At 39.2% G+C, this 64,365-nt stretch overlaps 1 protein-coding gene across 1 annotated transcript; it reads right to left on the bottom strand.

Moving 5' to 3' along the window:
• Positions 1 to 3,734: 3,734 nt before the first annotated feature.
• On the bottom strand, positions 3,735 to 57,524 carry SEC63 (SEC63 homolog, protein translocation regulator). Its single transcript, XM_038176249.2, has 21 exons — positions 57,299 to 57,524; positions 43,091 to 43,190; positions 42,380 to 42,494; positions 38,715 to 38,827; positions 36,792 to 36,853; positions 34,102 to 34,160; positions 33,313 to 33,363; positions 30,513 to 30,621; positions 27,961 to 28,055; positions 24,814 to 24,946; positions 23,612 to 23,704; positions 18,195 to 18,349; positions 16,195 to 16,342; positions 14,526 to 14,608; positions 12,837 to 12,896; positions 12,465 to 12,623; positions 11,559 to 11,717; positions 10,538 to 10,639; positions 6,648 to 6,746; positions 5,745 to 5,849; positions 3,735 to 5,262 (listed from the first exon to the last, which is right to left on the bottom strand). Exons 1-21 carry the CDS (start codon positions 57,420 to 57,422, stop codon positions 5,119 to 5,121), a joined length of 2,268 nt encoding a protein of 755 aa, XP_038032177.1. The 5' UTR covers positions 57,423 to 57,524; the 3' UTR covers positions 3,735 to 5,118.
• Positions 57,525 to 64,365: the final 6,841 nt, after the last annotated feature.

Below are 64,365 nucleotides of genomic sequence, written 5' to 3'. Positions count from 1 at the left end.
CATTTCATCTTTTCATTTCAGGCAACCCAACTGATTGTCACCTGGACCTCGGAATCTCGCCACCCTGTCATGGGCAGCATCTATTTTACAGCCATTATAGCCTAATCTCGTCTAATGTGATTTACACATAATAATTAATGGAGCTTCAGCTGTAAGGAAATTGGTCATTCAATTTGGGTTTAATTTACTGCACATGCATATATTAGGAAGCACGAATTCCGTAGCTGCAATCACGGCACGAAGAAATGATCGCGTGCTGTGAAGGAAAAAACAAAACACCCAATAACCAATATGCTGCTGGCCTTCCACTCTCCTGAAGCACCTCGGTGGGAGGATGGCACACAAATAAATCCAGGCATCTCGGCATTTGGAAATATGAGGAAAACATCCTCGCTGCTATTGCTATCCTATTTCCCAGCTGTGGGAAACATCAGACAAGTGACGATTGTCTCCTTCTGACCCCTGTCTACATTTGGTCTGTGTGTCCACCAGAGAGACAGGGATGGACAAGTACAGCCATCAAGGCTCAGCGATACCAAAAGTATTATTTGGTAACAGATACTGGATAAACCCTTACGCTTTTCCAACGGGAGGAAAAGAAATATCACAAAGATGTAGATCTCACAGCTCAACTGTCCCTAGATTGCCCTTACAGTCAGTGCTCTGCCTTGTCTGCCTTCAGCAGAACACCAGCTCAGGGGTTCCCACACCTGTGATCCAAACCATTAAACCCATTTCATCCAATATTTAACATTAGCATTAGATGTAAATAAAGTTTTCTGTTCCCAACTGTGCTGTGATCATATCAACAAATTCCCAGAAGTCACCGCTCTGTGGGTCATATTGATTCTTCAGGGTGAAAATAAAATATAACTCCTGCAAATTTACCTTTTACATGTGTTTGTTTTTTTTAAGGTTTTCTCTCCAGAACATATAAACATCTCCAGCTTTGTCTGCAAAGCTATTTATATTGCTTGCATGAAAAGGAAAGCACTCAACTTACTTCAAAATGAAGGTGGATGAACTAAAAACAATTTCACAAGGTCGTCCATGAAGTCTCCTTTGTACCATTAAATCCTATGCAGGCGATGTAACTTCCCTGTTTAATTCTTAAAGCATACATGTGGAAGGGTTATACACACTGAGGAGTTGAAAGTGCTTCTTGATTCAACACGCATTAAGTAGAGTGTATGTAATTTGGCTTAAAAATATTATAATTAGACTTACAATCTATTATGCTAATTAGATTTATTATAAGTTTCATTGCTGGTTAACTGTTCCACTATTTGACTGAGTGACAAAGCTAAATGATTTTGGCAGAAAATTATTTCTACCAACTAAATAGCTTCTGTGGGGGCTCAAGTTGCATGTTAAAATAACTTTACACACTGATATGAAATAAACTGCAAGCCGTGAAAATCACACAGATGTGCAATGGGAACGATTTTGGTATTATATCTAGAGTTCAATACCAAGCAGGAATCACCCAAAGATATCCCATATACGTGTTTGTTTCCCAACTTGCCAAGGTCCCAACATAACACTGGCAATAAAGCAGATGCTTAAATTACTAAATAAAAAGGAATTTAAGCATACACTCAACTTCCAATATAGGTTTTATTTTTAAATAATCCTATAGTCATTCCTATCTTATAAAGGGTTTCCTTCAGTAGTCTTTAAATGAATAGTCAGCAAGGATTTGGGGAAAAAAACAGGCATAAAAATAGAAGAAAATGTTAGTTTTGAGCAAACAATAGTTTTAAACGCAAGAAACAGATAAAGGAAACCTCCGTCTATGCCTTTCTCCTCCAGAAAGGGGGAAAACAAACCCAAACCTGCATATAAAACAAACTAGGTGTCAACTGGAACAATCCCAATGTTTCCTGAAGAAATTTATGCCCCTGCTTCCCCCTGCTGGAGGAAGAGCTGGAATTACTGGAATTATGCAATTTTGAATAGAAGCGTCTTTTCTTCTTGTACACCTGAAAGATTTTTTCCCTCCAGTTACGAGACATTTACAATTTTGAAAGCATTTACCACATTTTCGCATGACCAAAACTTTTTAGTCATCGTGCAGCAGGCTAGCAAAAGCATCAACCAACCACTGACAACATTTTGGGGGGTGGGACCATTACAAAACAAAAATCTTTTAAAATCTATTCCTTTTATTTACACATATCTACTTCAGATGTATCCCGTTATTTCAAGAAGCAGCGTTGATCTACCCTAGATGTATTTCACAGTACTTATATTTGCCAACCACAAGTTACCACCGCATCCCATATCAGTGTTTAAGCGAGGCCAGAAGCAGCAGGGCCAGCTGTGCTGCAACACCCACCTGCCTCCTGCAGCCAAATCCAAGCACAGACCTAGGGAAATGGCTTCTGAGAGCCTGGAAGTGATTTGCAGCATCTCTGCCCAGCTGGATGGTCCAGCTGCATGGGTACCTGCTCCAATCTCCAACAGAAAGCAAAAAAAATGGAGTGTGACAGCAGAAGGGAGAAAGCAAGCCTGTTTACACAGAAATAAAAGTAGGTACTTCTAAATTATGCATAGGACACTAGTGCACAGGGGTGCAGCAGCAGAGATTTTATTTCTACTGCTTTTTTAACTTTACTCTTCAAGTTACTAGTCCAGAGTTGCAGAAGAGCGTAAGAATTTGTTCAATTCATTCCTAAATCCTCTCAAAAAGCAAGAGAGACAACAGTAAATGCAAAACACTTCTTCCTGCTAAAGGTTTTACCTATACCGGTAACTTATTCAAGAGAGAGTTAACTCAATCTTTGATTAACAAGTGAAATTGTTAGTCAAAACTTGTCATTAATGGTCAGACCACACAAGGGACCAACTAACAATGCAATAACACAACACTCGGAGCTGTGCATCTGCCCTGGGTATTTATATCTGCATGAAGCTCTTAAATACCTCCTCACACCCCTCTTAGAAGATGATGCAAGCTGATGCACAGCCATATAGTTAATACTTTTAGGAGAGAAAGCACCAGCCTGCCTTCACGTTATGAACTAGATTTCCAATACCACTGCACTTCCTTTCCTTGCATCTTCTATTAAGTTACCTTGGCTATGCAGCAGGCCCACATTTGGAGTATTAGATTTAGCCTTTGTTAGTTCAATAATTATCCATGGTTTTCAGACTTCCAGTGTAATCCCAGCTGTCAGCTTTAATCTTTAAGAAGAAAATCATTCACTGTACAGACCAGAGATTTTTTTTTAAAACCACTTCAACGCATTCACCTCTTGCAAGTATACAGCTTGACTTCTAATGGTAAAATTTAGGAACCACTAGTCAGAACACCTACTTCCTCCCATGCTGTTATCAATTTTGACTCCTAACTATAATCACTTTCCAATTTTTAACCACTTCAAATTTGCTACGAGTTGTTCTGGCAGAACAATGCCAGTTTTACATTCATTTTGCATACTTGATAACAGCAAGCCTGACACCTCTTTCTCAAGCATTTCTCTCATCAGTGTAATATTTGGCTAGAAAGACTTTCAAATACACCTAGTGTTGTTTTTGTTATGTTTTTAATTCTTTACTGCATTTTGCAAATGAAAAATGGAGTTAAAGGTGTCAAGTGTATAAGCTGTTTAATTTAAACCTGGTCTCCATACTTTATTTTCACCATCTGACACTGCTCATGTCTTCTGATGTTTTACAAGTTTTTCCTGCATGATATGCACTTCAGAAGTACTTTGAAAAATACCATCATCTCATTTAGAACATTTTCAAATTTTATTTGCAACTACTGCAATTACAAAGAATATATCAATGTAAATTTGCATTTAAAGTGACATCCCTTTTTAATAAACAAGGTCACAAATTAGTGCACAGCTGATCTGGCTTTGGGTGATTTTCATAGGATGGAAATTTCTTGGCACGACAACTTGCCCCACGTCTTACAGCATCACATTTCCATAGCTGAGAAGAAGAATCTGTCTGTGGATTTTGACAAGTCACACCATAAACCAACAGCCTTGATTCTCTCTTCCCTGAACTTATTGCCCAATCAGACTATTTTTTCCAAGCAGGGGTTGGGTAGAATCACTGCCTTGTTTACACACCTGAAGGAGACTGAAAATAGAAAAAGACCTCTAAGAGATGCACATTTACAAATGCAAACAGGCATCAAAATATCCACTTCATCGGTGGGAATTGAAAACTGATACAAAACGTGCACTCTTTGCACGTTGCATTTTACTTCTTAAAATGTTTCTGATCGTGTCAGGTAGATTCAGATTTAAGAATGCACTTCAGCTTTCAGCATGTACCTTTTACAAAGGTATTTAGCAAAAGCCACTAACTTTTCTAACACATGGTCCCAAAGTTGCTTTCAGTCATTTTGTTTATCAAAAGATTCAGATCTTCTGCTGATCTGGTGAAATAAAGGCTTAAAAATGTTTTAAGCCATTACTATTTCCTACGGCAGAGTCAAAAAAGTTTGATTTCCATAATAATCTTGGGCATTAAAAGGCAACAGTTCTAAAAAAGCAGCCCTCCAGAATATATGGAATGTGGCAATGGGTATGAAGTCAATATAGAGTAATCAAGTTAAGTAAAACAGATTTTTAAAGCTATGAATGATGTGAGCAGTATCACAGCAAAATATTGAAAGAATACCACAGAACCAAGTTTGAAAGTTGAGCAGATGTTGTTTCAACCAACAACGATTCATAACGTCAACTATACTGAAATGTCTTCTAAAATAAATTCCTAATGCAGAAAAAATTGTTTAAAGTTGGCTCCTAGCTAATAGTACCTTTTATTTAAATTTGACCCTAAACTGATCAGACAATATATAGCCCACACTTTCAGACATTTATAATAAAAAAGCTTTTATTTTCAATTGAAACAAATGCACCATCCTGCACTTGAAGGCTATAATGAGCCATAAGCATATTCCAAGGTTGTATCAATGGCAACAGATTTGTTTCACCTCCACTGAGAAGTTACATAATGCACTCTTAATTCGTAAAGAAAAATTAAACTCAGCCTTCTCAAAGTTTCTGTACTGTGTTTCTCGATTATTGTACAGTTCCACAGTCAGACCAAGAGTTTGCAGTGTGTGCAGATATTGTAGTCAATTAACAGTATTGTTTAATCATCATCTTCTTCCTCTTCTTCCTCCTCCTCAAAACTGTCTTCAAAGCCCTCGCTGTCTTCCTGGTCCTCATCACCTTCTATTGCTGTATCCCATTGAGGATGATTTTCTGGCACTGGTTTTGCTTCATGAACTTCCAGCTGTAATTGGGTGAAGAGAAAGAAAGGAAGAAAAGAGGAGAAAAGAGTTACAAAAAATACACACCCATTCGAGAAAACAAAACAAAACCAAAAAGGACATGCCACACAAAACTGACAGTTAAAATTCTGCTTCCAGAAATATGGCACGTTCCCATTAACTAGATGTTTTTAGGACTAAGAGAAATTGCATGGCAGAGCTCAATATACAAAGACAGAGCAAATTACACTGCAATTTTTTTTAAAAAAAGAAAACATAGATTAAAAAATGCACACACTGGAAAGCATCGCAACCTTTAGTCCCATTTAAATCCATCATAAAACCGCTACTACTGAGATTAGGCAGAACCCACTTGAAAGCCACTCTTTGCAACTATTTTAAAATTAGGACATCTTGAATTCTTGTAGATAACGAGGCTTTGAGGATTTTAATAGCTATATGAAGTACTTTTTAATATAATACAAAAACACAATACATTCATCACCTTCAATGGTTTAGACTGGTCCAAACCCATATATGAATCTGATCTTAAATGAACTGAGTACTGATAGTTTCCAGGCTTGCCCGGTGCTGGGAATTTCAGCTCTACCTGCAAAAGAGAATTCACTCCATGAGTTCTTACACCTTTGAAATAACATATGAGAACAATGAACCAAGTACTTTAATGAGCAATAAATATAAATATATTATTACTGAATAATATAGATATTATTTTTAAAGTGACCTATGTTTGAGAATTCCTATATGATAGAGTATCTGCAGAAATACAAAGAATACCCAAGCACAATACCTTCCAAGAAAGATTAATATTCATAGTCACATTTTTTTCCTGATTTAGACCAAAGTAGCTTTACATTTTTTAGCATACAATTTCCTCCTGTTGTATGGTTCCTAACTCTAACCTGTGTGGATTTAGAAGAATATTTGGTCTGCTGAAAGTATTAGTTTACTGTTATTTGAAATGGAACATAAAATTTATTTTGAAAGAACAAAATACATCAAATCTACAGTTTTCAGAAACACAAAGAACACAGCTGAAAGGTTACAGTCTTGGAAAGGCTCAGATGAGCCAAGGCTAATGTTTTACAGAAAAAGAACACTTGGTATTTCTCACATGTTTGTATAACTTTAAGAATGATTATTCTGTATGAATATTGGTTTAATCAGCTTTTGATATCAGGAAAAAATTGTGATCTGGTAAGGAAGTTGAAAGGCTTAAATTATTTTTTCTTTTTTCCATTATTAACTTTCACGGTTAAAATTTGTTTCCCTTTTTAAGAGTCAAGTATGAAAAAAAAAATGAAATGAATTAAATGTATTTGCATACCATAATACACTTTAGGACAGCTTTGCAATAATGAAAAAGTACATTTTTCCACTACTTTACCTCTTCTTTATCTTTTAGTGTACAAACATGATATGGCATACATATTAGCGTATGATCCTTTCGATCAGCAATATATAACCACCACCATTCTTGTTTTTCCTTTCAAAAAATAAAAAGAATATTAAAAAACAGGAATGTTAAAGCCGCAAAGAGATATTTGTACTGTTTACAGCAGTTAATTATGATTCATTGGTCCTTATAATACAGATACAAGGGATTATTTTTTTTTTATATAATCCTTATTTTTGTATTAACAAAATAGATAGTATATGCCATGCACTGAAAGAAAACAGGTTATCACAAGTAACTGTTGGTCTCCAAAGGTTTCATTCATTCATAGCCAGCCCGATTTACTGTATCAACATGGAACCATTCTGAAGAACTGTGTACACTGAGGATTAATGAGCAAGTTCATGCGCATACAACATTCCCCAACTCCATCTAATACTACCCTAGGTTCTTTGACAGAAACCCAGCCTGAATGAAAAGGTCAGCATACACAGCAAAGCATGCTGAAAGACAAAGTACTCTTTCCAGTAAACCTCTGAGCCCCTTCCAAATTCCACAAGTGGGAATCAAATACTGTTAATGTATAGAATTTGTTAACGTATAGAATTTGAAGATTTTTTTATTAATTTTTTTTTAAATCTACTGAAATAGTAGACTAAAAAAAAATGTAGACTAGTCTAAAATCCTAATTGTTCTCTTTTTCTTCTTGAACACTTCTGAACCAGGGTTTGCTAACCTAAAATTTAAGTAACGCATGTAAAAAGTCACAAATGCTAAATAACTTTTTTCCTCCTTTAAAGTGACTAGTTGTTATGCTAAGGATATAGTAAGGATTATCACTATCTCACTGGAATATTCACCTAGCAAACTACAGATTTATAACATCAAAACACACACACCAGCATCCAAGAGACCCTGATCAGCACTGTTCAGTCCTACAGCTGAGAAGTACAAAATTAACTCAATGTGTTAACTGCAGTGTATGAAAGTACAAGCAACTGCATCACAGTAAAGCAACAGCATTTCTTCACGTTTAGAACAGACACCAAGAACAGAAAACACACCTATTCACATACAATTTAAGGCCAGAATTTGTAGAATCAAAAGTCCTTTTTGCAGCTACTCCAAGTGATTTTATTTATGAATAACTGTTCCATGTGATTACAAGGCATAAACTGTTTTAACAGAAAATACAATGTCAATCCCAAGGGGGTTCTTAAACAGTAGAAGCACTGTGTTCCACAGAAGTACTGAGGAACAAGAACTAAAGAAGGTAGAACCATTACAGACATGGCTACTTCCATTTTGAGCCTGTGAGGCCTCTAACCGTAACAGAAAAGATCATCTTCTGTACCAAGATGTTAGTTTTGACGTTGTGTGCTGACTTACTATATGCTGTGTATGTTTCCATCACACTTAATGGCAAGGAATCCTTTTTTTTTTTCTCTCTCCTTAGAGGAAAGTACAGAACTGTCAACTGAATTTTCACAAAAACTGGTAAAAATAACACCCAACCAAGTGGGGAAAGAAATACCATTCATTACTCTAGTGCTCAAAGAAATGTATGGAGTAAACTCTTTGGAAGTGAAGAACCTGAACGCAAAGTAATTTTTTATAGAAAGGACAACTGTGCAGGAGTGTCATTTTCCGCTCTCTTATTGGGTGGAATTTACAGTTTGTGCCTGTGAGAATCTGGCAAGCTAACAGGCAAATGGGCAAAGAGCCCTTTAACAGATGGGTGCAAGGTTTGGCATGCCAGGGAACCAGTATGTTCATGAAATTGGAATACCAGGGCTAGTTTCTACCTAAAAATGTCAAAACTACAATCTGTGCAGTTTCTGGATCTATGGTTGCGGAAGCAGAAGATAATTATTTAGGAACCTGCATAGATTAAAGATGCATCACTGGCAGAGTAATCAACTGCCTAAAAACTTTGATGAAAGCACATACTGGTCCTCAGGAGGCAGTCGCAATGAGGCTCAGCAACACTCAAACATCCATAAACCCTGGAAATATAAAGATTAATACAACACTTCATCCGTAACTCTGCATCTCTGAGCTGGCAACAATTGTGATTAAGTATACCATAAATCACAGAGGAAAAAATAAACCAGAGTTTTGTTCTTCAGTTTTTTTCCTTCAGATTCTGCAAATCAACTCTGAATATGCTCCAACTGCAGCTACATTCAACTTTTGGGAAATCAGTGCAGAGAAAACAGAAAATTTACAACTGCAATACCATGCATTTCCTTCAAGTTCAAATATTTGGTTCGGAGCTGTATTTCCTTTTTTTTAACCATGGTACCGCATTTTGATTTTATCATCAAATCTATCAACAGCTTTGTTACACACAGCAGCTTATTACTTGGGAGCATAAGCAAAGTCTCTGAAGGAACCTTTGGTGCAGTAAAAATAAAACCTAGTAGTTAGCACCCCTGTAGCACAGTGCATAGTATACGCTATTTGAGGTTAAATTGATGACCAAAGCCAGCTGCCTTTGCAGCAACAAGCAACAACTCTGCTGCGCATTTGACAAGATCTAAGGCAGCAAGACGAGCAAAATGCCAGTACAACTTTTTTTGTTATACTGGTACACAGTCAGAAGTTGCATTGAGAGATGAGAAGTTGCCTAACAATGTCAGGAAAATGCAGCATTACAATACTCGCATACAAAGCTAGATGTCATGAGGCAGCATGTTCTTCCCCATCTCAGTCACCTCCTTTAATCCAGAAAAGGAAGCATAAGCCTTGCTTCTGCTCCCTGTTACTGGAGCCAGCACAATGCAGGAGAAGACACCCTAGATTGCTTCCCTGCTGTCTGATTAGGAAGCTAAAAGGAACCCTCTGAACCACCGGCCCGGAAAGAAAGCATGGCCAAATATTCCTCCTTTCTGGTTCCAATCTGGTCATCTCCCACTGAGCTTTCTCACTTGCTCAGAACACAAAACCCACACTTTGAAAAATACCATCCTTTTCATGGTTGCATTGTTGTAATGGGTTTTCAGACACCTGCAAACTCATCAGCAGTTTGCATAAGTAACAACTGATAGAACTTGCAAAGCCACAGGCTGCTGTAGACACACCCCAACCTACCTACAGTACCGAGACACCCTTCTTAAATGCATCCTCTTCTTCTTTCTCCGACACCTCCTCACAGCTGACCTTATATTTTTAAGCTGTATAGAAAAGACTGCTCCATGATTGGCTTATGCCATTTTCCAGACTACGCTGTGGTACAAAGAAGCAGCTGTACTAACCCTCTCCATCTTCCACAGCTGCACCCTCCTTTGCCACCACGCTGTTGAGCTGGGACTAGAAGTCAAGCAGCAAGCCAGAACAACTGCTGATCTAAATGACTCCCCAAACTTTCCTGTCGTTTTTGTTAACACAGGAGGGGTCAAGACCTCCCCCTCTCAGCGAGCTAGAGAGCAGGTAATGCTCAACATCAACTCTTTCTTTAGAGCCAATGCTGTGCTTTCACATTCCACAGCACAAATGGAAGAAAGTACTATAAATTAGAGCCCTAAATCTGAAAGGTTTCATTCTAAATGTATCTGTATGCAGTAGATCAGCAGAAGAAAGCTTTAGCTTTGTTGCCATTGGAAAAAAAATGGCTTAAATTATATACAAATTTGCAAGTCTCTGGGAACTGGATAGAAAGAGGAAGAACGTATCAGCAGGTTTTATGAAACTGAGAAAATGTAAGAGGATTTTTAAGAGGACTTTAGAAAGCAAGACATTTTCAGGTAAAGATTACCAATTTCTTCAAGTATTAAAATATTTTTGAAGTCCAGTATTTACAGGAAAACTATATAAAGAGTGATTATTTTTTATTATATTAATTCTCATGTGTCACAACTATAAAGTTTTCTATTACTGACCTCAGGAAAAAAGAGACTGTAAACGGGATGTGTTATCTTCGACTTGGTTTCAAGAAGAGCTCGTTCCTTTCTCTGTATACTTTGCTGTAATTCTTGCCACTCCTGTCAAAGACAAATTTAAAGATTTACTGTGCACTAGCCATCTCTTGACTGAAAAAAGAAAAATGTTAGCCTATGAAAAAGATAGCTATGACAAGCTCTTACACTATACTGCACTATGTTTTATAAATGGGAAAGGCACACAAAGATTAAATTATACAGTACAATTAAAAGCCAAAAATATATATTTATATATCAAATAGTAAAGCTAATGAAACCACTAATGTAGGTATTCAAAAAAAAAAAAAAAAAACAGATCTGCAAGATCAGTCTGCAAATTCAGAACTCCCTACTATTGCATCACCTATAAACACTCGTCTAATCTGTAAGTGTCTTGATTAAAAGCTTTTTTCCCCGCCCAGTCAGAAGATTATTCTCACCCTGTATTGGACTTCCAGCTGCCTCTCTTAAGTCTTCCACTGTGGTGCAGAAGTCATCTACAACCACAGTGCTTCATTCTCAATTGCAACCTCTTAATCCCCAGTTTCAAATGACTGAGTAATCAACAGTAGACTTTTCATATTAAGCACATGTAACAGTTCCTCCAACTACTACATGCTTATAGTATGCATTATACAGTACAGAATAGCTACTGTATATAAAGGACAAAGTTCAAAGGAGAGGCGTTATGATAATCTGCAGCAGTTAGTAAACAAACTGAAAGAAACTCCCTGAAGTTAAGCTATTTTCCTCTTTTCATTTTTATGCTTTGTCTACATCGCAAAGACCTTTCACTACTCTTTCCAAAACAGACTTGCAATGACAGAGCTCTTATGCCAGAATGAGGCCTGAAAACCTCTGGTGTACCAATATTACTTCTTTATCCTAGTGTTGCCTAGCCTGAGGGGATGCTAGAGGATTAAAATGCATTTTCTCTCAAGCCCAGAGGCAACATTACCCTTCAAGAAAAAGCAAGACTTACAGCTTCATCGTCTTTGTTTTGTTTCTCATCTTGTTCTCTGTCAGAGTCTCTGTCACTTCCATCATCTTTTTCACTTTGAGAGTCCCTGTTTGTTTCTTCTTCTTCAGATTCACTTCCTTTATCAGAGATCTCTTCTTCTTCTTCCTTCGCAACTACTTCCTAGTGAGGGAAAAAACAACAAAACAACCCACCTCTAACTTAGTTTGTCTGCATTATTGTGGTATGCAACATTTTTAGCACTTGTTTTAAGGTCTCATTTCTTATTTTAACTCTCATTTCCTATTTTGATCTACGCTCTTCCTGTGTCGCGGAGTACATCTACAAAGAAGATTAGTCTTCTTCACCTCACGTCCTAAGAGGAGCAGGGAAGCAATTTTCCTTCTCCATTTGGTATCCGTGACACAAATAGGAGAAAAGGGTGTTTGATTCCAGGGATGCATTTCAAAGAAGTCATACAAAAATTAGAGAGAACATAAAGGAAATACCTACAGCATGACCCATGAAATGGAGAAAACACCATGCAGTAGGCGCATAAAGGTACTAAACCTGTTTAATTTACCAGAAGAAAACTTCATCTTACTAATTTTTTGCCCTTAAAGGAAAAGTATAAGGTATAGAACAATCCATAGCCCAGATGGCAGCATAACAAAACTGTTAAAAAAGGAATATGAAGCCAGACTTCTAAACCAGTTAGGCATAATTTTCAGTGGGCCACAAGAACCCCACTAGGGTAGAGTTCACTGATAATTTTATCCATAATTTTTTAATTTCAAGAAAAAGAGTATTTTAGGAAACATGCTTTACAGAAGCACTGAATGAAATGTAAAAACAAACAAAACAAAAAATATCAGATTAAGAATGATAAACAGAACATAAAACTAAAGTATCAATGAATCTATGAGCTACCCCATTAGCTTGTTTTTGCTTCTGCTGTTTTGGTGGCTGCAATGAAGGCGGCACAGGTTTCTTTTTCAACGGCTTCTTTTTCTTTGATTTTGAAGCTTTCTTGGTTCCTTTATTCTTTTGCTGCCATCCTTTGCTCTTTGCTTTGTTGCTATCTCCTTGCTGTAAGAAAATAGTATTTAAAATATTTATTCTGTTCATCAAACTTCAGGTATCCACTCTACTTCAAGCATTTTAAAGCTGACAACCAAAGTTAGAAAGCAGAGTTCAAGAGACACTTAGTAGGTGTTTCTGAAGAAGATGCTTGAGAAGGGCAAATTTAGTAACTCAAAAGTTCTCTTCGGCTAGCAAGAGGAACATTTGTTCTCAACTTACCCCCTCTTCTGCTGGTTGCTCTTCTGCTGAACATATAGACTGTTCCTTTTCAAACACTTCCTGATTAGAGAAAGATGTGAGAACTGTTAATGCCTCTCTGTACCAAACGAGCAAATGATTAAAGAGTTGCATTTATATTTGAACTTAACTAAGTATAGCTAAATCCGTTCTGAAGGTTTTATTCAAAAAAAATTTTTTTTGCACTGACAAATGCAACAGGGGATTAACACATCAAAATTGGAGTATTTCAAACATTTGGTCTAGGATTTTTCCATCACTAACATTAAAAGGAAATTTAGTAACAACTGGCCATCTTGTTCCAAAGAACCTGCTTGTTTTACAAAAAAGAAATCCTTTATCACAAAAGCAAGCAGTAGTAAAATGCAAATTCTGTTCCAATTGCCAGAACATTAAAAACTAACAGCTGCACTGCTAATCAGGGACACAGGAAAGCAATCAAACTAGATATACGAAACATTGAGACAAAAACACAAAGTTAGTATTCTGTTCACTAGAACATTTCTATATAAATGGGAGTTTTCCATTTCTGTCTTTCTTTCATCAAAGCATACTATATGCCATTAAAAACAACATAAAAACAGTTATAGGGATATGTCTTACAGAATGATGGCAAATAAGAGATGTTTAGACCACGTATATCAAGGTAAGACCACCTAGTAGAGTTCCAAGTAGAAAGCACCTTATATGAGTTTTCTATGCACTGTCAGACCTCTTAATTAATTTTGAAGTACAGTTAAATCTGCTCACAATTTTCAGCTTTCTCCAGTAGGTGATGGTGCTTTTACTTTCTACTTACTGCATCCTCAGTTATCATCGAGAAGCTGCATTCTGAAATTCCACAACATGAACACTCGGTAGTTGCACACACAGACTGCTTTGTGTTTAACTGCCTTCAGTGTGTAGTCCGGTCCCCACCTGTTACACTCCTGCCTGTATGCCCTGCGTTAGTGGCTTAACTCAGGCCTTCTATTCACTTAGACAATTATCTGAATAGTACAGATGTAAAAAATTATACTGGAGACTCTGTTGAGTAAAAGTTTATTTAGTTCGTGTACTACCTTTTTCATTCAAAGAAAGTCATTACTGCATTTTAAGATAAAAAATATGCACAAGTTGGAAATTTAACTCTTAGGGTGTAGTATTATTTTGGTTACATCATGTTGCTACCCAGTCAGTCTGCTTCCTATGGCACAGGTGTATCTCCTTTATATTAAGCTATGTATATGCTATACTCTGCTGGAATGAGTTTCCTAAGTGTCTAAAAAAAAAAAAACAACGGATTTATAACGTTATGAGCCCAGAAAGTGAAATCAGTTCCAAACACTACCCTAAGTATTTGAGCAAATACTTCATCCTAGCTCAGGAACTAAGTTTCTGAATGTCTTTCACTCTTAGTTACAAACCTCAGGGCAGTATCACCTGCCATATTCTTTCAGTGCTTCCTACAGAGCTGCAATGGGTCTGACTCAACTTCAATCTGACCCCAGGAAAACTGACTCATTCAGAAACAGAAATATAGAGAGGATCAAGAGCACAAGTTCTCAATTTAAAAATCTTTATTTTATAGTTACATTTACAAAACACCATGCTGGCTCCCAGAGAATAAATGCTTGCTGATAGGCACATAATCACAGTTAACCTTAAAGAATAAGTACTGTTAATACTTACTGCCATTGTTTGTCTCGTCAGTGTGACCAGAACAGTGACAAGAGAACCTACTGTAATATTGTTGCTGTCTTCATCATCCAAAACTGGAATAAAAGAAGAGCAATACATCTATTACACTTCTGCAAAGTATTTTTTCTCCATCAAATATGTTCTGTTAAAAAGCTGAATTTGTATGCTTATATTTAGACATAACAGAAACTATCTCAAAATATTATTAAATAAGTCTCTTACAACATCAAATACACTGTCAGGATGAGGGCTGATAATTCAGAAAACTATAAAATAGCAACATTGAGTTTGAAATTTTAATTGCATGGAAGTTAGAAAATTCAAAGTTATTGCTGCTGTGGGAACCATAATTCTATTATATTGTGCATTATATATATTAAAGCATAAAACTTCAGAAACATGAAATACCACATATGACCAAAGGGACCTTGTTATATTTGTTCTGGGAATCGTAACTTTGATTTTCCTGACTTTCATATGATTAACAACTCAATTTCTATGCCACTTTAACAATCATGCATTTAATTCTTTTTTAAGTAGAAGGCAAAGGAAAATAAAAGAACAGCAATGATTACTTTAACTAAAACATCAAACAGAAAACCCACAGGAAGGCCATTGAAGAGTTTATCTCTTCAGTCTATGAACTGGATAATGTTCCAGGTCGAGGAAGAAGAGTTATATCCCAGTGTGGAACTTTTATTTACACTCCACCCTGCCCCAGGAAGGCAGTTTTGCTAGTTACTAGTTTCACATATATATATTTCATACAATATTTCATTATATTTCATATAACTTCAGTACAATAAAGCAGTGGGGTTTCTGTTGTTGTTTGCTTGCTTTAAAAAAAAACAAAGTAAATACTTGGAAATACCAAGCTTAACAAACATTTGTTTCCGTAACAGGCATTTTCATTAACATTTTGTTCTCAGAGAGGACTATGCATATGACAAGTTAAAAGTTAGGCTACCCAACCAAATGCATCACATTTTGAATTTGCTCATTGCCACTGCAGTAACAATATAAATAAGTATTAGAACAACCTTTCATGTATTTCAGATTTACTAGCATTGATCTACACAGGAAAGGAGACTGAAGAACCAATCCACTTTCCACTAAACAGCTACCTAACAGGGACTGATTAATAATGTACCTAAACTTAGAGATTAAGACAATTATACTCTCGTTGAAACAGTGCATGCAAGATTTAAGCATAGCATGGACAAATTCTGCCATATAAAAAAAACGTACAAAAGATTATTACAAAGAAATCCATGAATATTTAGTCATCAGTCACTCCATACTGGAATAAGCTGAGCATAAATTCTGGTATAAGGACAACTTTTTAAGATAGCCAATAAAAGTGGCATTTCAACCAGAATTCCATATTACTCATGAAATATTAAATCAACTGATGAAATACCAGATAAGCTCCTGTAGGAGCAAGTATTGCTGGCTTGGGAATTGGTGAAATGTTTTAATGTATTTTATCTTCTCAGACTATTAATCTCACGTACAAGAGTCTGCCAATCAAAAAATGTCATTTCCAAGCCACATAAATAATAGTGAGTTGTGTTTCAGAGTCCTCTAAAAGACTACTGCCAATAGACTACCAAAATGTCAGAAGGCTGACATATACAGAACAGAAAGACCTCCGACTTACCCTGTGGTTTTATATCCATAGTGACATGTGGAAAGCTACCAAGAACAGCCATAACTTCATCATATTTCTTATCTTCAAGGAAATGCAGTAAATTCCGACGATCAGAACCTTTCATACTCACCAAATCCTGAATACTTTTGATTTTATACTGAAATTTAAAAAAAAAAAAAGAAACCACATGGTAGCAGAGAGCACAGTCCACAAAAACTCTTGCTAATACGTCACTTGTGTCCCCATATTACTAATACATACACAACATTTGATTTGTTCTTATAAAAAAGCCACATTTTTGAAAACTAGCAAGCTTTGCTACGCAATAAAACAAAGAGGTTCCATTCTAACCTAATGGTTCTGGTATGAACATTGGTGTGTTTCATAGGATGAGATCCCTTAGAAACTGAATAGATTTGTTACAGAGCTATTATTACAGCTCAGCTCTTTCAGAAAGATGAGTCGAGAAACCCCACTAATTGAGTTCTTTATTTAACTGGACTACTTCAGTGCTTTGAGATTTATGCTAGTAGGAAAAAGCTAAGTAACTTGTACTTAGTTGTTATATTGAATTGCAAAGAAATCTAAAGTTATTTCTTTTAAAGATTTGCAGGGCAGAGGGGCAAGGACAGAAACAGAATTGTCTGAACACTAAATTGCCTCAGACCATTAGGAAAGTATGTATTTTATTAAAATCAACTTAACGTATCTAGGCAGGTTGATCATGACTCCAGGCAGGCTGATCACGTCTCCATCTAGGGGACTATATTTTAAATGAATTGCATGGGAATCCTGTACAAATAAGCCTAACAAATTGGTCTCCTCTCTTTCAGGGAAAAGATGAATGTGATTACAAAATAGTCAAAGCCTTGTTTTCTTAGGAACACTAGACATATCAAAAATATATTCAAAATTGTGTGTACTTTATTGCATGCTCCCTATAGACTGCAACTCGATTAAGAAAAATAAGCATTTAACAATACTCGTAAGAGAATGGTTCTTCTACTTGATCCCAAGGAACAGACTATTTAATGCCAGTGAATGAGCATCTTCAAAGTAAATCAAAAGAAAAACGTGGCACTCAAGAATTCATTATCTCTACACTAATAAAGAAGCATTTAAACACCATCTAATACTGTAGTTAAACAATGCTTACATTACATAAAAATAACATTTTAAACACAATTAGCCATTGTCATAAGACTATCACAAGAGTCAACCTCTATGAGAATGTAACTTCAGAATATAACTGCTTGTTTCTAACCAGGAATTTGTGGAAGATATGCTACAGTCAAACAAATAAGCAGGTTTGAACACAGCAGAAGTCAGCGCAACAGGCGTAAAGAAATGTATGCAGGTATTCAGACAACAGTCACACAATCTTTTTTGTCCTTAAATTCTACAAATATCAATACTTATCCAACTGCAACTACACAGCAATAGCTTAGTTTTGTTTTGTTTGTTTGTTTTTTTTAATGTATCCTCTTTCATACATAAAGGATCACAAAACCTGAAATACTTAAACACAGTAATTAACTATTTTTTTCCCTTTTTGAAGTCCTTTGCGCTATCATCGAATTGCATTTTTTTTTTTAATCGAACTAGATGACAGAATGGTGTAAAGCCAAACAAGCAAAAAAACATCATATTCCAGCTGTACTGTGAAAACATGTTGCATTCAACAGAAGATAATACTCTGCAATAAGAAAAACTGTTTCTTCTGTTTCTGAGGTCAATGTGCCTTTTATACTTAACAGATCTCTCATCTTCATTCCTACCTCCTAACAGAGATGGAATCTAAAAATACAAGCACACAAATCTAGGATATATTGCACTGAATTCCTCACACTCCTATATATGCACATCTTATTTATACATATATATACACACACACAAACACTGATTTTTTTTTTCTTGCAGTTAACTCATGACCTTGCTTCCTTATAGACCAATAGGTTAATCAAAAAAATGTTTCAATAAATTAACAAGCATCATTCCTAGTCTTATACCTTTTTATGATTGAAGACTCGCCTAAGATTGTCCTCTTCAATGTGAGGCAGCTGCAGAAGTGGAGACTTGAACTGCTGAAGTCCTTGGACAGTCATCTGGGAAAGCTTCATGCAATTTTCCAAAGATCCCGAAGATGGAGCACGGAACTCCCTTTCTTGGGGAGAAAGGAATATACCACATCATTTTAATTTTTTTTCCCCCTTTCACACATTTCCAATGTATATTTGAGTTACAGACTACAGGCAACCTTGTTTTCGGTAAAGCAAACAGAAAAATAGCATTTTAAAGCTTTCAGCATAAATAATCAGACTTTTTACTCTCCTTGCATTCACATAGTTCAGCAGACATTTTCTTCCCTCCCATTTAAGCTATCACAGTTGAACACTAAGAAAAGAAAGACTTCCATCTAACAGTCTCAGGGAACAACAGCACAAATCTATGCTACCATTACAGAGAGGAGCACTACCACAAAGTTTGAGGAAAAAAAAAAGCATCAGAAACAACTTGTTTTACATTTGTATACTATGTATGTGTGCATGTCTAACTCATTTAGCTCTGGTTAGTAAGGATATCGTTAAATATAGCCTATCATTAATCTTTTGCAACACATTATTTCCAAGATTTAAAAAGGGTTTTAAGATCATCTTGAGAGATAAATGTAAACATAGCAGACTAGCACACACAAGAAAAAAATACAGGTATAACTGAAGCTAAGCAGAGCATATTATGTTGGAGGGCAGTAAGAAGAGAAGATACAAAGAGAAGATACACAAGGAGAAAATCTTAACCAGAGCCCAGCAAAAGGAAAAAAGCCATTTAATACTCTTCATCATGTCTGCAAAATAAAAAAGAACAGCAAAGCAGACAGGTTTCCACATACTGTTCTACTACTGTATTTGACAACTGTCAATTCATAAATAAGATTTCACAAAACCCTGTTTAGGAAACTCATTTCAGACTCCAGCAGCTCATGAGCTGTTGCAAGCCTGAAATTGGCAACGTTCAGGTTGCTCTATACGCGCTTTCCAGTGAAACAGGAAAATAAGTTAGATGATCTTCAGAGAGACAAAAGGGAGTTAAGCTACTCCAATCTTTTCTGAACTCATATGTGGCATATGAAAAGAGCTGAAGGCAGTTTTAAACAAGCATTACAGAAAGGGCATAACTTAGAAAGCCTGTCAGCTTATCTATAAATCCATGCATGCGTTTTCCTAAACTTTCCCCAGAAACAATCAACTTTTGATTATCTTGACTGGCACAGCTATTTTTATATATTCCTATGCCAAATATGAGCATAAATATAACTATTTGTGCACATACAAATACCAACATACATGAATATGAATATTTGGTGCAGATGGATTTGACTGTTACTGGTATGTCTGAGATGCTACAACAGGGGCACGCAGGCATCTTTCACTAAATAGATGGATGGTAAGTGGGAATACACCCACACTGCTAGGGCTGTGTGATCAAGCTTACCACGGTATCAGGGCAATTATAGATGTGGGTATCAACGGGTTTACTTGCACCTGGATCAGAGGGCAGACAGGCTATAGCCTGCACCTCACCAAAAAGATACAAAAAATAAAAAACACTTCGTGAGTTTTGCTAAGTGCCAGTGGCCAATAATCTTGATACAAAGTGAGTTTACATTAATTTTAAAACCTTTTACAGAGGAAATATGGAAAGGTAACATATATGACTGAAGAAAACAAACTTGGTGTCTTCAGTATGTTTTCTCCTTCATTTATATACCTTTCTGCACATTTAATAGGCAGCTAATACTGTATTTAAATGCACATGAAAGGTCACTCCATCTCCTGTGCTCCACTTGCCCCTCTCCCCCGTTATGGCCTGTTTCTTCATGAATTACACCAAGCTATAAATACAGTCAGCTATCAGAAGAAATTATACAACAGAACTTTTTCTTTTTTAATGCAATGTATTAATAAATAGCATGAATATTATACGCAAAGCGGAGAGAAAAATAACACCAGAGAGATTAGGAAGGGAACCATCTGGCTAGAAATACTGACAAGTAACCAAGATGCAAATTCTAGCTTTCAAAAAATAGTAATGGGTTGACTAACCTTCCAATTAAGTAGCACAAGATTTCATTTCTGTCTTACCTATCCACTACCTCATCTGTAATTTTTTTTGTCTGCTTCTAAGCAAAGTCACACTGCAAACTTGATAAAAAAAATCCTATATATTCTCTGACAAACTGGCTTCCACAGGAAATTCACCTAGAGCTCTGAGACCACAGAGCACTAGTCAGAGCTGAAATTCCTGTTGCTCAAAGCATGAACTCATCATCCACATGACAGTAGAAAATGTCTTAACCAAGTTGGACAACATTACTTTGGTTTCCTGAAAATAACACGGGACTATCCCCCGGAGAGGGAATTTGAGAACAGCGTAGCTTTTAACAATACCCAACTGCCCTCTACATAAAATGAATGCCATAACTGCACATATTTTGACAGCTTCTGCTTGTCAAAGTGCACAAGATAAGATGACCTTTCATCTATGAAACACAAGGACATCCAAAACATATGACATGAAACGAGTCGATCACGAATTTAAATGCAAATAGCTGCTTGAGAGGGAATGGGTCAAACCACAACCTCGAAGCCACATTGCATTTCCCAGTCTGAATTAGGAAACCTACCCTGGGCATATATATAGAGAGAGCGAGCATATCATGTTTTTGACAACACACACCACACTTGACAGGACAGCTTTCCACTTAAAGGATGATCTCAAGGAAGACATCAAGATAGCTGATAATCAGCGGGCCTAAACTACCAGTTGTCACCACAAAACAATGGATGCAAACAAGGGATGCCACAGAGCAAGGCATATTTTCAGGGAGCAGAGTGTAAAATAAAGCCTCGCAAGCTATGCAGAAATTGGCAAGAGCATACAAGACATTTTATCTAAAGGTAATTCACAACTGCCACAGCTTTTCACCAGGCTGGAAAAATTGTAGCAGTGAGTAAAACTCAGACCGGGCTGAAATGAAAATAACATCCATTTTGGCTTTATGAAAGCAAATTCAAACTTATTTGCAAATAACAAAACTCAAACTTATTTGCAAAGAATGATAGCTCTGTTAAAAATTAAGACCTATATTCCATCTTTTACAATGGATTATTTCTAATAGGGCCTGCTAAGAAAGGTAGTGTCCATGGCTTTCATGGGGATACACAGCAGTTGCTATTCACAGGGGAAGGTTGCTTGTCCTTGTTAGGGGCTCAGACAGGGGAACTTCATAAATTTCCCTCCATAATGTGCTGTCCTTAGTATCTGTCATTCTTTCCTGCACCTCCTTCAAGAACAGCTGACATGGGATCAAGATGAATGCTGTATGGACATTTTAAAAAAGTTAACTTGAAAACTAAGGGTCAAGTTTCTGAAGATTAATTTTCAGGGTGATTTTCTTACGAAGACTTGATTACAAAGAATTATGCTTTCAAAAATTCTGTAAACATTTATGCACAGATTTTACTATTACTGCTACATTATTAGTATTGTTTCAGGATATTTGAAAGACAAATGAACATAGCACAAAATGAGACTCCTCATCCAGGCATCAATTTAGCTTTCACAACGTATGATTGATCCATAAAAATGTTTCTTTGGACAAAATTAACCCCATGCCTTCACCTCTGTATTTTCAAATATTAGGACTGCTGGACACCTATTGCTAATTAAAGAACATGGTAACTATTTTGATGTACCATGCTATCGATTTGAAAACTAGAACTGAAACCAGTAACTTCCATCATTTAAGTTTTAAGGTACTTTATATTACATTAAGATGACAAATACAGACTTAAATGAAAAAAGAGTCTTTCAAAAACTGCACTATCTTTTATATTACTCATATCTTCGGAAAATAAACAACAACAGCTTTTCAATTTCCAGTTTGTTCCCAATGAGAAAGTCAGCAGGGAGTAAAACTCTACATGTGTGCTGTCATTAAAAATAGAGCCAACATTTTAAATTTGCTAAGCAACTAAATAGCAAAAGAATAAATACTTCCATTTGGCACATGCAAGGGCTTATAAGGAAAAAAATGTTTTCATACAAGTGCTTTTTCTAATTAGCTAGAGTATGTTGACTCAGCCTGGCTGAGCTAGCAAAACTTTGAAAAAATATTTTCAAAACAGCTACTTAGCTTTTTATGAAATACATTATTAAGCTATTAAACAAATAGAGCTTGAAAGCATTGGTTTCCCCATGCTAAATGTGTTTGAGATTCCTTTACAGTATGGTTGTGGTGCTAGTCCAGAGAACACTCACAAAAACATACCCAGCATCTATCTACATACAGCTGAGCTCCTAATGACTCTCATTAGGAAATATAATGCTACGATAACCTATACAATGAAAATTACATCTGTTGTTTCTTTCTAGGTTTCGAGTTTACTCCCCAGCAGTCTCAGAGACTGGTAAAGATAGGGACTGGAAGTGAAATAACTTCTTTGTTGCTTCTTTTTCAAATATGACAGTCAAACAGCAAGCAACAGCTTTATCTGTGTCCTCTCTCTTACTTTACCAGATTACAGAGCACCATTTCTAGCACCACATGCAATAGGGCTGAGGTAGATCTTCCTCAAAATTATTCTTATTAGGGGGCTATAATGCTTGTTAAAGGGGTTTAGGTCTAGTGAAGACCAGCCAACACATGTTATTTGACAGCTACCAAAATAGTCATCAGTTTGGCTTAAGTATGCCCTGCTTATATTTGTTGTGATAGAGGAATAAGACTCAAGTCTTTACTCCACAAACAACCCTCTCAAGCTTAATCCCTTATAATAAAAATGAAAAAGCTCAAGTATTACATTTCAAATAAATTATATTTTTTGCAGCAATTACAGTGAAGTACCTGCCACTACAAAACCAGAAAAAAAAACATACACAGCAGGCTAAACAACGCTGGTACCAGAAATGGAGAAATTTGAACAATAAACACAAAAGGAGAAATGATAGCAAAGAAATGAGTTGAAACAAGTGACACTCATAACAGGAAGGGATGAACTAGAAAAGAGTGCAATTAAAAGATGGATGAACACAAGTTTCAATTTATCTTATATTAAGTGCTTTGCTGTCAAAAATGGACCAGATCTTTAAGAAAATGTTTTTCAGAGCATTTAAAGAGAAAATTTTAACAGCAAAAATTAAAAGCTGAACATAGATTCTCAGGATTTCAGAGCAGGACTTGGCAGTAGCAGCATTTCAATCCTGAAAGTGGAGAACTCTCTCACTACAGTAAGAAGAGCGAAAGCGCATTTAAGCATTTCTAAATATCACAGATTAAGTTTTCCAGAAGAACCACAGACTTTTTTGAAGTAATGCAATGAAAGATGATATTTACTAGTTTTAATTATACTGTTTCTTTCCTTACCTTCACGGCTTCGAGCCATCATTATTAGTTGGCAGATCACATTAATCATTTCTTGAAGTAGTGCCGGACTCTTTTTCAGGATAAACTGCTGATCTGCAAGACAAAACTTGCTGCAATTATACTGCATCGTATCAGGAAAAAAGGGAATGGTTTACATGAACTGTTCATTTAACAGTATAGCCTTCATTTCTATTCATTCCTGTATTATTGAAACTACCACTTCATTCTCACGGAAGCATGTCTATAGGATTCCCTAACAAAACAGGAAAGAGAAAGTGCTAAGAGGGAATAAAAGTTTTGTACACAAGACAAACAGCTTTCACTTCAAAGTACTTTTTAAATCAATCTAATAGTGGATGTCCAAGCAATTTATCACTCTTACTAAAACAGTGTTATTCTTTAGGTAATCACAGGTTTTTAACAGAGGGATTTAAGTGAAGCACCAACGTGGGAGGAAAAAAATACAATTTGTAAAGTACTCCCTAGTTATAAAGATTTATGTAAGTACAAACAATAACTCAGTAACAAGCAAAGGAAGGACTTTTAGTGGAGATTTAAATTCATCTGATTTTCCAGTTGCTTTCAAAAACGTAAACTAAAGCTTTTTTTTTTTTTTTTTAAGTGTTAAAATATGGAACACCAAGTTCACTGGTCAGCCTAAGAAGCCATGGATGAAACTTAAGTACAGCATTTAGAAACATTTCTGTCTGAACATTCAATTATGAAGAATTGTAAAATACATAACTGAAGCTCATATGTAACTGATATTTTAAAAGTTCTAATTTAATCTCCTTTGCTTTACATGGCGTTAGGGTGGAAATCAAAAAAAAAACATGAATGGAAACGTTAAGAGAGCAATATTATGCTCGTCTTAAATTTCTTTATGCTGAGAAGGAAATAGACTAAAAAGTTAAACATGTGAGGTGTATTACAAAGAAAAAATACTCTGAAATTACATTTGCAAGCAAAAAGCATCAACAACTACAGTACTAGTATTACAGGGCTATCAAGAGAATGATAAAATGCTAAGTAAATGTTTTCAAAGTGTCATTCAAATTGAAAAGTTAAGTGTTCTGTGCAGAGATTATTGAGCAGAGATCCAGTGCAACTCTTTAATGGATAAAGATTATACTTATGAGTACAGTAGCATGCAATTTGTTGCACTGCTTCAACAATGTCTGATTAGGAAGAAAAGTTGTTACCTTCTTCAAGGCTCTCAGGGATTTTCATCCTTGCAAGATGAGTCAACAACAGAACTCTGGCTTTCAGGCTGTAAGGGCAGGTGAGTGGAGGCTCATTCTTCTTTAAATTTATACCACCAATTTCTCTGATTAGCTAAAATAAAATAATTAAACACAAACGGCTATTTTGGCTCCAAGGAGAAACAAATGTGAGGAGAACAGTTTTTGAAGAGAAAAAGGTTACATTCATTTATGCAAGCCTTTAAGTAACTTTTCCCTGGAACGTTCTGTAGAGATGAACACGGTCATTTTATTTTTAATATAGCTCCACCAAGAGGTATCTTTCACTGTGTTTTTTCAACTGTGGAAGGAGGTGAAGGGAGGAAACTTGTGATCAGTGAGGTGTGATTAAATTTATATTGATAGCTAAATATTTGAAGAATCTGTCATTATTGCCAAGGTTTACCAGATTCAGCCATATTGCTAAGGTATTTATCCTATACACAATATGCACTAGCAACAGCATCACCTTGAATTTTCACCTATCTAAGATTAAGCCAGCTTCCTCAGATATAGACTCAAATATCACAAGGTGGTTTTTAAGCCTAAATTCTCTCGTAGGCTATCAAGTATTTTGAGTTTACAAAAACAGCACCAACTTGGAAAAGACATGGTGTTCTTTACTCAGGGTGACCTAACTTGATCTTGACCAGTCCAAGATGCACAGTTCAAACAGGTCTCTCACCTGAGTTTGTTGAAAACCCTGGAGAGAGAAGCTGAAAACCTGAGTAACTGAACTTCATAGTTTATAAGAATCAAGAAGCTTCACTTTTTAGGTCAACAAGTCACCTAAGGAAGGACTGAAGTTCCCAAAATCTGTCCACAAGGAGAAGGAAGGATATCAACAAGCAGGATACACCAACTTTGGATCAGTCTTTCCCTACACTTGAAAAAAAAAGATCTTGTAATAAAAAGTTCCTAGCAAACAAATCATGGTGTAACACCAAACCAAGAAGAATAAAGCTCTGATAAGAAATCTTTCATAAAAATTATCAGTATCAGGTTTATGATTAAAAGGTGAAATAAAATTTTGAACAATGATCACGGCACAAAAAGCAAGGTGCATTAACAAAAATCATTAGCAATACCTTCCTGTATTTATGCTTCAGAGACTTGTATTGTCGTATACTAAAAAAAAAAAAAATAACATGGATGAAACTGATGACTGGAGCTTTAGAAATGGAAGATCCAGCAGTATAAAAAGCAAGGTCACAATTTGTAATGGGTTTATGTGGCATGGGTTGTAGAGCTTAGGGATATGGTTTAGTGGGGACTGTTAGTGTTAGGTCAGAGGTTGGACTCGATGATCTTGAGGTCTCTTCCAACCTAGAAATTCTGTGATTCTGTGGGTTTGGTAGCAGGGGGGCTGCAGGGGTGGCCTCTGTGAAAAGAGCCAAGGAACTGCCACGTTACATCAGAGCCAGCTCCTGCCAGCTTCAAAAGGGACCTGCTGCTGGCCAGAGCCAAGTGAGAGCACGATGTTGGTTGTGTCTCTGGGAGAGCAGATTGAAAAAACAGAAGAAATTGCTGTGCAACAGCAGCTGGGAGAGAGGAGCGAGAATCAGGCCTGCAGACCCTCTTCTCATCTCAACCCGTGAGCCCTTTCCATTGTATTCTCCCCCCCTCTTCCTTTGAGAAGGGGAAGAGAGCAGCTATGGGGGAGTTCAGCTGACCACCACACACTTGCATAATAACAAAAACTGAGGCTTCAGGACTACATTAAGTCACCCATATGAAACAGTTGTGGGCAACAGTACACTTACAGTTATTCCCTGCAGAAATACAGGGCATGCCACTAATGCAACGCTGAGACTTAACAGTGGAATATTATGGACAGCTCTGGCCAAAGTAAAAAATAATGTTAAATTTAAAAATATAACAACAGGGAACAGTAACTCGTTTAGCATGTAGCAGGATGAGGGAAATGATGAGCCTTTTAGGAAAGAGAAAAGATAGCAGCTTTCTTAGTTTAGCAAAATGAAGGCAAAAAGAAAACAAATGGGTTAATGCTTCTGTCTATACATGCATTAAGGGTATACAGAGCAAGCAAAACAAACTCAAGAATAATGATGACAAAAACCACGGATATAAATTGGTCACAAACAAGATTCCTAACCACTAGAACAGCAAGTTCTGGAACAGGACGCTTGACTGCCTTTTAAATGAAGAATGGCTAAATGTAAAGGGCTTGCACAATGCTAATGCTTGCAGCAGCACAGGAGACCTGATGATCAAGGTGTTCTTTCCCAGCCACGTGCTCCTGAGCACAATGCCTGCAGAAAGAAAGCCACCTAACCACAATTCTAGGTCCTTCTCAAAGCCTACAAGAAGAGGAAGAATTTGTAAAAGATGAAGACAATTAAGGAAGGAGCTATCTTAGCCTATCTTAATGTTTAGGACATGAAAACATGCTTATGACTTGAAAATCAAACTGCATGCAGGCAAAGTTTAAATCGGTGGGACTGCTCCCCCTCATTTTGTTAACTCAGAATATTTTTCATGTAGAGCATGTTGTACACGGTGCTTCAAACCAAAACATCAGTTTCCAATAAATAAGTCTTCCTAAAACTCTGCTAGCTATAATTATTTGTTGCAGTATATATTACTGTATCTCTGTTGGAAACACACAATGAAAATGAAAAAAGGCAACCAGGGATCTGAAATTCATGAAAGAATCATTATAACATTTAAAGATATTCTTAGCTCAGACAAGACAATTTCAATATTAATGTATTTAACCAGATCTGTGCTACTGATATAAGTGGTTATAGCTAACAAGCTTTATCAAATGGCAATTGCCTCCTAATACTGACACTCAAAATTTACAAGGACTGATACATTAGATCCCTATGTAGCTCACTAAACAGATACATAAATCTGTTTTATACTAACTGCTTATGCTTGAAATAGAATCTGTTTAACGTTGTATCTTCTGTAGTTGTATCTTTTTAAAAAATTCTAAATCAAGTCTAGCTTTTAATTCCTGTTTCTGAAAAGACACAATCTCAACAAAATTAACGCCTCAAGGGATTGAGTTCTGTCAGCTGGTCATCACCCCCTCCCTTGAAATGGTCAGTTGTTTATAAAACATCTCTCAATATAACTAACCTGTGGTATCTGAATGTTGTCTGCTGGTCTGCTCGTAGCATCTTTATTGTACTGAGGATCAAATTCAGATGCCCCTGCTAAAACCATGATAAGCCCTGCAAAGATAATGGGAGACAAACAGTCTTCAATATTCTATGCCACCAAATGATTTCTTCACAAATCTCAGCCACAAAACTTACCTCCACTCTTCCCCCAACAAGCATGCACATTCATATTCTCTATTTAGGGGATGAGTTACTATTGCTACAGTACAAAGCTACTGTGAACACGATGCTTGGCACAAGATAACTGAAATAGCTCAAGATTCCTTTTTCCATGGCATTAAGCACTCTGAATGTCTTCACAAAACCATAGTTCGGTTTATTTAGGATTGGCAGACGTCACCACACAGCAGTTTGACTGCTACTGCATGCTCACAAAACCATTCACCTCGGAATTCATATGCCTGAGGCTGCCCCTCAATGTGTGTATTGTAGGAGAGATGGGAGAGAAAATTTCAACTCAATTTTCTGTCCAGCTGACATTAAAAATTCACCATTTTTTTTTCTTTTAATGATTAGAAGAGCAGTTCAATAAGTACCCCTGCAAACAAATCCCATGAAGATAGACAGCTCTTTTGCTAGCAAAAAATGTGATTAGGAAAATCCATACTACCTTGAAATATCTTTTGTCATCTAATTAAGATTAAAAATCTACCACCTGGGATGTTTTAGCCAGCTTTCTGCTCGTGAATGTGTCAGACTGCTCTGCTATAGGAAGTGAGAAAACTCACCCCATCATTTCTTCCAATTAAAGTAACTTTTTCAGCTATAGTTACTCAAGCTTCATCTTGTATTTTGAGGAAGTTCTTTTCTGAGCAAGTCAAAGCTGCTCTGCCTGCTTGCAGTACTCAGCGAATTCCACCTACCAACAATTAATCAAGTTCCCTGAACATCAATTTCCATTTCTGTTCTCAATTATCTGTTTACTTCCTGAGCAGAGCATAACAAAGAGATTCAGACTATTTCAGACTTTCCTATTATTTAAGCTTCATAATTACAGATCCTAAGGCAAAAAGGGTCTTAAAAACTCATTTGTCTTGAAATTTGATCTTGCAAATCTGTCTCACCACTTCCCTAGCTCAGTTTGATTACATTATCCCAGGCTTAAGCCCCAAGTTTTGGGGCTGGTACCTCACCAGCGTGAAATTCACAACCAAGCAAAGGCCTTACCTGATCACTGTGTGATTTGTCTAAGCTATCTCAGTTGTGCCTTCTATTTCAAGCAGGCTGTACAACAGACCTCAGTGGAAAAAAAAATAAAAAATCTGACCTGCCTCTGACTCCAGGACTTCCTGAAAATGATAAATCCTTAAATAAGGCCACTTAAACTTAGGAGTAACTTTTTACTTGTCTGTAGGAGAGAGAATGAAAGCCTCAAACCTGAGGTTATTTCACATTGAACCCCATTATTGACAGCAAGCTTGGAGAAAGAGAACAGGTCTGCAATGATCTCTCTAAACTTCCAAGATATCTCACCTAGTCTCCCTTTCATCCTTTCACACTCAGCTGTGTGGAGGAGGAGAAAGACAAAAGCATACGAGTATGAGAACAAACTAACCTGAATTGATCCCACACATGTAAACCTGTTTTTGCTGCGACTAGGATGCTAGTCTATTTCTGTACCCTTATATCATAGACTTCTTTAACTATGAAGCCTTTCTGTTCAAGAGGAAAAGGATGCATCAAGAACGGATGCTTCCAGTAACCTTTCAGCAAATCTATAACTGAACACCAGTGCAATTTAAAGGAGTAAGAGGTGATGTTTTACGTGACACCTTTTTCATTTTTATTGTTTGCTTTATTCTGCTTTTCAACCACTCTGAGCACAAGATGAAGTAAAATCCAATCTAGAACTAATATCATGCTAATTCTTCGGGCCCGTGCCAACTTCCAAGCTGAAGGATTTAATTCCTGAACTTGAGGATACTGTAGACCAAGATAAGGCCCAATCTAATGCATCCACATATTTCTCTAGAAAAAGTTTGGTTTTCTTTGCTTAAGTGTGAGCAGACAAGAAAAATAAGTACATCAACAACTATAAACAAGTAACAAAACAAGAAACTGATAGGGAGCAAAACTATTAAACAGAAATTTAGGTGTAATATCACAAGTAAAGAATAGAGAACTAGGAAGTCTTTAGTAATATAAAAGTCTTATGACAACCCTTAGAAAATTCAAGACACTTATTCTGCTACAGGAACAGAAGTAAACATGCAGATAAAGGTTGCATTTCTAGTGGCCATAAAGAAACTTCAAGGCTTTAGGCAGGTCAGCATCTGTTTTCCCCATACACAATTTTTTTTTTTTTTTAAACTGTATGGATGACAGGTATAGATCTATGCAACTCCCTCCCCCATTAAGTCTTTTTATAGAGTACTCCTCACCTGCAACAAAATGAAGTTTTTTAAAACCATTCTTACAGAACCAGAAACAATGCTTAAACGTAAAAGCCTATAAAGCCAAAGCATTTTAACATCACCAAATCAGCATGTCCAGATACTTTTCACTTACGTTTCATGTCCATGTTCCGTGTTTTATAGACAAAATATGTATATATTTGAGTTGTCCGGATGAGAATCTGGTCTCCACTATATCGTATCGATCGGTACCACCAGGTACCCTGAAATGTTTAGTAAGAACAACATGACATCAACACAATGGTATTGGTATCAAAACGCCCACGCAAGATCACCTCATATGTGTTCATCATAACTAGGTAAACTGTACCTCATAAAAAACTACTTACCCCGACTGACTTTCCTTATGTAGAAGTCAAATGAATTTCAGAAAGAACAACAAAAATATCTTTGCCAAAAGTAATCGTAAACACACATCAATATATTCATCTGAGAGAACGTGATGCTAAAAACTGAGATGACTTTTTGCCTTAAGAATCTACCCTTTCCCAGCACAAGCTTGCATGCATGCAGACCCTGTTTTGTTTATTTATGGTGTTGTTTTAGTGAATCCACTAAACAGTGAATCCACTGGAGTTACCCCTTACAAAGAAATTGGCAATTCTTTACCATCCAACACACCATCCAAATGTAACTCAGTTTAGGCTGACCAAGTCCAAGCCAAGACCAAAACGAGATTTCTTTAACTACATGGGTTGTGGTTTCCACCCCCCTACCCCAAATTTGCCTTAAGTCACCTAATTAGAAAATGTTTTTCAGAAAATTTAGAATCATAGAACAGTTTGAGCTGGAAGGGACCTTTAAAGACCATTTAGTTCCAGTTTCCTTGCCATGGGCAGGTGTATCTTCCACTAGAGGAATCTGAAGGTGACCCAGTGTCATTGCTGGAAATTTTCAGAATTAAGCCTTATTCCTTCATGCTGACTGAAGAATTCTTCCAAACCTTCAGAAACACTCCAACAACTCCCTCATTAGCATTACAACCGAGACTTCAAATTATGGAACTCACTGTACAGTGATTGTACTCTATAATTTTATAACCTATCATGCCACCTTTCTTAAACTGCAGTCTGCTCACTAAATCGCCCTTGCAAACCAAGCTCACTAGCTTAGGAAAAACATTCAAGATAAATCACCATCTATTACAAAGTTTATCACGAGCGAAATGCAGCAGGCACTGAAGTAACAAGCAATGGATACTATTATTAATTTAATAGGCAATAGTGTAAATTCTGCTAGCACAGCAAGAACTATGCAATTTACTTAATTATTTGGAAAATGTTCTAGGACTGGCTCCCCACAAAAAGAATTAGTTTGTTTTAAATTAGGTTTGATTCTTCCATAAATAGATGAACCTGGCACAGAAGAATACAGAACTCTTTTATTATTATTTAAGTTCTTCTGTGGAAAAATGTATATTATAATCCCATAGCTCTCAGTTTGACAAAAAGTCTAAGTATAGGTACTGGAAAAGGAAGAAATGCAACACTACAGCCAGACCAAATCTACACGGAAGAGGCTGCTCTACCTACTTTTGCAGATACAGATAGTTTCTCTTGCCTCATGTACATATACAGAACATTATTTAGGTTAATGAAAGTCTACAAAGAACTGTGTATCAGTATTTCCCTTTTCTCCATCCGGATTCAAAGGATGGAACTAGACTTACTTAATTTTAGATGTCTACCTCAGATACTGGATGACTACACTGTAGTTAACTTAGGCTTCTTTATTGTTTAATAGAAAAGAAACAGATCCATCAAAGGTATGAATTATCTCATACGCCTAGCTTAGAATTAAATGATACAATAACTTGCTCCATAACAAATAACTATTCCTCTTCACTGACTATAAAAGAAATTTACAATGACAAGTTTCAATGCCTAAGTCTGCATCTGATAGAGGATGTTTACTTTCACTTGAGCTATGATAAGCTTGATATAAATCACTAAAAGTACACGTGTACAAAAAAAAACACGCGCCAACTGAAACACAAAGAGAAAGAAGGAAGTGTACGTCTAACTCTGAATTTTAGACTTGTTACTCAACTCGTTGTTGAAATCCATGCACCAGGAATTTGTTATGCAAGGTCTTCAGTTAGACAGAGAGGCTCTCTAAGACAAGTGATAATGTCTGGCTGGCTCTCAGTACACAGAGACATAAGCAGTTGTCGAGATCCCAGGAGGCTTTCTCAAATGAAAGTCCTTTTCCCAAGAGCATGAAGGTTTATGAGAATCAATTTTCTGAGTCTGTCTTCAAGCCATACCCCCAACTATACACAATCACTGGATAAGGGACATTGTTCAAAAGCAGTACCGGAGGGCAAATTGGAGCCCTGAAATATCCTTCGTCTTGCAATTGATTTCTCACACAAAAATCTCAAGAGCAGACATTTCATTGTGTATAGAAGATCAATAAAAAATAAGATTATGGAAACAAAAGACAATCAAGAGAAACTAAACAAAACAACTTATTCCACAAGCAGCAATTGTTCTAGTACCCACAGTTAAAGACATCTGTCTTGGCTCTACAGTAACACTACTGAACAACTACAGTAACACTACTGAATATACTCTCAAGTTCATCACACGGCATTAATTTTCATGTGACACATGACAGAAGGTGTAAGACAAGTTACCTGATTGAATCTCTAACTCTTGTGCTATCTAGTATTTTCCTAACAGCCCCCTCTCTAACCCAGCATTGTGTTTTTTGGAAAGTGTAACGCAACTACACTTTTTCCATAAGAAAAGAGAACATCCACGTTAAAAAAAAAAAACAACAAAACTCTCCCTCTCCATGAAAGGGAAGAATGAGCAATTCATTTAAAGTCTGAGAAAGCTTTGTTTACAGCTTGTTTACAGAGGGTAGAATACTAATCAGATAATACTTACCACCACAACTGGAAGAATAACCATAAATGCTAATCCGTATACAAACAAAACCTGGAAAAAATTATGAAACATACTGCATTAGATACTTCAGTTGCTTAGTACTGCTCGTTTAATATTTTCTTCTAAAATATGATCAAGCAGTATTACCACAGATCTACTCCAAATTAATACAAGCTTATTGCACAGTACTTGCCATTATTTCTGAAGAACTTACAAGCAATACAATCAGCTGAATAGAGTTTAAATAAAGTGTATTTGCTCAGTGCAAGATCTTTTAGATCATCCATGCATCGTCTTGGGTGGGTTTCTATAATTATTGAAGAGTTGGCAGCTAATTGTGATTCAGTGGACAGAGGAGATTACTGCACAAGAAGCAAGCAGGTAGACTAAGCACCTTACAGAAAATGTAATGCAAATAATATTTATTTAGGCACTGTGTGATTACAGCATCTCTAGCAAACCACATGGAACTGCATATATCCAGCAAACAAACAGTTCTATATGCTTCCTTGCTACAGCAAACACATGCTTCACAGCAGCAGCACAGTACCACTTCATAACCACTACAGTGAAATGCTTCCAAGCACATAAATATAGCCTTCAAAAGTAGAAAGATACTCTGGTACTTTTGACTCCTGGAGCTTGCTTCAGAGATGCACTTGGACCAGAGCAGCAGTATTATTAACCATGTGCTTTGACTTAAACATGAAGTATTAAGCACAGGCACATGTTTTAAGATGAAGACTTAAATGTTCATCTTAAAATCTCAACCTAAGTGAGATGACTCACCCAAATCGAATTCTTCTGATCCACAATCCAAGCTGGCAAAGCTATACCAAAGCTTGTAGCTGTAGGATGAGAGAAAAGAAATTTGCTGTAAAATATTAAGCAGTTTTTCTTAAAGTCACATTAAGTCTAACCAAAAAAAAACAACACCACACCTCATGTATAGCACTCCAATCAGTAAAATTCTAACAAATTTAGTTAATCTAAAAAAACAAACTAGAAACACACTCAAGTATGCAATGAAATAGCAAGACTTAAACGCAACATCTGAAATACCTAAGTTTTTAGCTCAACAGACTGCAGTGAAACAGACATGCAAGATTTATTAATATAATCAAAAAGGAGAGAAGACTTCACAGGTGGAAAGATTTATGAGCTTTGCCTTACAGAGCTTTCAGCAGTTTAAATTTACATAGATCAGTAAACACATGAATTGCAAGAAAACGAAGCAAATGAATTCTACAGTGAAAGTTTTATTTATTTTTAACTTTAGGAAAGTGTTTTGAGCTGTACATTGTAAAAACAAAACCCTCCACTGGTTCACATTCCTGTGTGACTGGTAAGAAAGTGAATGCAACACTTGTAAAATCAGAAGGAGTTTGGCTGGAGAAAATACAAGCCATGATTCCCTAACAGCTACAGTACACAGAACTGAATAAAGAATAATATTAAATAGATTGCCTTCAGACATGCAATACTAGAGGTTCTAAACAAAAAAAAAAATAAAATAAAACGAAAACAACACAACAAACCTTTGAAGCAGGACTTATAAAACTTTAAAGTCCACCATCTACTATATAAAAAATTGAAGTCCTTTCCTCTGTACTAGTAAGGACCAATAAAGAGCATTAGCTTAAAGTTAGGACTACGATTGCCTATGTACTTAGAAATAATGGGTACTTTTTCCAACAGGTTCTGACAGTCATCGATTCAGACAACCAGTTGTTATGCACAAGTCTAACATAACCTCTATGGAGTTCTTAAATTAGAAGCTATTTGTCAAAATTCAAGTTAGACATCTGACCTCAAGCTTAATAGGTCAACAGAACATCAAAGTGAATTTACTGCATTATGGTACGGGAAATGCTCTCGTTGGAGAAGAGAGCCTGGAGACATTTCTCTACCTGTAATCATCATGGATTTTTAGAAGAATGTATTAAAATTGTAATGTGTCTTTTATTGGTGGTTTCTCATAATGCTTTTGATCTTTAGGACTGTAGTTCCAAACTATTCCACAGAGGTAGCTCAATACAAAGCTCTCTCTTCGCATTGAAGAAGCTCTTTGCCCGTATCTATGCTCATTGGGATGAAGCACTAGCAAATACCAAGAGGAAAAAGTTTACCAAAACTGCCTGACATTCCTAAAAGCATATATTTTTATTCTTCAGGTCCATTTACATGCTTTTAAATACTCTTTTGCACGTTTAATATTTTACTTGGTAAAGGAGCAAGATGAAGAAATCTTGTTTGCTTGCCTCTAACCTCCATGCTGATTCAGTTGGATAAGGAATGAACATTGCTTGCTTTTGTTCCCCTGTGCTGGGCACAGAGGGTGGGATGTACCTCATCTCATTTTAAGCATGTAAGATGTGCTTCATCCCATCCCAGAACATACCTGTAAGAGGGTCTGTCACCATTCTTGGGCTACACAGAACTAAAAGCTACAGCGCATGGCCTGGATACAGGCCTTTACATTACAGGTGTCTAGATCATAGAATCATAGAATATTCTGAGTTGGAAGTGACCCTTAAGGATCATCAAGTCCAACTCTTGACACCACACAGGTCTACCCAAAAGTTCAGACCATGTGACTAAGAGCACAGTCCAATCTCTTCTTAAATTCAGACAGGCTCGGTGCAGTGACCACTTCCCTGGGGAGCCTGTTCCAGTGTGCAACCACTCTCTCTGTGAAGAACCCCCTCCTGATGTCAAGCCTAAACTTCCCCTGCCTCAGCTTAACCCCGTTCCCGCGGGTCCTGAAAAGATTAATTTCACTAAATGAGAAGGCTCCTCATGCTCCTCTGGAACAACGTTACAGAGCAGAGAATGGGAGAACTTCATTCAGGCTTCTTCCAACCATTCAGATCAAGCAACAAAGCAAGATCTAAAAAAGCAGAGAACTCTCATTCCACCACAGACGGTAAAGGTTTCAGAAGAGCAGAAGGCTTGCAAGTCAACTATATGAACTACCGCCCTACAAAATCACTTCACTTTGCCCTTCAGAAATCCAGAGTCCCTCACATTTGTGAAAGCTCTCTGGGCAAACCATGCAATGATCTTCTGATCTTCAAACTCTCATCTGCTTTTGGCCAAACCTTGTTTTGAAGTCCCAGCTTCAGGTCAATTCAAGTTAAAGTCCATTTATGACTTCCAAGCTAGCCTTAACTCATTCCATATAGATACATAGCTCAGCTTAGTTCCTCAAACTACACAGCACCAACAACCGGAGATCTGTGGAGGTCCACATTTTAAAAAATATGTAAATTTAAAAGCTAGCTCCTTCCTGACTTTCCATTTCCCTCATCCACACACCACAGTCAGTTTTACAAGCAAAGAATTATGAGATATATCTTCAAATCAAAGAAAAAATATTCTACATAAAATAAGATCTGAGAGCTTCTCAAATGGCCAAACATGATATATCTTAATGCACAGAAAATACAGAACTTCTTTCTGTTATTCATAATTATTACCTTGTGGTCCATCTGGATTACCAAATTCTTCCCAATTTTTCCGTGATTCTTCATCAGTTAAGCTAATTTCAAAAAGAAATATTAAGTTAATACAGAAATAAAGGAATTTTGTCAAAATAATTTACATACAGAAACTTTAAAATGTGGCATCTATACTATCTTTCAGAGACTAAAAAAAACTTATTTACATAAAATCTTGTAAAAACAATTCTGTTGTATTCCTTCATGATACACAGGAAAATCCCTTTTCTCAATCTGACAGCAAAAGAAATTAGAAACAAAAAGGATGCACTCTTGCAAGGAATCAGACAATCACATCTCCCTTTTGTGAGACTGACTGCTCAATCCGTAACCAAAAAGCACCTTTCAACACCAGGTTACAGTACAGCAAACTCTGAAAGACAATGAAGGCTGAAGATACTATCTTTTGGGTGGAAAAAGGTAAACATACAAGATGAACTGATAAGTCAGAATTTCTCTCTAGAAGCTTATGTTCTGTTATTCTAGACTTTACATTTGATAGTACATTTGTGGGGATTTTTTTGTTTTTTTTCATTTAGAACTACTTGGTTCCGTATCTGAGAGAAAAAATAAGATACTACCTCCCAAAATCTTAGTTTCTATACCTGTTCCATAGTATTTTGTTGGCAACAGGCAACCTCCTAAAAAGAATCCCTACTACTACTACAAGGAAGTAGGAACTTTCTGCTTTAGGACACCCAACACCACAAAACACCACACATACAGAAGACATCTGGAGAGTCAGTCAGAAGTCTCCTCCAAGTCTCACGCTTGTTAACAAACAGACTTACTGAATATGTTGTTTTATATTCTTTCCAGACAGCACAGCTAAGGAACTACACTGTCATTCTCTAAGATTTGCCTCTGCCGTAGCTGTTGCACAAGTATATTAAGGATGAGACTGTACTCACCTAACATTTGATTGCTAGTTTGCAAAATAGTGGTGAGATTTTTCATGAGTTTAAAAAGCAATACTCTATAAAGAAGCATCTCAATAATGCAGTTATTTGTAAGCAGAAAGAATAATTTCAAAACTGCTCAAAGCGAGCACGGCGTTGGCTTTCCTTCGCATCTCAATATCAAACTCAAATCATCTCAGTATCAAACTTCTCGTCTCATCTTAAACAATACACTCAATCAGTAAGGTCAACCACATAGGCAACTGACTTTAAAGCAGAATGCTACAATTTGCTAGATCCTTGGATGATTATTTAGAGTAGAGAAGAATATAAAGTTGTACATGATTAAGTGAGCAAAAGGGGATTTATTTTATGCCAGAATCTAGTATTACATGCCTCCACTCAGATCGAAAAAAAACAAGCTACAAACAAAGGTATGACTGAAAACAGTACAGTGGAGGAAAAGCTGAATCCTTGAATCTTCTTTTAAGAAGTACACAGATAACATGAAATGGTCACTGAGTCAAAAAATCAAGTTTACAAGCTAACAGAAAACTGAATCCGAACCAGAAAAAATACCTCTGCTGCCAGATGGGAACAGGATTAGAATTAGTACATTTATTCTCTAGGTGATGCCTCAGAATGGCCATACCAAGGTTTGTTGCTTAAACACTGTAACATATCTTGTTCTTTTTCATCTTTTTAATCTTTTTCATCTTTTTCAAGACTTAGTATGTGTCACACTGGGAGCACTTTTCCCAGCTGACGTGCAAGTTAAATACAAAGAACTAACACCTTACAGTATTCTGACAGCTGCTAACAATTATATTATCCCTCCTAACTTGTACACACAACAGGCATTCACTGAACTGAGTCACATGTTGATTTATTTATTACATATCAAAACACACTTTCTCTGGCTGCTTAGATCAGTCCGGTTATTACCTTACAGGTTTAACCCCCCAAGATATCAATTTTTTTCAAAGGCAAAAGGGGAACTTACGCTGCATAAGCCTTAGCAATCCTCATGAACATAACTTCATCTCCTCCTTTATCTGGATGGTATTTTAATGACAGTGCACGGTACTGCTTCTTAATTTCTGATATACTTGCTCCCTTAAAAGAAAGAGGTTTGTGTTATCAATACCTTAAATCAAATCCATCCTTCTATAATTCGTATACCAAAGCACATTATGCAATATTTTTCCAAGCTGTTCATGTTTAAAGATTTACGTTCTAATATGAACGATGTTCTTCATATGATGAAGAAACTACATAATGCATCTCGTGGAAACATGATTGTAGCATTTTTCTAACAGCATTTTTGTAACCATTTACTTTTAAACCAAGTTAGAAACTACCGTCTAACAAAGAGACATTCAGATAATTGGCTATTATTTTCTTCTGGATTTCTTGTTTGTCCAAAATAAGGTTTTCTCACCAGTTTGACAAATCTCATCTTTTCCCAAACACAATGAAGAACACAAAGAACTCTCATTTGCAATAGTCCTCTATTTAGGCAAACAGTTCATAGATCAAGCATGAAGTTTCAGTTGCAGCTTTTAGGCAGAAACAAGTCTGCCAGTCACTAGGAACAGCGGATTGCCTTGCCACTTCAGAATGCCTTTGACCAGAATCATTCTATTCATAAATAATTTCAAACTTCTTGAATAAACAGAATACATTAATTGAGAAAAAGACTGATCCTTATTCTACTACAGCACGTCGTTAAATGCCACCAGCCCACACCCATGTGCACCAAACTTCAGGCTGGACTGTGAACTTCATTACAATTTTGTGGATTTCCTTGACTAATGTTAAGTGCAGACAAAGTTTTTTCTACTAAGTTATCTGCTAAGTTTCACAGAGCCATTACCCACAGGGCTTTTCAACACTTGGTGGTCTAACAGGCTGGCATTAAGTATATAAAAAACACACAAGAAGTTACTTTAAAATAATGATACAGTTTAATACATTTAAGCCAGAAATCAACCTACCCTAAGGCTTGGTTTACTGTGTTACTTTATCTCTTTTTATGCAAAGTATCTATCATTTTCCAACACTATATTTTAACAGCATGCCTGCTTTATTTAACACCCGGGATGAATTTAATCCACAATAAATTAGAGCTGGTAATAACAGCCATCTCAAGACCATACAAAGAATGACAGAGGAGCAACAGAAGCTAGAAAGTGTAAAAAAGATCAGTTCACTGGGAAGGAAGAGGTGGGTTTCCATGGCTCACATGAATCCTGCACATAAAAATAAATAAACCCTGTGTTTTTCTTCCTCTACCAGAGGCTAGCACGTGATGCCAGATAAACTGAGGATAAACTTCCCATGTATCGTTAATTGCTTACTTTTCATTTTCTAATGCTAGGCTACAGAGACTAGACCTTACCTATATAAATGCTTAACAGCCTGGAATAGTTCATGTCAATCAGCTCCCTGCCTGGAACACAGAGCTTTCCTACATCACCTGCTTACATTAAAGTTTAAGGCCCTGACTGCCTTCTTTGAGGAATTTAAAGTTATAATTAGTATTGTGCTTCATCTTTCTGCCTCGGATCCCACCTACAAAGTGGCTGTAAGGGCTTTTGTTCAATAAACCAGTAATATCATCCCAGTGCCCTATATATCTGTGAATTGTAAGTGATGTGCTCCAAAAAGAGCTATTGTGTTGATACGATATATAAAACAAGGTACAGGTGCATTAACTGGACTTTGTTCATATTGTGGTTCACTTTTAGAGGAAAAGCCTCATTGTATGCTAATACAAGATTAAAAAATAACCTCGGCCTTGCTGTGAATGCAAAGAAAATGAATTATTGTTCATCAAAACTTTCAAATGCTTGCATCTACAACCCTTTCATTATTTTTTTCTGAAAAAAATGAAAGTTTTTTTTTCTTTTTCCTGCCCTTTTCTTTAATGGCAACATTTCCATGACTTAACAACACTTCAGCAGGTGTACCATTCATCAACAGGGTTGGCAGCCACTCTAAACTTTCACCTAAGCTCAGTGCAGAAGTTTTTTAGGGGAATATAACAGACATCCTTAGACAGCACAAGTCGCAAACACTATAATTCTCTGGAATCTTAGATTCTACTACCCCTACTTCAACTACTTATCTTCAGCCACCATGGAACATCTCTAGTTTTAATTCAACTTGTCCTTACGCTCCTGCTATGCACCAGTTCTCTGAGCATTCCCGTATTGTTTTCAATACAACCTGGCAAATTTGCATGTGTCCTCAGTATGCTGACAAACTTTCCTTAATAAACATCAAGTTAGAATTCAGTACCTACACACTTTTTTCCCTCTGGGTCATTGGAATTTTCTAAAGACAACAAAAGAAAATCCACTAGTGACCTACTCCCTAGCCTGCTTTGTTTAACCAAAGTTAACCCAGATATACAAACAGTTAAACCGTGCAGTTCCAACAGATACTATTCAATAGCAAAAATTTATCTTGCTCCCGTGTGTCAGTAGAAAAGGTAAGTCAGCAATCAGTCAATTCACAGAGGAACTGAGCAGAGGCTGAATTTAAATAACTTGTCTCTGCTCTTGACAGACAATCCTTGTTCTACCTGCCTAGCAAGAAACAGGCTGAGGTCTATGCATCTGCTACAACGGCTTTCTTAGCATGGAAAGCAGCACCAGCGATGCCTATCCTGATGCTGACAAGCCATGTCATTACTTGCAAGAGCTGTATTTGTAAACGTTCGTATTCATATTAAGCTCTCCCACGCTAACAATACACGTCAAGTGTAATCAAAACAGGGGTACATTCAAAGTTCTTCCTTATTCTTGTGCTGAGCTGTATTCGGAGTGTGGTTCCTTAGGCTGTAGAGTGTAATGTGTCAGGCTTCAGAACTAAAAAGATGACTCTGTTGATACTCAAAAGAGTAGGAAATAATTACCATCACTGGAGAATTTGCTTGAGGTACTGCAGTTAAGACAAGGAGTTTAATACATGCCCAGTAGGTCTGTTTGTCTCCTCCAGACTTATCACTTCTTACATGCATTTTTAATCAGACCTTCAATATAAAGAAAGCATTGCACATCTGCTTTCTATAGCAATGCTATATTTTTTCAGTTCAATAAACTAATTGATTTGTATTACTACATAGAATTTATGGTTTTCAACGCTCTACTCACAGAGACTCAAGGTAACCTTTACTACTCCAAAATGCACATCACCAATACCCTTCACCAAACTCTTCCCTTTACAAGAGAAATATCACTATATAACAAAGTAATCAGCATTTTGCTTATACCGCTTATGCGGCAGCACCCCTGAAAATGGCTATGGAGAGGGTTTTCTACCGGGCATACACAGCAGAATCTTTCTTACTGTAAAAAGGGAGAAAAGTAACAGCAAAGTAAGCCTTGAAATTATTGAAAAATCCACCTCATTGCATTAAGGAAGTCATTTGAATGTTGAATGTGTTAGATGCGAAAGTCATACATTAGTATAGATATACACAGAACATCTAATGATGGACTTCACAAGGAACAGCAGCAATTTTCAGATGCCAAAAAAAGAACAAAACCATTAGATGCGTTCACTGGAGTTAACTTCTGTTTTAAAAAAATAAGCCTTAAATTTGACATCTGGACACAAAGCATACAGTAGCACACACTACTGAAAGATGCTGTTACTTACAGGATCCAAATGTAGAACCTCATACGGGTTATATTCTTGATACTCTCGGTCTGTTTTGGAAACCTTGTATGCAAGAAACAAAAATAATGCCCATCCAGCAAGGAGGATTATTTTCCTGTTTGGAAGAAAGAATTTTTAACACGTACATTAAGTCTAGTATAACTCTACGAGTATCAGTCTACAAGGAAATATTCAAACAGCGAGAAATATTGAAAGCTCTTTAAAGCAGGTATGAGTATTTCACTTATAACTCCACCTTTGGCACAGATAAAGCAGCTGACCTGACTTCCAACTTCTTTTTCAGCTTTTTTCTTCAGCTTTGAATATACGAATTATGACTATTGTATATTTGAATATACATATTTACACATCAAATATCTAAACCAAAAGATATCACTAGCACCACTAATTTCTTTGAGGGAAGAGCATTTTTTGAACAAATGCATGCATTGTTTACATATTTATTAGTGCGAAGGTTCACTGGTTTCATTTAACACATTTTTATAAAGGATAAAGCATTCATTTTGATTTCAAGCCCTACTAGATAAAAAATATTCGGTATTATTCAAATATAGTAAATTGCAAATGTCTCTTCTATGACAAAAACTACAATGCAAATAATTCCAGCTGCTTTGATTAAGAAAAATAGCTTTATAAAAGTAGGATGTAGGAATTGTTTTAACGGAAGTCATGCAAGTGGAATATACTTACTTTACAGTGGGAATTATGTTCTGCTGTGGTTTTAACAGTCGCAAGCGATACCACAAGCATCTTCCATATACATTTCTTATATTCTTTAATCGAATTTGCTCTGCAAAAAATAATGAGAAGGACTGATTAATCACTCTGACAAAAAGCAAACTAAAAAACAGAATATCCTGCGTTGGAAGGAACCCACAAGGATCACTGACTCCGACTCCCGGCTCCACACAGGACAAGTAACAAGTCAGTACAAAATATTGTTTACTACCTAAAAGGAAACCATTATGATTTTCCCATTGCCATGAAGCAACCAACACTTGTGAACCCCATCTTTGCTTGCTGATGCCACCTGCCATTTCACAGTCAACTCCAGCAAGCCTCCCATTTCACTGCACCAACTACTGCGTACAAAAAAATAGTGCAAAACTTTTTATGCAACTAAAGAGCAAGGCTAGATCAACAGCTATCTGCTCAATTCAAATTACGATGCATTTTCCTCCTCTTTGCAATGCTTGCCTTTTATAAGTCGCCTTCATTTAGGTTTTTCCTACTGAGGGGGAAAAGGAGGGAAAAATTAATACTTCTGTGTAAACCACGTAGCTGAGTAAGACTGTATCCGTTATAAACAAACCAGCCAAGAAGATTTCCTTACATTTCCTTTCAGGAGAGAATGGAGCTGGAAACAATTTTGCATTTATATTGACATATACATTGTCAGCACCGTGACAAGGCATGGAAGCAATTCCCATTGACAGAACTTTAGGTGTATTTCTGCATTCAGCAAGACCAGGCTAGCCTTGGTCAAAGTAGTCTTTCACACCAAGAAAAAATTAGTGTGAAAGCCACCATCCTAAGTCACATCAGCCACATCCTAAGTCAGCCTAAAATCTGAACTCTACTTTTAACAAAGTGATGGCCTCATCTTAGCTAAGACAGTGGTTATGATACATGGAAACATTCTCTTTTGGCAAATTTCTAAAAGGTTATGGTGGAAGACAACGACTACTTCTGTTTACTTATTCTGAGTTTGTCTGTGTGTGATTACTGTAATCTATCACAGGAACAGCGACAGCACAGCAATCTACGAGCATCTGTTAGCACACAATCCAAATGAATTATCTAGAAACTTTAACGTGCAGCCACTAAACTGTCTGAGGCCAGAGAAACACCATCACAAACACCATCAGATCAACCACAAATTCAAACTAAAGCTGGATCAGACGTGAGCACAGGATAATGTTTTAAACTCTGGCTGATTTGGCAGAAAGAGAGCATGAACATGGACAACACCTGATCAGCTACAAACGAGTAAAGCAGACAAAGAAAGTCAAAGCAGCACACGGTGATGCTGAACCACACAAATGTTATCAACTTCTCCTGAACTCCTTAATTCTACAGAGCCTGTCTTCCCAGAAACTCAATATGATGCTAAACAGCTTTACGGGATTCCTTCTGAAGATTAATTTAGTTGTCCTATCATCCCTGAGACAGAGACGAGAGAGGATAATTCAATCCCCTGTCTCTGATCCGAGTCTTGTAGGGCTTCAAAATAAGCTTGCAAGCTTGTTTCACATTTTTTGTGTAATTGGTAAACTGCACGGATACTTTGAAGTTCTCCTGATCTGCTAGGGCTGGTCACATACTTAAAATAGGTATTAAATGTGAGATTTCTAAACAGAAAAAGATATGGTGAGTATTTGGCTCAGCAACTGCCCACCCAGTTTCAACTCACTGTTGTGTAAGGCACTGTGACAATTCAGAAGGCAATGAAAACAAGGTTAAAAGGCAATACCAACTCCCTAAGGGAGGGATGCAAAGTAGTTTGGTAATTTGTCTTCAGATTTTTTTTTTTTTTTTTGAAGAAAAAAATTGTGGGAGACCTCTACTGTTCAGAACTAAATTTGCCACAACAAGACGTGTGTATTATTTCTAAAAATTAAACTTTTTTCTTTTAAATGCAAAGCTAAGGGACGCTGCCAGCACATAGATCTGGTGTATCATAAAAGGTGACTGCATTAAAGACTGGCCAGACAATTCAGTTCAGTAATGGGGACTACAGAGCCCTGCTACAGAAACAGGGAGGAAAACAACCTGGGGATTTCAAACAGGCAGTGACAGCTATGAGCCACAGCACTGTTTTTATTAAAGTCACCTACGATGCTTGAACAAATCGGGTATCAGCCTCCTAAAGCAAGACGTGCTGCTACAAGCCTCTCACTTCAAACATTACCTGTGAGCTTGTGCTGGGCTAAAGCCAGATGAAGCCAACTGCTCGATTCAAGCCGATCAGATGAGATCAGCTTCCCGACCCAACCCACAGCACGGCCCCGCAGGCATTTCTGCAGCACAGCTGAGGGGCACTGCTGCTCGGTAGCTGCCCTAAACTGACTGTGTTGATCAGAGAAATCCCTAGAAATAACGTGAAAATGGATTAGCAGTGCCCTGGGAGAAACAGAAAGTGGCTAAGAGAACGTGGAGGGGACCTAGGGGTGACTAAGAGAGCTTGCTTTCCTTAATCCCATAAAGCAAAGCCTCACAGGATATGACTCCCAGTGTTTCTGCTAGGAGGCTTTTAACAAGATGCTCTGCCCTGTCTTTAAAGATCTGTGGCGTGCTGTGACACACTGCCCCAGTTCTCACATCTGCCTGCTGGCCAGCCCTGATGAGTGCCAGCTGATCCTCTCCTTTCTTCCCTGTCTGCATCCTCCCTGCAACCACGGCCAACACCCTTCGCCTTATGGTGCCAAAAAGCTTCCAAAGGGCTCACGGGGGAAGACAAGACAAATCGGAAGGGAAAAGAAAAAAAAGGAAAAAGTTATAAAAGGTAAATTAGAGCTGGCACTGGGTCAAATAAAAACTGACCACAGAGAAAATGAGGCTAGAAACTAAAGGTGTTTTGCAGCAACCTGAGAGCTGAGGTTTGGGAACAGCTTTCCAGTCACAGCTGCAGGAGCGCTGTTTTGTGAACAGCTTGAGAACAGCATCAAGGAAAAGAAAAATGAGGCGAGCGGTAGGAGCAAAAATTAAGCCCTCTGGATCTGTAAACACAACACCCAGGTCAGACACGGAGCCATGGCAATGATGCTCTGGGAAAGCAACGCCGTGCAGGGGACCCCTTCAGATGAACACAGAATTAAGATGCGGTGCCAAGCAGTGATTGCATTGTACACACAGAAAGGAACAACTCTGGATCAAATCTAACTACGATTGATTAAACTCCATCAGAGCAAAACTACATCATGAATTCCTTCCCAATCTTGGCATATTGCAATGGTCTCAGTTGATTAACAACCCCACAAGGTACCAGGGCATTAGCAAGATGAGTGCTTGTTTATAGGTATCTGTCTGGAACGTAACGAGAACCAGAACTTGCTTAATTTGAAGCCAAAGTCCAGACTATTCACATTATTCGGAACTACCCCCAGGCACTCCCCTCTGTCATAATTCATCATTAACACATTAACTTGTGGAATTCAAAACCTTGGGAGGAGGAAGAGAAAATAGACAGCATCCGTCCTGGTTTAGGCAGAAAGCTCCTGGTGAAACATCACCCTGAGTAGGAAAGATGTGTGCTGTACACAGGAAAAAAAGACTTCCTATTTATTTAGGGATAACCTGTGAGATTGCACCAAGTCTTGTTGGGAAGAAATTGGTTGCACAAGAAAAAAATAACAGAAAGCCTAGCTAGAGCCTGAATAGTAGAATTACTGTGCCTAACAAAAGCAGCAATGTATTCCTAATGAGCAAGCTGTGGATAAATCAGGTCCTTTTTTTGTTTTGCCTTCCTCTTCCAAGGATCCCTCTTTCACACAAGTGGATTTGCCTTGCCACAGAACTGGCATGTGCCCCTGCAGACCCCGAGCATGCAGGAATACCCTTTGTTTTTACCCAATAAATAAATTCCTTGCAAAGCTTTACCCTGAACAGCATACAATAGGAATTGTACCGCATTTGGATCTCAGCTCTGGAATCCTTGCTCTGTCAGGCAAAAAGGTTCAGGGTCTGCAAAGCAGACAAAAGTTCTGCTTCTTCTCACTCCAGATCACAGCTCGCCATTGAAGCCTAAGAGCCCTTCATACACTGCCCTTTGAGATGGGATTACAGGGAGACAAGTGGGGAAAAATGAGTTTCCTCTGCTCAAAGTGACTTCTCATTTGATGGGTAAAATCCCTAACAACAGTGCATTTCTCCTAAAAAAGGTATTAGAGAGCTTTGAAAAGCAAAGGCGTAATGCATCCATGAGCTTTTAAACTCATCTCACCAACAATAAGCCATGTATCAAGGCACTGTTACCTGTCCCCATGTTTGATCACTCTGACAGGGGAAAATGAAAGGTCTCGTGTCAGTCCCAGCACCTATCCCACTCACCCATCAGAGGCAGGGCGAGGAGCACTGGGCACCCAGACACAGAATGAAGCCGCCCACAGGCTGGATTCAGTTTCCACAGCTTCCATATCATTGGTGGCCAAAAACTCGGCCATGCTCGACTTAGTTGCACATTTTTGATGCTCACCCATACCCAAAAGCCTTCCTTTCTGGCACATGTGCTCCTCTCCCCTCAGCCTTCACAAGTAATTCCCATCTTACTCCCTTCAAAAGAGGACAGAAGGAGCAGAAGTGGTCTTCATTGTTCCACTATTTAAAGTGCTTGAAAAGTTTTATTTACTTGCTTTTGAAAATACATGAGGCTCCATTTTATCTGTAGGTAAGCTCAACAAATTACACTTTTTTAGGCCCAACCTTTTTGTCTAAGGTTCTGTGGGCTCCAACAAGCGAGCTTAAAGAATACTTCAGGGAGATTTTTCTCTTCTTCTTCTACATCCTCTTGGGGAATCAGACAAGGTTACACATTTATTAGAGATGTGCAGATCTGGAAGAGAGGGATGAACACACATCTGGAATTGTAAACAACAGAAGTTTTAATCGTCAGAAACTTGCCTCAGCTGCAACAAACACAGCTTAGTTTTAGGGAAAAATACCACACGTACTAATGCCAATAGTCTTATTTTGTATGCAGAGCAAATAACTTTGAGAATTGACAATTTTTAGGACAACCAAAAACTATCAAAAAGCTAATAAGCAGACTGAACAGAAGGTTTCCCATCATTCTACCTCAATCAGCAGGAAGAACAGAAGGAAGTCCAAGCCTCCTATGCCCTTTATACCTTCAGGCTAGTCAGAAAAGCAGAGGCAAGAAGTTTAAAATACAGCTCCAGCAGACACTCAAGAAAAAAAGCAACATGACCAGATCCATAAAACCATCCTGCACTCCAGATACCAAGAATTTACCTGAAGGAGCACACTGCTTGGTTGCACAAGAAAAGGCTCCTTTCAATAAGGAGCACAGAGTGACAGTTTTAGCAGCCTACAAAGTGCCATGACCACTTTAAAGACATTTTCACAAAATTTTCACTATTTTCAGCACGTTGTCCCCTTCCTATCCCTACGTCAGAAGTTTGCACCCATCACAGAGATACACATAATGCACGTAGCATACAAGTCTTGAGTTAAGGTTATGAACCGAGCATATGGAGCTTCAAGGAATTAGACCTGTTCCAGTAAATCTGGAGAGTAACAGGGCTGGGCATAAACACTGCTCTGAGAGCTTCTGAGTTTGCTGCTTGATAATTTTCCATCCTCTAAATTGTGTACTAAGAGGTTACTGTTTCCTTTCACCAGCCCTTAATGCAAGCTATGTATGCATGCACTTATGCAAAGGCTGACGTCTTAAGAGTTTATGCAATCAGGAAAATTAAACAATGTTACAGACAACTCATTTACTGAAGTCTTGAACTGAGGACCTCTGAACAAGTTTACTTTGTTACATTACAGAACCGATTCTCAAATAACAGGTGATGAATATTAGATTTTTAAAATTTTTAAGATTTTTTTTTTTAAACTGGAAGTCATGTTTCAAGGAGGTAAGTCACGTAATAAAACACTGGTGAAAGACTTTGAACTGGTAACATAAGCAACAAAATTCAATGAACTAAATAGATGCTCTAATTTTAACACCTATTATTGTGAGAATTGCCCTCGTTACCCCAAGTTGATCCATAAGGACGTCACGTCCATGTCAGCCTCTTCACTGAAATGTTTACAGCTGAATAATCTAATCCTACTTGTTTTCCAAAGAGATTGCTTCTGTCCAGTAAATATTCATAGAAGTAATCAAAATACCAGAAGGCTTTGAGTAACATCTTGTTCTTAACCTTTAAAACTCCAGGCAGTTCACAACCAACAAAGGCCTGTCCAAGTTCTCAGTAGCAAGCCCAACTTCCAGAGCATGTTTGGCAGCAATGAGATTAAGGGTAAATGGGACAAAAGATAGCTGAACCTTCTCAATTGTGCTGACAAAACTAGTATGACTAACTATAATAACCTCTTAATCTACATCACCTAAATTATCAAGCTTATAGTGGGGCCATACCCAGAGCTGTATCAGCAAGCCTGCAACAGGAGGCTGAAAAAAGTCAAAACCTAGCCATTTTAATACAGAATGACACCCACACAAATCACAGTTAATTTTAGATGAAATCAATAGGACATGAAAGTCTTGGAGCCCAACACTCCTGAATTATTAGTTTTACTTTATCAAATTGATGTGGGGGACCTCTGAGGAAAACAGAACACAGCCATTCCAGAACAGATGCAGGCAAGTCATTCAGGACACCACCAACCACTAAAACACCTGTATTCAGTTTTATTCCAAAGCATACCTCCAATAACCTATAATAAAGGGCAGATAAGTACCATACAGCCACGGATAATAAGTGAGACTTTCGTAAAGGGAAATTGAGCTTTACAAACCTGAGCCCTCTAAAGAAAGTAAACATATGAAAGGAGATCCTAGCAATACAATTTATGGTTTCCAAAAAGTTTTTGAAAAGTTCCTCTTACAAATCTTTTAGAAAAGCCACTTAAATATTGCAAAACTAAGTACGTGGCTAGAAGGCGGAGGGAACAGACCAATCTCACAGTGGAAAAAAAAATCACCAAGCAATCTGTAGGAGTCAGTGTTTGAAGTGTGATACCAAAGTTTTACTAATAAGCAACTTGAGTAATGGAATGAGAAGTAAAATAAAGTTTCTGAATGATACTAAGCTCTTCTGGGTAGCAAGGGCATCCTGAAGAGCTATGAATATCAAGTGGACAACAGAATGACTTGAGAAATTCAGGATATGAAGAAGAGTACTGGGGACTATCCTAGTTTCATATGTATATGAAAGCTGACCGCTACGTCTCAGGACTGAGATCTTGTTATTGTGAGAAACAGTTCTATGACAATGTCGGCTGAACACTTATTATTGATAAAAAGCAAAGCAAATGTTATGAGTAAACAAAGGAAACATGTTATTTTACCACCTAAGCTTAGGGTATATACAACCTTAAGTATGATACACAGTCCTGGCCCCCGCCTACCAGAGAGGGACATCTAGGAAACATTCAATTAAGGTCAACAAACGCCATCGAAACTACGATAAGATTTACATCCAAAATACAAGCCACAAATCTTTACCCTGGAAGAGAGAGAGAAGTGCAAAGAGAGGTAACAGAAGGTTGTAAAATACCTAAGTGACAGGACAGATATGACAATGTTTACTGCCTCCTCCAGCTCAACAACTGAGGAGGAAAAAATAAAATAAAATAAATCAGAAACAGATATAAAACAAAGGTGATTATGCATTACGGTTAGCAGAGCTGGTGAACTCCTTGCCATAGGATACTATGTTGAAGAAGTCACTGAACTGAAAGCCACTGGCAACTGGAAAAATATGCAAAAGAAGCACAATCTATGCTTGTCTTATCATTAAGGCATATACTCATTTGCCATATCGTGTCAGGATGACATCAGACCTGACCCAGTATATCTGCTCTTTTGTGTCTATTGATATTTGAACTTTTTGGCAAGCCATTGCAGAAGTCACAATGCTCCCGCAGAGGACAAAAAAAAGGTATTTTTTTTTTCATTAGTGAGAGAAACAATAAAAAAGATGTTTAAAAATACCCTTCAGCCATTTTTTTTTTTTTTAAACACTGATATGGTAATAGCTTTTTGAAAAAGACCATAAAAGTTGAGATAATATAGCTCACAAAAAATAATTAGAGGTCCTCAGCTGTAAGTGATGCATCAGTTTCAGTACTACAAAAAGCACGATGGAAGCAACACGAACAAGACTGCGACAGAGATCCTTAGAACTGTTTCCCTTTACAATCTGTACGGTAGTTTAGGGTAAAAAACTGTAATCATAAAAACAACTGGAATTCATAATTAGACATGAATATACTTATCCCTGTAAAAAAAAAAAAAAAGAAACTTGTGATTAGTTATCAGGAGAAATACAGCAGATGTTAGAAAACTGGAGAAGTTAAGTAAGGAGCAACATTAACTATTGCTATGCTTTGCTAATTCAACTCTGCAATTCACTAAGTGAAAAAAAAAAAAAGAAGACAACTTGGTTACCTTTCACTCCCTTTCAGCCTCTCCTTCGTTCTCTGCTCTCTTTGGTCTCTCAGACTCAAAATCCAGCTGAACTAAACTGAGGAGGGCCTTCACCCAAGAAGCCTCTGAACCAGTGGCATACCTGGTCAGTCACACCTTCAGCCAGCATCAGGGTCCTGGTACCCTTGGGAGACATCCAAGGTAATAGAACAGGGATGCATCCACATCTGTAACAACTTCTGAAAGGATGCACAAGAACTAAACAAGTGAGGATAAAACCCCTGCATATTCTCTAGGCACTATTCACATTTTATTGTTGTGAGCAACTAGGCTGGTTCAACTATTTGAAAATAGCAGACCAAGATAAAGGCACCTTTTGAGTCTGAAATGCGTCAGCACCAACATATTTCTATTTACAATTCTTAGAAGTAATTTTCTGTACAAGGGAAATGTTAAGTAAAGGTGAAAATCTGAAAGCACTTCTTTAATCTTCTAAATCATATGATCATTTAAAAAACGGTGCGGGCAGAAATCTTTCTGCTGTGGAAGGAAATGAAGGTCCTGCTTCAGGCACTGTCTAATCCTGATATGGTCCAACCAGCACGGCCTCCCTTGTTTTTGGATGGAGGCACATGCGTGTGAGGTGGCTTCCAGCCGAGCTCCCTCAGCAGCAGGAACACAGGACAAGGCAGCCCTGGTCTATGCTTGTTCAAATCTAAGCAGAACTGCACCTTCTTCACCAGCGTGACTTGAAAGAACCACCACCACCATCAGCCCTAACCCCTCACCTTGCAGTCTGTGATGACCCCACTCAGTGTCTTCTATCTCATTCCTCTCTCAAGCTCCTGTCCCTGCTGCAAGAGTGCTTTAACTGCTCATGAAGCTGTAACTAAACCATCATATGTTAACCTTGAATCCATCAGGTTGAATGGCACTAACTCGAATTCTCCAACACATTGCCTGTACATCCCTGTAGCTCAGTAGGGTCTACGTGAGCAGGCAATACATCCCTGCTGAAAACAGAACACGAACAGCAAGGTACATAACGTCACTTTTACCACACTGTTTCCATAGGCTTCCATTCCACGGGTTTAATTAAAAAAAATAGAAACAGCTTTATTTTCACGTACACATGAGAGATAAAGCTCTTGTAATAGCTTCATCTTGCAACAAAAAGTTTGTTACAATTAAGTGCTCTGGACAGTCTCGAAGCCACTCCACTAATTTCCAACACAAGGTTATTAATTTTATTTTACTGCTAGGAGGTCACAATGCTCTCAATAAAATTACAGTAATTCAAAAAACTTCTATGAAAAGACATGCCTTTTATTTTTTTTCCTCCAAATAAAAGAGCAGTTCAGATAACTGTCCAAAAGCTTTGTTTTAAAATGTATTTTGCCAGGCATTACCAACGCCATCTCATGATGCTTGCCCTTTCTTCCAATGTTTCTGAAAAAACACTCCTGCTTCCAAACTGTGGCACAGTAAAAATTAACAAAACATTAATTGTCACCATCACGCTCTATTCTCTCTCATAACAGTCACTTAATAAGCTGTATTTTTCTGAACTTGAAAATAGTTTAAAGTTAACCACAGCGCACTCAATCCCTCAATACTGGAAAAAAAAAATCAATTTGTATGTAATAACCGTTCTTAAACATGTAACTGAGTTTCACTGACTGAGAAATCCTTCCGAGGGAAGGTTAATGAGATTTCAGGGAGCTGTGAGCAGGGATGGGGGTCACAGCCATCCCGCTCCAACCAACTTTGTTTTTATTTTATCTTTCTGGGAGATCAGGAGCAGCACGGAGCGCTACCCTGGAACAGAAGCAGCAGTATCAGGGAGGGCTGAGATCCCCTCCCACAGCTGCTGGTAGGTGCAAGTGCTCATTACCCTGTTACAAATCAAACAGAAGGAACGCTGCCTGCATTCCCTACGTGGGCTCGAGACAAACCCAAGTTGCAGACTCACTGTTTGTCCTTAAAGAGACAAGGAACTGCAGCCTCCCTCCGCTCCTCTACTTCCATCTTAGAGTAGGGCATTAACACAGACCTCTGAAGAGAGCCTTGAGGCTAAAAATAAAATAAAAACATATGAAAAACATACCTGGGAATAAGCAGCACAGTGGGAAGGCATGCAGATAAGTTCCACACACAGTAAACCTGCATGGGAGGACTTTATCAGGACTTTCACTCAAGGCTTTGAACACTTGTACCAAGTACTGCCTACAAAGATCTCTCTCTCTTTACTTTGTCCTTTACTTAGAGGCTCAGGATAGGGACCTTTATTCTTCCCAGCAGCTTTGTAACACTTTATGAATAACCGGTGCTCTACAGCAGGATAATTTCTTTAATGCATACCTAACTCAGCTCAAAAAATGGACAGAATGACGAGCCTTCCCAGGTACGTGTAGTTTAGGAACCACAAAATGCATCGCAACTGACCCCCACCTGTTTCAGCAGGGTTTCGTAATTGCCTGCCTCGATTCAGCAGCGCAGGTGTAAGCCAAGCAGCACACCAAGTTCAGCAAACACGTCGGCATTGTGCAACAACTGACGCATTATCCGACTACATTCACTCACCTCTCGCTCTCCATTTCCTTCCTGGCTGCTGCTGCTGCTAGATCCACGCCACCTTACAATTAAACCAATTCAAAGCAATTCCAGCAACACGCAGATGCTCTGGAAGGCACTGATCTGTCCCTAACTGCTCTGAATAAACATCATTTCCTCAGCCCTCAAGATGAAACTTTTGAAAAACAACTTTAAAACGCTCATCTCAGAAAATATCTCCTCAGTTAAGAAGTGAATTTGGACCAGAATAACTTTTTAGCAACAGCAGATTTGGTTCCAAGTCAAGAACAGTCCTTGCAACAGTTTTACTCACAGTAATTATGCTAAAGCTATACCAATATTTACCCAAAACAGAGGTAATCCACAAAAAGCACGAGCTGGGTGTTTTCAAACATACACATGTATTTGTTTTAAAGATATGAGTCAAAGCTAAACATCACAGCAGTGCTGCTGTCTCCTGAAGCCAGCCAGCACCATCCCCAAAATCATCCGTGGTGCCCGCCCAGGCTTTTAGCTGCACCATCCCCACCCCGTGCCAGCACAGATATCCATGAACCAACCCAGCCAGAAGCCAATACTCATAAAAAGTAATGCAAGGTGGGGAAAAGTCAAAAATCAGCTTCAGCTCAATGGAGTTTCTTCCAGCACAGCGGTCAGGTGCTCTGCTTGGCACACTGGGAGAAGCACAAGTTGTCTGCTGTCAGAGCAGCGCTCCCCTGAAGTTACCCTGCCGTTAGGAAACTAGAGCCCAAGCTGCAAAGCCAAACAATTAACCTTTTACAGCAGCCTGATTAGCTTCACAATGAACACCGGGAAGATAAAGTCATCGGGACAAATATGCTTTACAAAGTCAATTACCTGCTTGTTTGGTTTATCAAAGCCGAGGTAATGAAGTTATGGGGTTGTGCATTCTGTGCCGGCCAAAGGACAGCAACAACCCTCCCCTTCTCCCCCTCAAAAAAAAAAAAAAAAAAAAGAAATATTGATCCCGACTGCAGGCTGCAGCAATACTTCAGACGGACTCCTGCAGTGCCTTGATAAAACAGGCACAGAAAACTATGAAATCAAAGCACGTCAAGTTCTACTCGGTCTGTGAGAGACACAAGAAGTCATGCTCTTCTTCAAGAGGGGAGCACCGAAACAACATTTCAGAAGTTTACTCCAAAAAGAACAAAGATCAGAATCTTAACAGCTTGCCAAAAACCACTGTCCTACTGTAAATTTGTGATTAGGTAACATATTTTGAGTTTTCTCTACACGATGAGGCAATAGAGATAATATACTCCTACTTTCCAGCCTTCACTAGGGCAAAAAAGCATTTGATTTTTCTCCCCCCCTCCCTTTCATTTACTCTGTCAGCATTTACTACAAAACCACAGCACTGAGCAAACACGAAGATGCTGGGGGATATCAGCAGTTCCCAGCCTTGTGCTGCTAACCATCACCTGGAGCCAGCTGGGAATCACTCAGCAGCAATCCACGGCAGTGCATCTGTGGGATGAAACAGCGGGCACTGAAGGCTTGATCTCCACACCACAAACATTTTACTCTTACTTCTCCCCAGCTCTGATTTGCTTCCACAAATCAAACGCCCATCAGCAGCCGAAGCACATCTTACTTAGTTTTTACCCCCAAAAGAAACCTACTTTGTGTTTAAGGCACATTTTTTTGCAAAAAGGTCTGGAAGTGAGGAGGCCAGCTGTGTGATTTCCTTCAAAGTTCACCCCGGTGGGATCTCTTCGCTTCCAAATTACACGTGTTTTGGTTTTGTGTGTTATTCTGGAAACAAGGAATCACAGCTAAACAACCAACATTTTGCACCATCTTAAGCTTTTAATTTATTCCTGGTATCCCCTTCCAGTGCTGCAACAGGTGTGGCTGAACACACACAGAGCTGTGCAAAGCCTTTTCAGGGGATTTTGCTGGGAATCTGGCACGCGAGCTGTACACACGCACCGAGACCAACCCAACAAAGCAGGAGAGGGCCCCAGGAGCCCCAGACGGGATCTTGCACAACACCAACTTTCTGTGCAGAAAGAGCCACGCGGAACAAAACGCAACTGTTGCAGGAGAGCGTAGGCACAGGATGAAGCCATACGCTAAAAATTGGACCGTGCTCACATCTTAAAGCCCATTAAGACAATTACGAGACAGAAATCATTCCTTCGTTTCCACTCGTTACCACGGCTGGTGATTTTCACTTAGTTGACTCATTTCTGTACCAACAAGAAATTTATCTTGTGTTTTCAGAGAGTTCCGCTACAGCTTCGCAAGGAGCCAGGGCTAACTGCAGGAGGATGTGCGGTCGGCTCTCCATGCACATGCAAGACAACACTGGCCAGAGGGGAGAAAACAAGTCAGATTTAACAGCAGACTTAGCTAGAAATTGGGTGCAAAGCCATATTCCAAGTTTATGTTCCCATTTTCTGGGATTTTGTAGGGATAACCTTATATATGGGGATCAAACACAATGCTAGGAAAGAGTTCATGTGCCTGGAAACATTTCTATGGATGCCGGTGCTGCTGCCTGTCCCCTGAAGCAGAGGAGCCAGCAGTAGTGTCACCACTGGCAGTGCCACTCTGTGCAGCACCTCCGCTACGTCCAAGCAGCTCTCCCCAGCAGCAGCAGCTGCTAAAAACCATGGAGCAAGCACACCATCACCAAAGAGAGATGGTTTTCCGTCCCATTACCTCCTGCCCTTCACCAGGACGATAATTAAACAGAAGTATTGCATTTGGGGGAGCAGATCCAGAAGCAGACCTTCGATCTCCTGCTCCTCAGGAGCAACCGAAAGGCCACAAAACGCCTCCAGCATCTGGCAGCAGCTGGTTTTCAGCACAAATCAAGGCAAGGAAGCCTTGTTTTCCCACACACAGGGCTGGCTCCCCAACAGGTGCCCAACCAGGGGGCAGGGCACCAGCAACGAGCCAGCACCCAAACCACATTACTTTTGGGGTTCATTTTTCCTACACACCCCTTCCTAGGAAGCAATGGAAGGGGATCTCTTTGTTGGGCGCTCCCTTTGTGCCTAAAAGCCGCCTGAACCCAAGCTGCGGGAGCCTTTTAAAACACAACGGTGGAAAAAATAAATAAATAAATAAATAAAAACAACCAGGAGAGCGGGATACAGGGCCCACCCCCCCCTCAGAGCCCAGCAGCGGGGTTAACGCCTCACAGAGCCCCCCCCTCAGCCCCTCACCGGCGTGCTGGTCGCGGGGCCACAGGTAGTAGGTGGCGGGGATGACGATGAGCCCCACGAAGCTGGTGAGGAAGTAGAAGAAGGTGTTGCCGCTGTCGTCGTACTGGAACTGCTGCCCCGCCATAATAACGACGACGACGACGGCGGCAGCGACAACGCCGCCGCCGCCGCCGCCACCAGGCCCGGCCCGGCCTCGCCCTCAACCGCCTCGCCGCTGAGGGGAGGGGGGGGGCAGCGCCGGGCACGCGCCGCGCCGCGCGCGCTCCCGCCGACGGCGCCGGGCACGCGCCGCGTGCGCGCGCGCGCTCCCCGCCGCTCTCTCCTCTCCCTCTCCTCCCGCCGCAAGGAGACGTGTCACTGCGCAGCCGCCATAGCCATTGTGACGTCACCGCGCCGCGCTCGCCCCGGCCGTGATTCGCCGCCAGCCGCGGCCTCGCCCCTCGCCTTCCGCCGCCCGCCCCGCTCCTGGCCACGCCCCCTCCCGCCGGTGGCCACGCCCCCTCCCTCCCCCCCCCCGCGCGCGCTCTCTCCCTCTCGCCGCAAGATGGCGGCCGCGCCCCGTCAGGGAGGGCTGGGGGCGTCCCAGTCGACGTTCCCTGCCAGAGCCTCGCAGTGTTCATAGGCTGAATAAAATATTTCTTGCGATGTCTGTGGCTGTGTGTGTGGCCTCTCGCTGAGCACTTCCTGCAGCAGACACAGCGCTTGCAATAGCTGTTTCAGACGATAACAAAATCACAGAATCACAGAATCACAGAATTTCTAGGTTGGAAGAGACCTCAAGATCATCGAGTCCAACCTCTGACCTAACGCTAACAGTCCCCACTAAACCATATCCCTAAGCTCTACATCTAAACGTCTTTTAAAGACCTCCAGGGATGGTGACTCCACCACCTCCCTGGGCTGAGTACATAAAGCACACACCTCCCTGTGAACATTTCTAGCCCTAAATTTCCCAGTGAGACAGTGAAACATTTCCATACGGTATAAAAAATAAATAAGTCAATAAGAACCTTAGCCTGATTTTATAAGCAGGGGAAATGCTCCTTCTGCCACTGCATTCACTTTCTTCAGATAAAGGGGTAGAGCTCTCAAAGGCAGTTAGGTTCCTACACGTTTTACAGAATTAACCTGTTGGATGGGGACGGTTTGTGGGTGCTCCAAGGTGGGGGGTGAGCTGAGGTAATCTTACCTAGACACCATACAATCCACACAGGGAACAGCGTGTGTAAGTGCCCCACAGCACATCTTTGGTCAATGCCCACCACAGGAGCCAGATGAGGCTGCTGTCCAGCTCTGGGCTCCCTGGTTAGGAGATTTGTCACCCAGACCCTAAACAGCAGTGAGCAGAGGCCGTTTTAGCATAGACCCTAGCAATCTGTTTGAGTGTTGTTCCTTATGTACCCAATTTCCCCATGAACAGTAATATCCCTTACTTCCAAGGGGAAAGGAGAATTAGTGTTGCTTTTCCCGCTGACAGCCTGTCAATAACCCCAACCGTTTGCATTTCAAGTGCAGCTGAGTCTATTGGAGGCAGAAGCAACACTTTGGGAACTCGCTGGTACATACATGTAGCTATTTCTAAACTAAAAGAATTTGATCTTCCCCTGATGCTCTCAGAGTACTTTTAACACCCATTGTGTCAAGTCACAGAAGTGCATTCTTGCCTTACACACCCCTGCCACCTACTCACAGTCGTGGTGGGCCCTTCCACAGGGGCACAGTGGTTTATTGCCATTATCCCAGCGGCACGGGGGCTGCCTCCTGCACCTCCCAGCACACTCATCCGTCTGATTTTTCCTTCAGGTGCAAACAGCTTGGTAGCCATTGACCTGTGGGGATGGTGTTATGTGCATGTTCATTCACGCGGTGGTTTCACAGCCACCAGCATCTCTTTTGCATATCCTCTGATGTTGTTTCCAGCGTCATGGAAGATCGTCAGCTGCTGATTGTCTCTACCAAGCGTGCAGGTTGGGGCTTTTATCAAAGGAAAGTTACAAAAAAGCATCCTACCTTCAGTCCTACCTTCATTCCTAAACACGAAACAGAGACCCAAACTACTGGCAAGGTTGGCCACAGAAGGCACAGAAGGCACAGAAAGGAAAAATGGTAGTGGGAAGGCAGAAAAATTATAAGTTTGGTATCTGAAACTGCACAACAACTGATGCATATTCATGCTGAAAACACGTCCATTTTCATATGAGCTGGACAAATCTTCTGCCCTTTGTGTTAGCAGCACACCTGCACTTTTATCAGGAGCAGCTTGAGTGGACCATACAGTTTAGTGAATCAAGAAGAGGACATGCCAGGTCAGGAGAAAGACAGAGCTTTGACAAAATCCCATAATCTCTACAGAACAGCAGCTACTACAGATCTAGTAAGGCACCAACGATGACAGTCGGACTGTTTTAGCAAGTAGGAATGGTGAAATTTAGAACATTTCTGGTGTAACAAATAGGCAGTTTCAAACCTGAATGTAAAATTTTACAACCTGTGAAATGGAAATGATCATTTAGCAAAGATGCCTAAAGCTGCGGGAACTCATACCTAGATGTCATGACCTTCCTCAACTTCTGTGAGGTGGCGAACTGCCTTCCTACAGCTGAGGGAATCCGGAGCAGAAATTTCCAGAGGTGGGCAATGGCCGGCAGATGGCAATCAAACACAGCCGTGGGGAGCTCTCCAGCTCATGCCATTGCCAAACGCGTCTGATAAGACGGTGACGGATTTCCATTTGCCAGTTTTGCGAGTATATCGGTTTCCACCAAAATGCAATGTGACTTTATGTAAGTCTACCGTATCTGGGTCATTAAACCAAGAAAGGAAGAATGCTCTTAGTGTGTTCAGGTGGGAAGGAGAGAAGATAACAGATTTGCATGACATATTTCATTGAAATGGACATTACTAACAAAACAGCTCTTTGTAAGAGCTTCAAAAGCACCTGTAGCCGTGGAAAAGCTGCAGGCATGAGCCAGGCAGCAGGCTCTGCACTGTGCATGTGGCTGTGGCCCACCTCAGGCTATGTTCAGTAGCATTGCAAGCAAGACCCCTGCTTCTTGTCTCTCATCCTTCTCCACTCTGCAGGCAATGTCACACAGGAGCCTTTGTGTTTGGCCCAGCTGTTCTAGAAATATTCTTTCTGTGTGCATGTTTCGTGACACAAGGTGATCAATTCAATTAGTTCCAGTCAGCAGAGGTTGTGTGTGACCAGCCTAAACACCTGTGAAACAAAAAAAGATCTCATGAAGAGAAATACACTACAGGAGGGAAGATGCCTCCAGCTAGATGTACTAGGATGCATGGACACCCGTATCCACTGCCCTGCAAACACCATTGCTTATCTGGCTAGCATTTTTTATTGCTGCTATTTCACTTGTTTCTGGCAGAGAAGCCAGATTCAAATAAATGGCCCTGTGATCCACCCTGGGACTACAGTGGACCTGCCACCTTTGGATTTGCATGTTGATTTCAATGGCAATGAATATAGCAGCTGCTCAGTACCATAGAGGAGTTCAGCCGTGCAACACATCTAACACGACCATATGAGAAAGAAAAGTCCCATATTTTAACTCCTTTGGGGGTGCCAACAAATGTGTGACTCCCTTTGGTTGGGATTACCACATTCTTGTGTCCCTGATGCCTGATTTGTTTCCAAAGAGAGATGAGAAAAGCCATGTAACACCTTCTCCTTGGCATGCTTCCCAACATTTTGGAGGGATATCCACAAAAGTTTCTGTAGATCCACTCCTGACTAGGTGCAAGGATTTGGCCAGGCTGATAGCAAGGGGATGGTGGAGGCAGTGAAGGAGCATCGGAGGGCAGTGATGGCAGAAGATCTGTAGGACAGAGAAGTGGAGCTTGCATGGGCAGTGCGCTGAGGAACTTCTTTCAGTGGTTCACGTCTGACTGTAGTTCACATCTGTAATTAAAGATGGCAGGAAATTGGGGGCATTTCCTTCTGAGAGATGACAAATTTAGGACAGAAGTTACTAGAGCAAGTTGCTGGGAACATATATCTCAGTTTTATAGGGATTAATGTCAGGGGGAAAAGGAAAACAAATAAACAAACAAACCGAACAACAGCAACAAGCAGAAAAAACACACACAACACTCCTGAACAAAGTATGGTGCCAGAAGAACCAGAAGAGTGGGAAAATAAGAGCTTATGCACATCGTAAGCTCATCTGTAACATTTGTGCTGTGATTCCCTGGAGTCTTACCCTCAGAAGAAAATCTGAAGAAGGAACAAGTTATATCAGGAACCATTTCAGCTGGCATTTTGGCCTGCTTTTTTCTTTCCCATAGAGTGCTGGGGATAATTCTGGGAATGGGAACACTGAGCAGTGCATTAGGGATTGGGTTTTCCACAGACCTAGGTCCAAAATGCAGGTTCTCCAAGGGTGGTCTCTCTCCAGTCTTTCTAGGCCCTAGGTGAAGACCAACTCCTCTTTCTCTTCTTCCTCTATTTCTATTCTCCCTGTCTTTCTCTTGTTTCTTATTTTTTCTCCCCTCCCTCCTTTCCTTTACCTTTCCCCAGCCTCACAAGGGGAGCATGCCCCCAGGTTCAGCCCTTGCGGAGGTGCAGACTTTGCCGCAGGGCTGCAAAGGCATCAGGACAGAGCACTCCTGTTGGGAACACTCACGATGAAAGCTGGAGTGCTGCTGCTGCCTCTCTGGAAATTAGAAAGCGTGGTGGCTAAATCCAGCAACTGGGACTGAGGGGTATTATGACGATAGGCACAACAAAGACGCAGTAAGTGAATTATCTGAAAAGCACCCCTTTTTTTTTCTCCGAGTTTCCCATTTTTTTGTTTAAATTAACTATTTTATGCCGTGGTATTAATCATAGCCTAAAAACGGTGCAGTGGCATCGCCTTTAGGAATGGGAAATGATTTATAAATTGTCCTTACCGCCTGACGTTTGGAGCTCTTCAAACAACATTTGTTTTGATGGTTGACCTTGTAAACTGGGGAAGACAGAAGTAAGTCACAAAGATCCTGTGGGTTAAACTATTTTCCAAGCTGATTATGAAGCTTAGAGCTCAAAAGGTCTTTGCACAGAAACTCACAAAATACCTTTTCTTTCTTAAAGGGTTATCATCACCTAATTCATTTTACCTCTGGTTCCGCATTAGAGGTATTGTTTACTCCTCTGCTGCTCAGAAAATGCTCAGCAAGTGTGATATTATAGCCCACCCCACAAGCCTGGCCCAAGTTACAGCAGCTTAGCACAGCCTAACACCACAGCCGTGCCTGTTTTTCATTAAGAAATGTTGTTTGAATGGTTAAGAAGAGCTTTCCCTGACATTGCAATTATTTCTCAATAACCTCAATCATGCTGCCAGTGATCAGGCAAAACTCCTGCTGACACTGTTGCCTGATGGACACCAACGCAAGGTTTGTCACCCACCAAACCGTGTCCCCAAGCACCACGTCCAACCTCTCCTTGAACACCCCCAGGGACGGTGACTCCACCACCTCCCTGGGCAACCCATCCACGTGCTCACCCTAAATAGCATCTCCTGTTGCTATTCTGCTCATTGGGGGCAGAAAGAAAAGTAAAATCAACGGGATTTAGCCTGATCTAGTGAGGGCAGGGCCACACATGCACGTCTTTGCCATGGAAAAGGCTAGGCCAGCACTCCAGGATCAGCAAGGACAGTATCCTGCCTAGCCATCTCACCAACCAGCTCAGCAAACATTTTCCCCTTGTTTTCTGCCAAGGTGTATGAAATAAAGACCCGTGAAAACATCGCTGTGTGTTTTCATACTGTATTCTCCATCTTCCACCTCCGACGCCGGGTGATAATGGTCTATAAGCCAAAGGCAGAAGCTGAGCAAGCAGAGCATTTCTTCCAGTGAGATCCCTTTCTGAATCAGGGAGGGAGAAGGGAAACGCACCGACATCTGCTCGGCGCGCTCCCGAGACCTGCTTAAAATTGATTGAGCGGATTTTTAAAGAACAATGCGAGGACCTGAGGACCTTCAGCGCTCCTCGCCGGTCCTGTCAAAGCACTAAGGGGGATGACGGCCACGAGGCTGAGCCTGCGTGATGATATATCGATTTTTTTTTATTTTTTTGCACCCAACGTTTCCGAACACCGAGGTTTGTGATGCAAGTGCTACAGCCTCCCGCTGCAGCAACTTAGAGGAGCAATGCTACGATTTTAATAAAGCTGTCAGCTTAAGTGACTGCATGGTTACACCGTGATATTAATACACGTTCTTAACTGTCAATTAGTTAACTGGCTAATAAAAAGAGCCTAGCTTATAGGATTTTGCTAATGAATATAATGCTTTGTTTCTGGGCAAAACATATGCTTTGGATATATAATTAGAAAAAGCCCCCCCCTTCCTCCCCCATCGAGAGAGCATGTGCAGCTGAATAAAGGAGCTCATTATACCTGCGAGGGGTCAAAGTCTGTGGATCTGTAGCTTATGGTATTATGACAGATTACAAAATCACTCTATTATGTTAGTCAATCTGTTTCCAAGCACAAACTAGCGGGGAGCAGGGCACTAGAAACTCCCAAGCACGGCGCCCGGTGGCTTTTCCCGGAGGTCTTATGATAGGTCAGCTGCTGGTGGCATCACCTCTGACAGCTCACATGTCAGACCTTTGCTGTATGACTTCTGTCTTTGTTATTGCAGAGCCTCTTCACCGACAATCAATCCCTGCTTCAGGTTGCAAAGAGCTCCCAGTAAGAGCTGAAACAAATTTGAAATCCATGGGTAGCCATCACTTGTGCTAATGAAAGAAAAAAGCAGAGCACTTATGCTCCATCTGACCTCCCTCGGGCTCTCTCTATAATAAAAAAGAAGAAGAAGAAAAAAAAAAAAAAGTTTTTAAGTAGAGAGGAGAGCAGCTAAGCAGCAACAGCTGGGAGGGAAAGCGGCGGGTTCAGCATCAATGCATTTGTCGGTTTGAAAAGAAAAAAAAAAAAAAGTAATTCATATGCAGGATAAGGGGATTTCAGACATGATAGAGATCCTAAGAAATATTTGACTTTCCTAATCTTCCAGGAAAATTATTCTGCCGGAAAGTCTTATGCCGTCAGTTCAGCATAAAA

This window comes from Anas platyrhynchos, chromosome 3, assembly GCF_047663525.1.
Source record: "Anas platyrhynchos isolate ZD024472 breed Pekin duck chromosome 3, IASCAAS_PekinDuck_T2T, whole genome shotgun sequence".
Lineage (NCBI taxonomy): Eukaryota > Metazoa > Chordata > Aves > Anseriformes > Anatidae > Anas > Anas platyrhynchos.
This window is presented reverse-complemented; position numbering and strand designations above follow the sequence as displayed.

What these genes read in the sequence shown, in the direction of transcription:
- SEC63 (XM_038176249.2), bottom strand. Translation starts at nt 57,422, where the DNA reads ATGGCGGGGCAGCAGTTCCAGTACGACGACAGCGGCAACACCTTCTTC. An exon ending in GATGGCTCGAAGCCGTGAAG is followed by an intron (nt 18,350 to 23,611) that starts GTAAGGAAAGAA and finishes TTTCTCCCCAAG; the next exon opens with AAAGGGAGTTCCGTGCTCCA. An exon ending in ACCAGTCTAAACCATTGAAG is followed by an intron (nt 5,263 to 5,744) that starts GTGATGAATGTA and finishes ACCCAATTACAG; the next exon opens with CTGGAAGTTCATGAAGCAAA.